This window comes from Epinephelus fuscoguttatus, linkage group LG4 (assembly GCF_011397635.1).
Source record: "Epinephelus fuscoguttatus linkage group LG4, E.fuscoguttatus.final_Chr_v1".
NCBI lineage: Eukaryota > Metazoa > Chordata > Actinopteri > Perciformes > Serranidae > Epinephelus > Epinephelus fuscoguttatus.
Window position 1 is genome coordinate 40,931,053 of NC_064755.1, and position 72,089 is coordinate 41,003,141.

At 41.9% G+C, this 72,089-nt stretch overlaps 3 protein-coding genes across 8 annotated transcripts in view; 1 reads left to right on the plus strand and 2 right to left on the minus strand.

Moving 5' to 3' along the window:
- The first annotated feature begins 3,409 nt into the window (after positions 1–3,409).
- Positions 3,410–35,744, plus strand: LOC125887686 (AMP deaminase 3-like). Of its 2 annotated transcripts, XM_049574684.1 has the most exons (16): positions 3,410–3,567; positions 15,190–15,253; positions 21,595–21,817; positions 21,968–22,139; positions 23,236–23,401; positions 23,752–23,971; positions 24,140–24,269; positions 25,968–26,162; positions 26,552–26,683; positions 29,367–29,530; positions 29,929–30,055; positions 30,252–30,415; positions 30,857–30,977; positions 31,845–32,018; positions 32,465–32,575; positions 34,420–35,744. In XM_049574684.1, exons 1-16 carry the CDS (start codon positions 3,547–3,549, stop codon positions 34,594–34,596), a joined length of 2,361 nt encoding a protein of 786 aa, XP_049430641.1. In that variant the 5' UTR covers positions 3,410–3,546; the 3' UTR covers positions 34,597–35,744. The 2 variants fall into 2 exon arrangements, with proteins under 2 accessions (XP_049430641.1, XP_049430642.1); XM_049574685.1 differs by lacking the exons at positions 3,410–3,567; positions 15,190–15,253 and adding an exon at positions 16,030–16,312.
- A 2,836-nt stretch (positions 35,745–38,580) lies between these two features.
- On the minus strand, positions 38,581–52,628 carry rnf141 (ring finger protein 141). 2 transcript variants are annotated; one of them, XM_049574693.1, is made up of 6 exons: positions 52,553–52,628; positions 47,067–47,270; positions 46,250–46,358; positions 43,756–43,937; positions 41,840–41,947; positions 38,581–41,690 (listed from the first exon to the last, which is right to left on the minus strand). In XM_049574693.1, exons 2-6 carry the CDS (start codon positions 47,201–47,203, stop codon positions 41,540–41,542), a joined length of 687 nt encoding a protein of 228 aa, XP_049430650.1. In that variant the 5' UTR covers positions 47,204–47,270; positions 52,553–52,628; the 3' UTR covers positions 38,581–41,539. The 2 variants fall into 2 exon arrangements, with proteins under 2 accessions (XP_049430650.1, XP_049430651.1); XM_049574694.1 differs by having other exon boundaries at positions 47,067–47,273; positions 52,553–52,620.
- Positions 52,629–57,240: 4,612 nt separating this feature from the next.
- Positions 57,241–72,089, minus strand: part of LOC125887690 (alpha-1,3-mannosyl-glycoprotein 4-beta-N-acetylglucosaminyltransferase C-like) — a 119,418-nt gene continuing 104,569 nt past the window's right edge. For all 4 annotated transcript variants that reach the window (XM_049574691.1, XM_049574688.1, XM_049574690.1 and 1 more), the window contains exons 4-6: positions 60,922–61,055; positions 58,695–58,842; positions 57,241–58,624 (exon numbers count right to left, since the gene is read on the minus strand). In XM_049574691.1, coding sequence (XP_049430648.1) covers positions 57,459–58,624; positions 58,695–58,842; positions 60,922–61,055 — 1,448 coding nt within the window. In that variant the 3' untranslated portion in view covers positions 57,241–57,458. The remainder of the gene's footprint in view (positions 58,625–58,694; positions 58,843–60,921; positions 61,056–72,089) is intronic.

Here is a 72,089-nt window from a genome sequence, read left to right on the forward strand (position 1 = left end):
GAGGATCACCCAACAATCAACGTGTTCAGCTGCTGCACCTCACAGAGAATATTATTATTATTATTTCTACAACTTCTAACTTTTTGTCTGAAATGTTTTTTTAATGAAAATACACAAATTCAAGTGTTGATAAAAAAAGAAATGTAATAAGAGAAGAACAAAATAAAAACAGAAGGTTTCTTCTTCAGTTTGATGTTCAAACTTTTTACATATTCATTGAAGAAATTATTCTGTGGGTCTGTAAAGATCAGTGAATATGATCAGAAATGCTGGCGGTGGCTGGAAGATTTTATCAATGCCTAATCATTCCTAGTTGAGAACATTTCAGAAATCTCAGGCTAAAATCTCGGTGAAATATCCATTCACCTTTTGCTCAGCCTTTGCTTCATTAACAGCTCAGTTGGGACATAAACTAAACAAGTTTCACTTGTACGCTTTAGTCAAAAGCCGACACTTCGTCTCATCTTGACTCCATCTGTGAGTGTCTAAAATATCCAGAAGCTTTGTTGCTCGTAGCTGAGCTCTCTGTGGCTAATTTTAGCGACCTCACTGGTTTGGAACAGGAGAAATTACACATTGTGCCAACATACATGTTGTATGTGGATTGAAAACACAATTACATTTACACGTGTGTTCGCTGTGGTCACAATGTGTCCCTGATCTCCTGTGCAGGTGCATTTACATGATCATCCAAAATGCATTTTAACATGAGGTGTAAAGGTGGTAAGGTATCATCTTACTTCAGATATATCAGTAAAAGTGTATCTCTCAGCAGATAAACAACAAGAAACTGCAGAACAGGAACACCAGACGAGGTCTGAGGTGGTTTAGAAACTGTCTACATTATAATGTCTGTTCACCAGAGAGAATATTCAATCACACAAGTTACATTGACTCAAAAAAAAAAAAAAAAAAAAACCCTCACAACGCAAATAAACAATCCTGACATGGATCCCTTAGAGTTATTGAGACGATACGAGCCTCCAACCAGACATAGTGTTGTGGTCCAGTAGTGCCAAGACTGTGCTCCTCCTTGAGCTGACTGTCCCTCGTGGGGAGGAAATGGAGTTATACCTCAGAGAGGAAGAGGCTGAGATACTCACTGCAGTGTGTGATGACCCTGCTGTCCCTGTACCCGGCTGATGACCCTACTGTCCCTGTACCCAGCTGACAACCCTGCCGTCCCTGTACCCGGCTGATGACCCTACTGTCCCTGTACCCAGCTGATGACCCTGCTTTCCCTGTACCCGGCTGACGACCCTGCCATCCCTGTACCCGGCTGACGACCCTACTGTCCCTGTACCCGGATGATGACCCTACTGTCCCTGTATCCGGCTGACGACCCTGCTTTCCCTGTACCTGACTGACAACCCTGCCGTCCCTGTACCCGGCTGATGACCCTACTGTCCCTGTACCCAGCTGATGACCCTGCTTTCCCTGTACCCAGCTGACGACCCTGCCGTCCCTGTACCCGGCTGACGACCCTACTGTCCCTGTACCCGGCTGATGACGCTATTGTCCCTGTACCCGGCTGACGACCCTACTGTCCCTGTACCCAGCTGACGACCCTGCCATACCTGTACCCGGCTGATGACCCTACTGTCCCTGTACCCAGCTGACGACACTGCCATACTTGTACCCGGCTGATGACCCTACTGTCCCTGTACCCGGCTGACAACCTTGCAGGAGATGTGACAGACTTTAATCTCACAGCAGGCTGCAGCAACACCTGCCTGTGTGATCAATGTAAAATCAACCAGATCTTTCCCTGACGACCCGTCAGGTGTGATGTCATCATGTTCAAACAAAACTTCCATCTGTGCCTTTATTGCAAAGTCAGTAGACAGGAATAGGAAACACTGTGGCTCCACACTGAAGTTACTGTTTTTGTCCTGATTAAAATATGATGTAAAATACTGTAATTATTATTTAAGAGATACTGTAATGAAGAAGAAGTGAACACACACACACACACACACACACACACACACAGAATAAATTTTAATCCATGAGGAACATGACTGATTTTCCTTCAGTGTCCAGGTGGTGGTGGTGTAAACTTTACTCCACCACTCTGAAACCATCCACACTGAGCAGAAACACTGGAGCTCGTCCACAGACTGATGTGAACCACTGAAGCTTTTTAACATTCATGACACTGACAGAAGCTTTACTAAAACATATTTCTGGAAATCTATTCTAAGGATCTTTCTTCCCCCACTGATCTATTTTCTCTCCTGTGCCTCTCTACATGAGACACACCAGTATAACCAGTACCATCTGTACTGTGACTGGAGGAGAAGTTAAAGGAGACGGAGGTGAAACATTCCTTCTCAACACTACAGTTTTTTTATTTGACAGGGACGATGCAGTTCAATATATTTCCAGTACAGAGACTGATGTATGTCACACAAAGTTTATAGTTACTGCTAATTTTCAATCTTGTCCGTAGTTGGACTTTTACATGTAGACCTACAGTGTTATTAAAAATGTACAGTTTTAAACATCATAAAACTACAATACACTATAAACATGGAAGGCACAATAAAATACGTCGACAACAATACATCACTACACTTACACGACCACCTCTCAGAGGTCTGAGGGCAATTAATCACCAGTTGTTGATCACCAGCGATGTAAGTGGGGATTAGAGCTGGGAGGTTTGGCTTATTAATAATATTTCGCCCCCTGCTGCCAGGGAAACCAATGCCCCCACCTCACCTACACGTAACTCAACTACAGAGTAGCCGGGCCTCAAAGTCCATGACCAAACGTGGACATGTGGTGAGGTCGCAGTGAGGATGTGTTGGAGGGTGACAAGTCTCCTGCAGGTAAAAACAGCCTGCTGTTAATGCATACAGGTTTCTAAAATGCCCCCCAAAAATCTAGATAGGTGACATGTCACCTGCCATATGACATGTAAAATGGTATTTGAATATATGGGATATAAGTGACACATTGCTCTCCTCTACAAGGCATCACTGGGTGTTTTGGGTCTTTCATTATCAGATGCTCTGACCCAGGTGACCCCGTCAGGGTGAGTCAGACCCTGACCCATGTCACCGCAGCACAAACGGTCAAGACAAATTGCCCTGAATTTAACTTCCTTCTGTTTTTAAGTGTAGAGAAAACTCTGACCATTAAAAACACTCTCAGCATTAAGCTGAAATAAAAGCATGTCTGTACCTGTAATGTGATACAGGTCCTTTGTGCACATACACCCTGAAGACACACAGAGAAGTGTGGTCAATAAATAGTTACCTTGCTCTTGATAAAGTGGTAGAGTGGCTGCACAGACGAGCTTCCTCTTCCTCTACTACAGCGAGCAACACTGATGCAAATCACTTCCTGAAACTTATTTTTAGCCCTGGGACTTGATGCATTTAAACTATGCAGCCGTTACACTCCTTCAGACTGGCAGTGAAAGAGTTAACCAGCTCTGTGTGTGCATGCTACAAGAGGCTGCTGTGACCAGACTTGTCTTCTGTCCCGTGAAGCCTGATAAGAGTCTCCACAGCTCCACTGTCCCCAGATGTGCCAACAATGGACACAGCCCTGCAAAAAGTAAGTTCACCGCTCGCCGTCACAGCCACGATTCTTCACACCTGAGTCTTTACTCTTCTCTCGTCTTTAAATCTTTAATCTGAGGTCACATCTTCACTTCCATCACTCCTGTATTCTTCTGCAGCGCTTCCCCTCTCTGTATACTGGTATCTGCTGACTGAAATATCTTAGCTGTACTTTGTCTTATTAACACACATCTAACCTGACTATCACACATTCACATGTTAAAATCATTTTAAAGACGTGACCTGAACTTGTCTGAGCTGACGATTGTTACAGAGGATCCAGAAAACAGTACTGTTGGTTAATGCGACTCCTAGGGCTGAGCAATATGCCCCTATCATCATATCAGGATATTACACGGTATTACTGGGATAATAATATTCTTAACGATATGTCAAATAAGAAAAAAAAATATATATATATATTATTAATTAATGAAGACAGAATTGACCTATGGCTAAGCCACGCCCCCCTCCACTCACTCAAACAAACTATCAACATTCAGTGGCCGGCGCTATGGCAGGTGTCGCAGTACACGGCATTTCGCAGGAGGCAATTGATGATTTTTGGAGACATAACGGTCAGATGTCATTGAGAAGTAACCAAAAGGGCCTAAACTACGTATTGGAGGGATATATTCATCATTTTATTGTTGAGGTCGATGAAAAGCTTAAATTACAAGCCAAAATTTACAGGTCACAGTGTACGCTTGTGAACCGCATCTCGTTGCCGTCACCATCAAAGACAACAAGTTAAAGTGCCACTGAAGTTAAGGTTTTTGGCTCAGAATATGAGAAAAGGATAATGGCCTTTTTACCATCTTTACTAAGAGTGTCTGTCCGTTAGTTTGGTGCTACAGTATTTACACTGAATCATTCAGCATAACGTTTGCCAACCTTTGTTATCTCTGCCATTACAGATAAGTTAATGAAGCTAAGCTCCAGAAGTTAACGTTAGCTTAACTAGAGCCCTTTGGACAACAGCTAACAATGATGTACCATCACCAAAGTACAAAACTAGAACAAAATAGGCTAATGAACTCCCAGCAAACAAGGTGACATGATGAACAACGCAGCTAGGAGCTAACGTTAGGCTAACTTTAGCTAACGTTAGCTAGAGATGTTAAAGATAACTTTATATTTCTTTCCAGCAAAGTGACAATATGTTGCCTCAAACACAATGTTGACTTACCTTAGAACAGATGTAGACATCATTGTTAATCTTATTCACGTTGAGTTGATGTTGTGGTCTAACGTTACCACACAACTTTATCCAAAGGAGACACTTTCCTCGGTTGAGATGTGGTTTAAAGTGTAAAAAATACACCTCGTCGCACAGCCTCTCAGGATACCTTGTGTCAGAGTTGCATGTACCCCATGCACACCGTTTGACCATTTTTAAACTTCAAATCTCAGAAAAAGCTCATAAAACTGAACAAAACTGACTTTCTGTAATGGAGCCGCTGAATGAGTTCCCTCTGAGCAGACGCCACACTTTATTACACACTACTGAAGCTCCTCCTCTTTTTGGAACCACTGCAGGGTCCATCATTTCGCTTTCAGACATGCTTGTTGTTGCCGTGGGTATCGTGGTATGAATTTTTTGTATCATATCAAAAATTACACCGGTATTGTCGTGAACACCTCTACATCTAAGTGATGATGTCAAATAGCCATAAAGACTGTCTAAGCAGCATGAATAAAACGGTCGTTGATGAGAAATACAGGAGGCGTCACAGGAGGCCTCAGAGCCCCCCTGAGAGAAAGAGGCCTGATAACAGCCCTGTTGAATCACAAACACAAAACGAGCAAAACACAGAAGCAGCAGAAGAACCTCACGAAAAGGAAGAACCCCAACAAGCCCATTCTTCCACTGACGGTCCAGAAGATGAAGAGAAGGAGAGAGAACCAGAGCTGATTATCCCATTATACCCATAAGTGACCTTTCACCATTACAGGCAGAGTCAGGACCCAGTGGAGAAGAGGAACCACCACAGGAGACCAGCAGTAAGAGGAGATGGAGGTTAGATCGGAAAAGATTTAAAATGCTTTGTGTATACATTTGGTAAAATGAAGAAATAATATAATATGATGTGTGATGTGTATCATAGTTCATCTGTTCATCAGTATCTACGAGTACAAATCTGTGTGATTTATATGATTGTTTTGTGATAATGAAATTAACATGTTTAATTAAGTTAAGTTTGATAACTATTGAACTTTTAATGATTGTATACAGAAAGGTTAAAGAGTGAACTTATGTAACATGACCTAATGACACGGTGTAATGGATAAATAGGGAAATGAAAGGATGTCGAGTACATTACAGATGGCTGGAGAAAATGGGAAGTACCTGAATCAAAATAGATGGTTAGCAACGCTCAGCAAAAACATCGGTTCATGACCAGGGCTACTGGGGGGTATGAACTATGGGGTGAACTTTTAGGAAAAGACACCAAGGTTCAGTCACTGAGCACAGTGACTCTCCTCGTGCTAGCCTTGTGCCATTCTCGGAACCCATCGGCATCTGACTTCCAGCAGACGGCGATACAGTCTCTGGGGGCAGACCCCCGATTTTTTGGCATTCTGGTTTGATTTGGGCGGAGGAGGTGAATTTCCGTTTCCGACTTCCGTTTATATTTAAGTAAATACTGAACCATTGTGATGGAGTCAGAGTTTGCAGTGATGCCAATTACGTTCCGCCTCATTAGTTCACTGCACGGACCGTTTAACCTGGCAACAACTGCAGCCGGCTCAAACGTGACTGGTCAATATCACGTGGACTACAAACAGCCTACAACCGGAAACCAGGGCTCTTCAGCTCTTCTTCCGGAGGCAAGATCTCCGGGGTTTGCCTACAGACTCTACATTCACTGAATGTAGAGTCTGTATATAGAGACTAGCCTCATGCTAACTGATGATCTAATGTAGGATATCCATTTAGGGGCAGTAAAGGAGGAGATCTGGTGAAGGATGTCCATGTAGGGACAGAGAACAAGGTATAAAAACTCAAGGTTTTAGAGAAGTGGAGATTCCTAATCAATTGCTGGGGGACACTTTGTCACTCTGACCTAAGTTTCTCACTCTGAAAAATTTCAACTGAGCAGAAAAACTGCACACTGCCATTCACATCACGTTACACTTCAACAGAGGAGTTATGCCAACATGTCTTCCTTGTCGTAAGGCCCAGACACACCAAACTGACTTCACAGAATTAGCTCGACAAAGGACCCCTGCTGCATCAGCGTGTCTCTGAACATCTGTAGGTGGCTGCTTGGACTGAGCCGTGACTCCCAGACCGCCGTGCTTTGGTACCAATACACAAACAGTGACAGCAGTATTTACCGTCCCTTCACCAAGAGGCGAACCATCCATCAACACATCTACTCTCTGACTGAAACACTCACTTTGTTTTATCACTATTACAGACGACAGTTTTTACTGAACAGCTGTTTGTTTTCATCCTTTTGTTGAAATAAAAACTTTTGGTCTTTTTGAGTTTGACGGACACAAATTTGTATTTTCAAAGAACAACACATAATGACAGATTCTCTGTTTCAAACAGGAAAAATTCATCAGTGTTTAACTTGTACAAGAATATTATATTTATGTTTCCTGGCATTTTGCATTCATCTTTCATTACATTCCTTTCCCATGCACGGCTCTTGTTTCACACCCAGTCAGTCAGTGATGGTACATTCTCCCCTGAAATAACCTCTCCTGACATGTCAGTTTTTCTTTTTTTAAACGTGGGCCGCTCGTGGTCATCATTCTGAAAAGCGTGGGCTGGGTCAGAAACTCTTTGTGTCGTGACCTGAAAATCTCTCTGAGGTAACATGAGCGACTCAGACAAACCTGTCCTGACACGGCACTCCTCACATGTTTGAACCTTTCACAGGTTCACAGGACTCTTTAAGGGTCATCTGAAACTTCCCCTGACTGACTTGGTGTAAAAATGTCCTCAGAGTGTTTGTACGATCGTTTAAAACTGTTCACTGTGATACAGAGACAATAAAGCACTGAAAGAGGAAGACTGATATCTGTTTGTTGAAGCTCATTCTGCTGAACAAACAGCAGACAGTGGCTGAGACAGTGACTGTAGAGCTGAGAGGATTAAAACCATCAACCTGAGAAGGTACAAACACTGTCCAACACATTTCAACCACAGACACTGAGACTTCAGATTTACTTTAAATTAACTTAAAATTTAAACTTAAGTTTTTTGTTTGACATTCTGTTAACATGTTTCCACAATCGGTTGGTGAAAACACCAGTGGCTCAGCTCTGTGGTCTCAGTGACCAGGAGCATCTCTCAGTTATGGTGCACCCCAAACAGCTGTGTGGAGCTCTAGGTCATGTTGAGCTCTTTAACAGTGTGGACGGAGAAAAGCTGGACAGGACCCTTCAGCCATCTGACAACACACCTCAACACAGCATGCAGTATAACAAGGCTAGTTTTCTTATTCACTGAACCTTTATTTAACCAGAAAAACCTCTTGAGATAACAAATCTCTTGTTCAACAGTGTCGACAGAGAACAAAAATATAAAATAAAAAATACACAGCTCTAAAACAAGCAATATAAAACACCTAATGAGATTAGAAATAGCTTAATATTATATAAATGCAATCTGTGAACCATAAAAACATAAAACAGGGGCTACTCCACATGGTAATAAAGAGCAGCTAAAATCCACCCTGAAATTAACATATAGATGATCGTGTGCAAAAGTCCTTCAGCAGAGCTTTGAAATAAGAGAAACTTTAAGACCTCCTGCAGAAGAGCTCAGGATCTAGTCTCGCCACCAGACAATCCTTCTGATAGTCTGGGGACACTCCTTTCTAAAGTGTGTTTAACACACCGGAGAAAACGGCCGGCAACAAAGCAGCGCCTCTTGCATTTTTTGAAAGGACACGCCCTCCCGGAAATGTGCGCTCCTCCTTTTCTCGTCCGCAAGGAAACAAACACACAGAGAGCTTGCAAATGGATGCTGAGAAATTCAACTATGTTTTATCAAACGTGTGCTCTGTCCACAAGATTGTGGAAATGAAGGACTTACAGCGACTTTGTTTAAAACTTTTAACACAGTCGGACTATGTTTACGAGCACAAGAGTTCAGTGAGCCACCGAAGGACCGCCCTGCGGATTTACTATTAGTTCTGCAACGTAGGGAGTTTTTTTAAACTCTGAAATTGTATCCGCCCATCTAAACACAAAATCAGGGAGAAAGTCATCAGTCTTTAGTTAAGCAAAGCATCTAAAGACTGAGTTGTGAGACAGAAGTGCTCATGAGCCAAACTCTGCACAAACCTTCCTAAAACTTGTTCTGTGAACACAGAGCAGAGACATTTTTTTGCTTCACGTACACACAGAAACATGCTGGACGTGAGCCAAGTATAACTCTGTAAACAACACAATGCCAACAACAAAGTCTACGAAATATTCAAGACCAAGCCACCCCAACCTGTGCAGGCAGGATACAGAGACGAGATCAGTGGTCACGGCTGGTGATAAATCTCAATGCACCACGATACACAGAGTTCAGAGCATGAAACACAGTCTTCAGCCATGCTGGCAGCCAGGGATGAGTGTCAGTAAAAAAAAATGCCAGTACCAGTCTCCTTAAACTGATCCTCATACCAACAGAGTCCTTCACTCTATACACAATGTCTCTGACGGGGATGGTGTGTAAGTCATACTATACACGATTTCATGAAGCCAATAACGGATCTTTAATAGTAAATGTTGCCTTCAAGGTATCGAGCACTGACACCCAGCCCTCATCTGAATTATATCATCTGTGCTGTACAATATCCCTGCAATCCATCCAACACAAAATATTTCACTGAAAACCAAAAATGTCATCATGCTGGAAAAGTCTAATCAGTGTGTTGGTGCTTCATGATGCTAACATTAGACTTGCACCGATTTATCGGCAGTGCTCGGAATCTGGCCGGTTTTCACGTGATTGGCCATGACCTGCGACAGGCCGGTTGGTCTAAAATATGCCTATTTAAAACGTCGGTCAAATTCCCACCGTGCCGCATGATCGCGTAATATATGCAGCGCACACACACGCACAAGTGCAGCTCACGGCTTGAGCGATGTGAGGAAGGAGACCTCAGGGACACACTTGTGTGGGTAGAACAACTACAGAGATGTAAAGCCCTGTGTGAATTTTATGGGGTTTTTCCTGCTAAAATGTTCAAATAAAGGAAAGATAGAACATACTGCTATTTCTTGTGTGCTGTAAAGTGGTTTAAAAAAAATAAAATCGGAATCGGCCGTCCAAAGACTCTGCAAATCGGAATTGGCTTTGCATGGCTTCTGTTCTAGGATGACCATATCTAATTGCTGTAGTGAACACTGTCTTTCTGGTGTCCTGCAACTTTGTTTTTTGAGTTTTATCCTTTAATTGGTTTAAATCATCTGTCGTCATCATCTGTCGGCCTTATGAATAACATAAAGTAAAGTCGGAGGATCACACAGTCAGGAGGAGTCATCCTCCAGAGGCCACAACATTTAAGGGTGAATCATGCAACAGCTGTTGACCAACATTTCCTTCAGCAACACGACTGCAATGTGTTGATGTGCATTAGGAGTCGGTAACATTCACACTGACCAACATTTGAATTCAGATTAAACTTTGTTACCACTGCTAATTAAATGAACACAGTTTAGATCTCTTATTACTTACTTAAATAAATTCCTCTGTATGTTAATAAAGCTAATTATGTTTAACCAAAACTCTACAGTATCTCTTAAAATGCAGACTCATCCTCAGTGTGCAAAACTTGCACAACAACTAAACAAGGAAGCAGATAAAGACCTCTGTGTCACTTATCTGAGAGAACAACAGCGAGCCACACAGCTGAACACATTATACACATCATAACTTACAGCACAACAACAACATCCGGACAGTATGCAGGCTGCCGTTTAACGTTTGGACATTTATCAGACTTTATATTGCTTTCTGTTATCAGGCTGTGCAGGTATTCCCCCAGAATGCAACAGGCCTCAGAGTGCCTCTGAAATAAGAGTCCAGCTGTAAACATGAGCAGAGCGGCTTGCAGCTACAAGTCCACCACACTACGTCAAGTCATATCTTCATGTTTACATTTCTCATCTGTATCATACTGTGGTCTGAAACGAGTCATTACAAGGCCGACATGTACACAGGGTGCACAGATCCATAGCTGTCAATTCTCCCGTTTTGGCCGGGAAACTACCTTATTTTACCCCTCTTTCCCGCCGTCCTCCCGTATTAGTATTTTCCCGTCAATCTCCCATATTGTAATATAATAATAAAAAAAAACCTTCCTCGGCGTCTCCAAACTGAACTCTGTCACTAGCCTTGCGAGAACTGCCACCTGCAGTAGCCTGGGTGGCAGTTGTCGCGAGGTTAGTGTTGACAGCGGGTCTGGTTGACAAGTGGTTATTTTATATTTCCAGTACACCCAGGGGCGGGTTTTGCTATGGGCAATGTGGGCGACCAGCCAGGGCGCAATCTATCCAAAAAAACAAACAAACAAACAAAAAAAAACTCGCCAGTTTTCTAGACTACCGCTCATTTCCACGTCAAGTTAGTGGAGTGGGCGCTGGGGCGCCCCATTATGACGTTTCAGCCAGCAGCAGAAAGGAAAGACAAATTCTGGCAGTTGTGGATTGAACGGGGGTCACAGACAGGAATACGGCGCAGGCTCATAGTGCTCTGCGGCTTACCAGCGACAGAGAAGTCCGACTCCAGGTCCAGTAATTTCCTCTTTCGTTGGTGTCATGACTAGGGCTGCCACTAACGATTATTTTCATTGTCGACTAATCTGTCGATTATTTCTTCAATTAGTCGACTAATCATTTTATCGAAAAATGTGTTAAAATGTTGAAAAATGACGGTCTGTCTCACCCAAACCCCAAAATTATGTCATCTAATGTCTTGTTTCATACTCACGCCAAAGGGTTTCAGTTCACCGTCATGGGAGAGTGTGTAAAGCTGCCAATATCTGAACGTAAGAAGCTGCAGTAAGAGTATTTTGGGGTACTTTTATAGAACTTTTCTATGAAAAATGACTCAAACCAATTAGTCAACTACTAAAATAGTCACCGATTATTTTAATAGTCGATTAGTCATCGATTAGTCGACTAACTGTGGCAGCCCTAGTCATGACTGCCCAGTAGTACCTCGGACAACCGAGCCGTGGCAGCACACAGGTATGAGACGTGTCAGAGGAGAAACGAGCCGTTCACATTTCTCCCTTTGTGGCAGGTAACGACCCACAAACCTCACTGCACTTTAGGGACTGTTCTTTACTTATGAAGGGACTGTCAGGGGAGGAGGGTGGCTGGTTGATTCTTATTTCATTTATTTATTTTATTTTGATCCCCCCTATGTTAATCACTTAGTGATGCTGTTTTTGAAGTATGAATAAGTCAATAAGTAATTTATTCCATTGAAATATCATTGATGTATTATAGAAAAGTGACTTATCTTTTTATAAATGACAAAAGGCACATCTGCCTCATTTTGCCGTGGTATCCTGATACTACTCAGAACCGTGATACTTTCACTGGTATGCACAGATCTGAGATAAAGGTGAAGCTCACAGGCCAAGCCTCTGAAGCCTCTGGGCCCTCTGAGCCCACCTCACCTGCTGCTGCTGCTGCTGCTGCTGCAACGCTGACAGGTTTACATGTGTTTGAATATCTAAATATACGCAGACACTACATACTGTGTGTGTCACTGCAGAGCCTTCAGACATGCTGAAGTGTAACTGTGTTGTGGGCTCAGTGTTTGGTTGTGTGTGTGGTTGTGTGTACTTTGGCTCTGTGACAGAAAAGAAAACAGGAAATTCCAAACCAACAGAGCTTCTAATGTGAAACTTCCTCATCGACTGCCGGCCTTCTTCTCTTACTCTCACAGGAGTTTTAGACCTGATCAGAAAACTGATTAGTCAGAAAATAATCACAGCAGTGGGCCAAATGTAAAAAGTGTTAAATGCAACGTCTATATTTCAGATGCAGGCCACAACAGAAAGAGAAAAATAACTGTTCTACTGTGACACTTCTATAGTTCACACTGAGCTGAAAGTGTCAGCGGTGTGAACTGGCCAGTCTGAGCTCGACTCAAGTCGGCTGATGATGTCACCTGACACTCAGCTGGTCAATCGCTGGCTGTTGGTTTTATAACATAAAGCACGCCACCTTCATCACAACGACAAATGCATCTGTAGCCAGTATCTCACTATCACTATCTTCATTCAGATTTTAAGAAGCTACAAATTATATTCAGCCACAAAATAAGTCTGAAAAGCTGCAAATCCGAAAGGAAGTACAGAGAGTTGTTGACTAGAGATGATACACCGTCTCATGGTGGTCACTTCCTGTCAACGTTACAGATCAGAAGAACAGAGAGTTGTTGGAACGAGCTTCCAAAACTGTTTCGAGTCTTTATGAGTGGATTCTGCGAGAGCGTCAAATGCTGGAGTTTCTTTTGAAACACACAACAAGAAAAACCACCTTTTTTTAAAGTCTTTGAAAGTGTAGCAGACGTCAATCAATGCACATCTTACATGTTTGTTTAAATATAAATGTTTCCTCCTCGAGTTTTTTTTTTTTAAAGATATTTTTTGGGCATTTTTAGCCTTTATTTGATAGGACAGACAAGCGTGAAAGGGGGAGAGAGAGAGAGAGGGAGTGACATGCAGCAAAGGGCCACAGGCTGGATTCGAACCTGGGCCGCTGCGGCAACAGCCTTGTACATGGGGCGCCTGCTCTACCACTAAGCCACCAACGCCCCCCTCCTCGAGTTTTATCACAAAACAAAATTCTTTTTTTCACGTTACGTGAATGGATTGAGTCATCATGATGATGAGATGATTTCCTGTCTCAAGTGCTCTTGATTAGAGCTGCAAACATTTATTGATTAGTAGTGAAATATTAGATGTATTGCCCAATAATTTGTTCTGATTAATCAGTTTTTTTGGGGAAGGAAAAAAAGAGAAATTCTCTAGCCCCTTTCACACTGCCAGATTTTTCGTGAATGTAGGGCCTTTTTGTCGGCCAGCTGCGAGTGTTTAGACACACAGAGCCGGATTGGCGAGTTGACCTGAGGTGCCCAATTTTCCGCCTCGTAGGGTAGACATATTGGCGGAACCTTTTTGGTTTTAAAAGACTGAGGTGGCCTTCCGCCATGGGAGGGGCTGTTGATGACTTGTGGGAGGAGCTGTTGATGACGCCACACGTGCAACTCACTGGCGGTGGATAAACAGGAAACAGCTGATAGCAGGAGTTAGCGAGCAGCTAGTACAAGAGGGAAACACAAACCTGACAGACACTGTAAAGATGAGCAACTGGGGAGACAAGGAATTGTGCGCCCTCCTTGTCCTCGCAGTGAAGAGGCCATTAACCGTCAGGTGACGGTGACGGGGACGGTGAAGAACGGGCCGACTTACGAGAGAATCGCCGCCTGACCAGCCGCGACTTCCCTCCCACGTCACATGCTGAGTCAACACGTTTTGTTACTTGCTCACGCCCCCCATTGCCCCGAAAAAGGCGCATTCTGTATAAACAAAAGTAGGAAGGTGACATTTTGCTGCACTCCCCGATTTTGTTTTTATACTGCCAATGCTGAAAAAACACTGATTGGGCTTTCCTGCAAATTTGCACAATTCCTATCTAAAAAGAGTTTATGTGTCTTCAGCTTCTTACATGTCAATATTTTCTGGTGTCTCTTATATGACAGTAAACTGAATATTGTTGGGATGTAGACAAAACATCTGAAGATGTCATCCTGGGTTTTAGGAAAAACTTACTGACATTATTTTACAATTTTCTGACATTTTGAGACAAAACAACTCTTCCATTAATTAGTCAACAATAAAAATAATAATAATAGATAATTGATATTTTGATGCACATCGATTGGCCGTTACTCCTGATTTTGAGTCACTGAGAAAGATGTGTGTGTGTGTGTGTGTGTGTGTGTCCTGAGCTGTACATTTAATCTCCTTTAACTCCACTGACCTCTCTCAGCAGGTCGGTCATCACAAACTCATGTTGCTGTGTGAAGCGTCAGATTTATGCCACCTTAACACTGAACACATCTCACTTCACACCTGCACAAAATAAATCTGTTATTCTTACAACACTCGGCTGCCTCCTCCTCCTCCTCCTCCTCCTCCTCCTCCTCCTCTCTTTAGTTTGTTTCTCAGTCCTGACCTACATCAGGTGCAGATGATTCAACACCTCTCTGAAACTGATCTCAGGTCTGAGAGACGTTTCGTTCCACTGAGGGTTTGAACTTCCTGTGAATGTGACCCTGGGGTTTCTTTTATTAGCACTCATGGCCATCGGCACACTGTCAACACCTCAACAGAGCAGCTGCTGAATGTTAAAAAATATTTGTCTTGATAATGAGGTTCTCAGATTTTAATCTTGTGGCAAAATACACGAACAAACGAAAGCCAGTGAAGTAGTTGATCCTGAGGTGGTGCAGGACTTCTGACCCTCTGCAGAAATAGTGCTGATTTCACATCTCTGCAATTCAAATTAATTGCCAGTTGTCCACCTGGAAGTGAGGATTAATCCATGGTCCATTAAAGCTCTGTTTCTCTCATCACAGATCAAAATGAAGAGACGGGACACGCCCCTCTGCAAGCAGCAGTCTGTGCCCTGCTTTGGGAGCGGTGAGTCATTAAACACACCAGTGGAGTAGAAACATTAGACACACACACGTTCACACAGAATAGCAAACTAACTGTGGTCTCAGAAAGTCAAACACCTCCTAATCCCATTTATTAAAAAAGGATTAAACTGAACAACCCTGCTGATCCTTCTGGTTCCACTGACTTAACTGAGCAGCAAACATCTCAAGTGTCACCAGACAGCAACATGTTGTATAGAGCTACGACGAGTTTGAGTTTTTAATCAGTATATTAAAAACAAGATGATGTTTCAGTGTGAATCAAAGTTATATGTCTGAAGTCTGCTGCTTTGAAGAGTCTGAAGGGAAAAACTGAAGTGGGTTTAAAATCCAGTTTGGATTGACGACGAGATGAAACTGTTTTAGAAATGTGTCAGCGGTGTGAACTGACCAGTCTGAGCTCGACTCAAGCCGGCTGATGATGTCCCCAGACACTCAGCTGGTCAGTCCATAACTGACCTCTCTGCTCTTCAAATGCTCGGTCAGACGATGACACTGTACTTGACTCTGTCACGTGGGAAAAGATAAGACTTTTTCTAATGTATTTTACCAGAGTTTTAACTTCACCTTTGAGCCACAGTATCTCACCCCCCTCACCGCCCCGTCTCACAGACAACCAGTGCTCGCACGTTAGCAGCCAGTTGTGACATACCAGCTTGGATTAGCAGCCCTGTTGCCATGACGCTCTCAATACCCTAAAATAGAGATAGAGAGGGACACTCAAGACCGCAACAACCAGCAGCTGCATTATACATACAAGCACCGAGCTCATAAACAACAGAGGGAAGCCTGGCCGAGGCAGTCACAGAGAAAAGCCAGAGGAGAAGCATCGTAGATCTCAGACAGACACAAACACCAGAGCTGAAAGCTGACAGAGTCACTGTACAGTGTTCTCTGAGACACGACTACGAGTGGCAGACATATGACAGACAGTGGAGATAAAGATAAGAGATAGAAGAAGCAGACACATGACAGCTGAGACACTTGACTCAACAGGCAGACACTGAAGCAGAGCCAAACATGGCCAAACTCACAGCAGAAGGTAAGAGACAGAATCTGGAGCTGTGCACTGACACTGAGTGTGATGACAATGACCAGGTATCAACAGGTTCATTCAATGTGTGCGCTCTGAGATCTGATGGACAGCTCACTTTCTGAATACGAGCACAACAGTTTTAAGACAAAAGTCACGACTGAAACAAAGTTCATACACTATAAACTTGAGTGTTGTGAATTACTGAAGGATTTTATTGATGTAGACATTTTACGGACATTTAAGGCTTTATGACAGGTTGATTAAAACCTCTCTAACTCCGCTCGGACGCCCACGTCCACACTCCCTCCTTCCTCTGTTAAATGGTATCTCCCAGGCACACTACGTCATCAAACCATGTGATGTTTGGTGTTGCCGGATTCAGGAAGCTCTCGACTTTTCAAAAATGACATCGTTTTTCTTTTATTCCTTATGTATTTCGCACCAGAGCAGCCTAAACACACAAAGTCCAAAATCACAATGAGTGGTGACAAGTCACGTCATTAAGTTTTTCGACGGGAAAAGTTAAAGGATTATTCACGATCTTAAGTGGAGCTGCGAGTGGAGACTTAGATCTTTTATAAAAGCTAACAGTCTCACTCCTACCACTATTTTTGCTGAGATATACCGTCTAGAAAGTGGGATCATAACTTTCACGTTTCATATGGCTTCATTTGGTGATATTTTATGGGGTTTCTGTGTCATAAACAACATCAGCTATCATAATCACACCTGATTTCAATAAGGTACAATGTTTGAAGCTGGCTGAGTGTTGTTTGATCACTGATAGTTCTGTTTTGAAGCCGAGTGACCGACTTGTCATTTGGAGCTCCGCCTGGATCTTTGCATGGAAAAAACACTGTAGAATGGTCATACTTTGAGCAGTCTTCTTCAAATATGAAACAAATGTTCATTGATAGTGTGCCTACAGCCCCACTGTGTCATTTACCTGCTCAGATGAAGACACAGACAGTTATTCATCATGAAATACATTTTTTATTTTATTTTAGGCAAAATCTTCAACTTTTTACTGACTTCAGAGGCCCATTACTCTGTCTCTGTATCACCTAGAGTCTTTCTGACACTTTGACAAGAAACTCCAGAGAGTTTTCTTTCTGGCAAGACCTCATGCATGCATGTAGTCAGAGCGGTTCAGAGGCTACAGTCATTTTTATTTGGGTATGTCATTTTAGGCGTTTGCAAGAGTGCAAGAGGTTAAAACAAAACACATTTTTTAAGTGTCAAATGTAAAGATGTCAACAGTTAACCATTCATCACTTCACAGTCGAGAATATTTTTGAGCGGTTGCACGTGTTGGTGTTAAATTGTTTTTGCTGCTCTTCAGTTTCCTGCACTGCGCACCAACAAGATCGTGAATTTGTAAACGGCCCGCCTTACTCTGACTCTGATTGGCTTACCCTGACATTCTTAACCCTAACCCTAACCAAGCCCACTCCTCTTGCCTAAACTTAACCAATCCAGCCAACAAAGGCAAAGAATACTAGCCAATCATAGGGAGAACAAGGCAGATAATTTCATCACTATCACAAGATTCACTAATCGGAGGGAGGAGGGCGGCCACCATGTCGTCACAGCAATGCCGTCTCGCTACATAGACGGTTTTACCAGCAGTAATCTCTGAATGAGCGACGCTACTCGCAACAGACAACAACAATCAAAAACAGTCCCTTAGTTATTGGTCAGTGGCTGTCAGATTACTCTGCAGGAAATGTCAGTTGCTGTTCATAAACACTATCGCTACCAAAAGTGACGCCTGATTCACTTCTTTGTGAAAAAACCTTTGTCTGCTTGGCGTTTCGTCTCACTACAATTGTGTTTTTTTCTGTGCCATGTGCGTGATTTTCGTCGCTTCCTCTTAAATGCATGCTGCTTCGGGCTGGCACCTGGTCACTTCCTTTTTATAAAGTCCCGACCTCACCTGCGTGCTGGGTGGAGGAACGTCCCAAACACAGCAAATAAGATGAAACTAAGACACAGCGTCAGAGAGCAGAGTCTCTTCAGATAAATCCACCACACACACACTGACAGAGGGTCAGAGTGATGACTGCAGGGATTAGTGCTGTATGAGTCTGTACATTGTTCCTGCATGTACACCTTTAAAAAGACCCTCCCGTCATACCCAGGCTGCTTTTTGTGGGTCAGGTTTCTGTGTCAGTGGATATAGGTCAAGGTCATCCTAGAGGCTGCTCAGCTGTTCCAGCGGGGAGAGCGTACACATGCTGAGAGGCTCGTCAGCAATGCCGGCCTCCAAAATGTGCTGGCCAAGGAACAGACTGAAAAAATTGTGCCGATGTGTGGGCAGACGTTAATGGTGTCATCTGGAAACCTGCCAAGGTGGTTCAGAGTTTTCAGACAGATAGAGTTCCATCTAACCCACTTTGGATGCAGCGTACCAGTATGCAATCTGATCCAACAGTACTGCAAATCCTGTCCTGTGCTTGTTGATCTGGATTCCTCCACGTGGGGGGACTGATGCTGGAGCTGGCTCAGTTACTACACTGGCTGCAGCTTTAATATTAATAGTAACAGTGATGAAATGGTGATCAGAACAGCCAAATATCTTCACTACAGATGGGTTGTTGGACAGCAACAGTAGTTCTTCACACTGAGGGGATTAAGCAAGCTGGAAAATTTATTTAAAAAACAACTCTGCTGTCTGGATGAAAATATGAATTCACAGGGTCTCAGGTTTAAAAATAGAACCGAGTCTCTGCCGTCGGTATGTACGAGAATCAGGTCAATACAAATAAACTTTTCTGTTTCCCACCCAGAAGGTCAAGAGAACCAAACTGTGGGAATGCTGATAAGTGCAGTTGAACAGCAGAGGGTCAGACGCTCTTTACCATTTACAGTCAAATCCGAACTACGACAGTCCTCATCTAAAGAGTCTTTGGGAATGTTTATGTAGAGTTGGTCTGATTTACAGTTTCTGCAACAACATTGCCTCAGAAATTAAGATGTAAAGAAGGTTCCCACACATTTTCATAGACTAAACTTCAAAACCTTTCCAGGACTTTTCAAGGACCTCTAATAACTATTTTCTGTGCCCTACTTGCTGGCATTTTTCAAACTCATCAGACTCAAACTCTACTCAGACATATCTTCAGCTCAGAGGCAAACATGGAGGGAGAGACAGAACGCAGGGAGAAAACCAACCGGTCTCACTCCGAAGTCGTTGAAAACTGGCGCTTGGTCAATGACTTCCTCCGTCACACACCAACGACAAAAGCTGTCCTTTCTAGGGCTGTAGTCAACCAAAGAAAATCTTGGTCGACTAAAGTCGCACATAATCTTCAACTAATCAATTAGTTGTGGGAAAAAAAAAATTGCACGATAATTTTACTTCTGCGGTGGTGTGTCTGTGTCACTCTGCAGTTACACCTCCAAAACACTAGTCAGCGGTGGAGGACTGTGTTAAGTACTGTAAAGTTTAGTTCAAATCGAACTTTATTTATATAGTTGATTCAAAACACACATTAAACATGGCTTAACAGAGACAATTTCAAACACAAGTACGCAAATTGGCTTCACTATAAATTGCAGAACTGACAGACAAACACTTCTCTTTATCTGGACACATTTCCCCACCAATACAACATGCTAACGTTATTAGCACAAGTCTATGGTGTTTTACATTGTATAAATTAGCCCAGCGTCTAGCAATCTTTTCCTCTTCTCATATGAAACCAGGGACAACAGCAACATGTAACAAAGGTAACGGCACATAATTTGGCTCCATTACAACTCACAACATTCACCACAAAATAACTGTCTTATACTAAACCCGTTTTCCAAGCAAATACAACATGCTAACATTATTAGCGCCAGCCTATGGCATTTTACACTGTAAAAATTAGCCTAGCGATGAGCGGAGATTTCCTCTGCTCATATGAAGCCAGGATAAATCCCGAAGTATAAATCCCTGAAGGATAAATCACACACACAACTCAAAATGCTATTTTAGTGGAGGCTTTACTGTCTTCACAATTTATTGTTTCTTATCTGTGAAATACAAGTTAATACAAGCTTCATTTCCACTGAGGGAAACGGTTTCAGCTTACAGAAACAGACAGGAGGTGTGCGTCACCGCGATGCTGAGTGTGAGGGTGGGCGAGTTCAACTTTCTGTCAACAACCCATTTTCACAGGTAACTTAGCCTGTCCCCCCGCCGCAGGAAATAATGGATTAATCCTGGAAAGCTGCTGATGTAGCACTTTTCTCCTTATAAAAGTAACACAGCGACTATTCGACCAATGAGAATTTTGTCGGACGAGAGCATACCAACCAAATAATGGACTAGTCGTTCGGGAGACTACAGCCCTCGTCCTTTGATATTGGCATGACACCCAGCCAGTCACTGTTATTGTTTAATGGTGCCTGATGGCATCTGGCAGAGCTTTTATTTTGAAAGAGACTGTACGCAAACTGTACATTTCCTGTGAAAACAGAAGTGTATTTTGAAAACAGACAATGCATGTAACAGGCTGAAGTTGACACGGCATCCCAGAACGTCAACAACCAACACACCCAGGGTACCCAAATTTTTTCGTCCTGTGAGAACTCCATGTGCATCGCGTTTACGTTTTAAGTTAAGCTACATCTCGAGTTTGAGGATGTCTCAGTGTCAAATGCATCAATATACATTAATAATCCCTCTGAAATGAAGCTGACCAATGCAGTGCTGAGTGAGAGTCACACCTCCACCTTCTCTGATCCTGATCTGCAGGATGATGATGTCATGCTGTTGGACTGAATCTGAGTGACTTTAAAAGTGAGAACCACTAAAATAAACTGTCACACCAGACAAACTAACCACAGACTGAGGAAGCAGCATGTTTTCATGTTTACAGAGGTGTAATCCTAGAGCCGGGGAGCCCTGAGGGGTCGAGAGGTCACACTGTGTAAACAACTGTGTTTACTGTAACCTGCCCGACACATTGGCAGAACATGGAGCCACTCAAGACATGTTGACCGCTGAATTATGATGAGGCATCCAAAAAGCTCATCCCTTAACCCCCCCACCAAACCCCCCGACCTCACACTCATATTTCACAGATCTCATGTTTATCCTGCTGGTATTTATATTTACTGCCACCACTAACACAATCTTATCTCTCCTTTACGTGCTGCCGTATTTCATCACATTAATGAGATGAAATATTACATGTTAGCAGGTTGGCCTTTCCTCTCAGATACCTCTTTAACCACAACCTTTCCTGCCAAGAGAGAAACAGAGCTGACTAAAACTCTATCGTTCTCCACTCCCTCAGATTTACCCCGGCTGTTCCCGAGGATTTCTATGAGCGAGGTGGATGAGAAGGTGCGACTGCTAGCAGAGAAGGTCTTCGCCTCGGCCCTGAAAGAGGAAGACAACAAGGATGCTCTGGCACTGTTCACCGTGCCCGAGGACTGTCCCATCGGCCTGCATGAGGACAGAGAGAGGGAGCTGCAGAAGGAGCTGGCTGAGGAGCAGTCTCAGGAGTCTGCTAAGAAGTAGGAAATGTTTGATTGAACATGTGTCTCCTTCTGTCTTCACATCTTACATCTCTGAGCAGGAAACAACAGAACATACTCCCAGTGTTCTGCAGTGTCCCTGAGGGACAGTTTGTCAGGAGACTAATGTCTTCTCTTGTGTGTCTCCAGGAAGAAGAGTTTCATGTTGAAGCGTTCGCATTCGGTGTCTCTGCAGATACCTGGCGGTAATGAGTGGGCCTTGCCTTCCCCGTTGCTCGCCCCGTCCACACCAGAACCATGTCTGCCAGGGGACTTCCCAGACTTCCAGAGAGTAACCATCAGTGGAGATTACTGTGCCGGGGTAAACAGGAGGAACACTCCAGCACATAGATGCACGACTACACACAATATGAACACACAACTGAAGCTTCACACAGCAGCTTCTCCCTGCGCTCAAACATGAGCATCATCATTAACAGAAGTGGCTGCACACAAAACATCAAACAGACAAGAGAGAACGAGACCTAAAGTCTATGGCTACAGGAGGGACTCGGTGACACCATGTCCTGACTGGATGCAAGCATCAGACTATAGCACCACATTGTGTGACATCAGACACTCTCTGTCCACACTGAATCTATGAAATATTAAGTCCATCACATCATGTTAACAAACCACACACCATCAGCTGTGGTCTCAGAGTGATCACTGAAAAGATTAGTGAACGCGAACTTCCTTTATATCCATATTCACAACAACAATATCACAGGAAACTTACAGATATGATTGTTGTAGTTCCCAGTTCTTACCAGAAACATTCATCTTCCTGTCAGTCTCCCTCCAGCCTGTGACAGCCTGTCAGGAGGTATCCTGCTGGTAATTCCTCATTAAACCTCATCAATCAGCAGTTCCTCGTCCACTGAAGCACTTCCAACGCAAGTGACAGAATAAAAACAGACAATGGGCGTCCGACAAAAGTTCAGCTCAAAATGGTGCACCACATCATGCTGCACCCCGTCACTCAAACCGTCAAACTGGTTAACTCACAGATGCTTCCTCGCATCCAGTTAGGACTTAGGACTCTAGCCACGCCGGCACGGAGGCACAAAAATATTTGGCCTGAGAGGAGAGGTCATGTTTCACCCAAATGTAAAGGGTTTGTTCTCTGTACAACAGAAAAACGATTTCACTGTCAGAGTGAAAGACTTCACACCCCAGAAAAGGACAGAAATAAATGTCAACTCAATAGTGCTGAGACTGCTTATTATTTTGTGGTTGTTGAAACACTCGAGATCTGTGGACCTCCAGTATCACTGCCCTTTAAACTGATGTACAGCAACACCAGAGACAGCACACATTTATCTGTGAACCACAGTTTAATTCTAAAAAAAAGGGCAATTAAGGACAGATCGGTGGAAAAATATATATGTATATAAAACTTAACTTTTCTTTTTCAGATCACAGTTGAGGATTATGAGCAGGCAGCCCAAAGCCTCCTCGGGGCGCTCTTCATCAGAGAGAAATACTCCAGACTGGCCTACCATCACTTCCCCAGGACCACTGCCCAATTCCTCTGCAACGCCAGAAATGAGGAGTGGCGGGAAGAAGATGAGGTCATGCCAGGTATGGCCATTGAGACAACTTCCTCTTTAGAAAAGCTTTACAGGTTAAAATTCCTCCTTCTGTCCCAGTCACTGTTCCCACAGACAGTGTTACCTGACCAACAGTCTGAGCACTTCTACGGCTCAGACAGAGACTAAACTCTTCTGTTTGGATCATTTATCAAAGCTTTATTGATAAAAACATCAAAAGATACAAGACTGTAAAAACTTTTAGTAAGACATTGACTATACCTCCCAAGGTGCATTTCAGGTGCTGACTACAGAGCATGTGTCATATACTTCATATAAATCTCATTCCATTGTGATTATCCCTTATTTGCCGTGTGATTTATTTCCTCCTGTCGTCTGCAGACACTTGGCCTTTCCCTCATGAAGGGGAGGACCCGTACTCCATGGAGGGCATCCCTGAGGACCTGAACTACGAGCTGCAGATGAAGGACGGCATCATTCATGTTTACGACGACGCAGAGGCCCTGAAACAACAGCGGCCTCACAGCCTCCCTTACCCCGACATTGAGACCTTCGCCATCGACCTGAACCACGTTCTCGCAATGATCGCTGACGGCCCAACGTGAGTACACGTCAACATGACCACTGCTCACAACAACAGCTCAAATGAAAGACTTGAACTGATTTATCACAGAACAGTGCGAACAGTCTTTTCTTCCTGGAGCAGAAGGTTAGTCAGCACTCTATCAAACGACATGTTAACATGACCTTATGTTGTGTTGCCTTGCAGGAAAACCTACTGTCACAGACGGCTCAACTTCTTGGCCTCTAAATTCTACCTCCATGAAATGCTGAATGAAATGGCTGAGCTCAAAGAGCTGAAATGTGTTCCTCACAGAGACTTCTACAACGTCAGAAAGGTTGGTTTGTATTCTTCCATCAGGTTCAATATACAAACCACACTGGAAAACACTGACAGTGCAGTGTGTTTGTTTTCTGAGACATATATTAAACAACACAGGAATGTTCACCAGATGACTTGAATATCTTAATTTGGAAGCACTGGATCAATCTAGAGTTATTGGTGTGATTTTGTAGAGGAGAGCATCTACACAGAAGATAAATAATTCATTTAAAAAAAGAAGAGGCAACAGATAGGATTCGGGTTTTTTTTTTAGCTTGGCGCCACCTAGCATCAGTGGTGTTGCGCCGCACTGTCACAATGACCAAATTGAGTGTGGGGATCAGAGATAATTAATAAAATGTAGGCTGTAAAGCCACCAGTATACCTCTATGTTTATGTAGAATGACAAGGTGTGTGGACACTCTACTAAATAAATGAGTAAAGAGACCGAGCAACAATTATCAGATTTATCTGAAGAAAAAACAAATAGTAATGCAAATAATTATAGCAGAATGCATACCAATATGTACGGGGGGGGGAACACTGTCCGAGGGCTGCCGTAGAATGGCAACCAGGATGTCAGCCGACCAACACTCGCTACCCGCTCCCTGGTTGTGGCGATTTGCGATGCTGGCCAGCTAGGAATGAACTAGCAGCCAGTACAGTACAGTCCTCTCTGGTCTAGCTAACATTTAGCCGTGTTACTTACTGATCCATTAGAAAGAAAGCTAGCTGGACATGGGTTTTGAAGCCTCTTTGGTCACGGAGCTCCCTCCATCTCTTGAACGCCTGACTGAGGTTTACTCTTGTTTTTCCTCTTCTTTTATCACTCTCCTTTTTGCTCTTCTTTGCCTCCTCACACAGAGGAGCTCCTTTTCTTTTGCTAGGCCGTTTTTCACTTGTCTCCAAACTTTGTCCGTCTGCCATTGTGCTCGTGACTCAACTATCTCATGCCCGACTCCTCATAAGGACCAGCTCCAGTCCCTGATTGGCTGACCGACCAGTTTCGCAATACATGACGCATGTCCTGCCGTAAAGTGGATTTTTTCCGCAAAATTTCGCCCCTGGTGGCAGAGGCTTATTACAAAGATTGCCAAGCCACTAAGTAACCTATGTAAATGCTGATAGTCTGATTTTACTGTGGCCACTACCCTGTGCAACCCACATTATTTTCATAATGATATATTTAGGAAAAGATGCTATCTGTTGCCTCTTTAAATTAATGTTAACATTACCATTCCAGCCTCACAGCTTCGTATCGTATTTAGGGGACCTCTGGTTTCTTTGTGCTAACACAATTAGCTTTAGACCTGACTCGTAGATGGTCCCTAGCTTTTACAGTCCATCAACTCAGCAGTGAAAACGGTCAGAAGACAGTGTGATAACAGTGCATCATACAGATGCTTTATTCCTTCTGTGCAGTGACCAAACAGTCAAAATATTTTATGAATACACTGGAACCTGAATGTACCTGGACACTTTCTGCTGACTGCAGCCCTACTGACAGGGACTCTGTATTATAATGATGTAAAACAGTTCATCTGGCGGACGCTGCTTCAGCCTGAGCTTTTCCTCTGAAGGGTCGTCTCACTACAGCAGGAGTTATTTTTAACTGTAGTTCCTTCAATCTAAATAAACTTGACTTTATGGACTTCCTGTAACTCATCCAGTGAAGTCATGCACGTCCTCACTGTCTGCTTTGTGTCAACCTCAGGTGGACACACACATACACGCTGCTGCTTGCATGAACCAGAAGCATCTGCTGAAGTTTATAAAGACCACCTACCAGACGGAGGCAGATCGCGTGGTCCTGGAGAAGGGTGGCCAGAAGCTCACACTTAAGGAGGTCTTCAACAAACTCAACATGGACCCCTACGACCTCACCGTGGACTCTCTGGACGTGCACGCTGTAAGAACAAAGTCATGACTGTCAGAGGTCTTAAAAAAATAAAAAGATTCCAGTGACATGTCAGCCATGTTGTCACACATCAGGTTTACCTTGTATTAACATGATGTCCTAGAGGCATATAGATCAGGTAATTACATAACTCTGATGTGCCTGCCAAGAATTAAGTTTTTAAATAACCACAGCACATTTGACTAACCTGTGCTCACTGACACGAGGATGTAATTATGGCTTTTCATGCATTTCATATGGTGTTATGCAATCGTTTTTATGTTCCATGCAAAGTCCTCTAAATGTCTAATATGAAAATAATCAATACAGTCACTTTGTTGGACGCAGAATGAGATCATCTGTACGTAAGATTCACCTTCTCTCACGAATGACTCTCACAGGGAAGACAAACATTTCACCGCTTTGACAAGTTCAACTCCAAATACAACCCTGTGGGCGCCAGTGAGCTGCGAGAGATCTACTTGAAAACAGACAACGACATCAAAGGAGAATACTTTGCACGTCTCATCAAGGTACAGTGTAATTAAAACACCAATGTCCTGAGAGGCTGTGCATGGTCATGTGATAAATAAATTTAGTTTTATTTTTAAAGCACATTTCAACGTGTCATCTGATGCTGTGAGGAGTGAGGAAGCAGCAAGTGTGACAGGCAGAGCTGAAGATGAGGGGTGAGGCAGAGTAATGTTAGCAAATAAAACCTGCTGCATCTGCTCAGTTATAAAGTGTGAAGTGACAACACAGACCTTGCTATCAATTGGGACTATTTTCTGGCCAGTATCACTCTGCCGTGCAGTTGCCTACGGGTTACATCTGTAACAGGAAACTGATGGAACTGGGAGCCGGCGATGTTTTTATTCCCACAGCTGTTCGCACCATTTTGGTATTCCTCGGTTTACCTACAGCAGCTGACGAGGGTGTGTCGTGAGCCTGAGCCGGTGTTCGCGCTGTAGTAGTAGGTATATATAGGACTAGTACATCTTCTTCCTCACTAATAATAGCCTACTGGTTCTCTGTTGGAAACAGCCGATTAAGTTTTCGTTAGCCGTTGCTATCCTGCACACCTGCACGCCGTGGTGATGAAATGTCTAATTGATTTCTGTTGGCGTGCTGTCTTGTGGGCCTGCACGGCGGAGTGATACTGGCCAGAAAATAGTCCCAATTGATAGCAAGGTCTGACGTAATGCGGGGATGTTTTAAAATTATTGAAATAGTCTAACAAAACACATGCATACTTTTTTGTAGCTTAAAACCTTTTGGTTACGTGTCCCCCTTTTATCTTCAGAGCTACTTTTTCTCCGGTAAGCTACGGGCCATTTCTCAGAGCAGGAGGCTCGTTGACAGTAGTGACACCGTCACATCAGAGCTACAGATGGTCAGCGTTTCACACAACTTGATGTCCAAAAACCTGAACTATCGCTTTAAACTAAAGAACATAAGGCACCCATTAATACCAAACACGTTTCACTATCTTGTTGGAAAGGGGGCCAAATAACACTCCAAACTTGCACTAAATTTTGGCAAGGGATAAGGGATTCATATTATCACTCTTATTTAAATATTTCTGCACACTGAGGACCCTGAACTGTCTCTGTATTACATAAACTGGGTTTGACAGACATATACTCTTCACACTGCCCACAGTTTGGCCAATATATGATTAAAGTAGACTCAAAATTGAATCAATAAATGAAGAAAATATATTAGGCCTGTTTGCTCACTTGTCATTTAATCTGATGATTTAATACCCTGCAGTAATTTCCCTCCCCAGTGACTGGCCTGATTATTTATCCTGATTGTAGTGCTTTGTAAATGAGCCGTATTGTTCAGCTACTATCAGGTAGTCCGTTGCTTTTTAAATGAAAGACAACAGTTTTAAAATAAATTAATACTTATAGTTAATAGTTCATTGTTAAATGCAGAACACAGCGCAGCGTTTTTTCAGCTGATACGCTTTGGTTGCTACGATACAGAACATCCATGAAAGAAAATGTCGGCACAAGTTAGAGGCCATGCTGTGGATAACGGGGGGGCTGAAGCACGTACAGCGAGACGACAGACCCAACACAGTGCTGTGATACTATATAAACAGTCCTAAATGAGGGTCAGTGAGGTGTCAGTGAGGTACAGTCTTCAAAAAGACGTCCAGTAGGCTTCTTCGAACTAAAAACATTTGATATCTCACAGAAGGCAAAACACAAATAAATAGGCTAATAAAATAAATGATAATTTTGTTCATCAGTTTCAGATTTAGTGTCTCCAGGCTCACTGTCACGATTAACTGGGAATATTCATGTTTTTCTTGTCAAACTTTCTGCAGTGAAAAACGTCGATTAAATAAAATATGTGAAAGCACCAGAGCTGCATCATTAATCCTGTTTATCGTCCATTTGATTGACAGAAATGTAGGAAACTATTCTGCTAAATGGATAATTGTTTTAGATTTTTTTAAGCCAAAAAGACAAACATTTGTTGTAAATGTTTCTTATATGTGATGCTAATCTTTGTCATATTTGAAAATGAAAATACAGCTTTGGATCTTTGGACTGTTGGTGAAATAAAATAAACCATTTAAAGACATTACCTCGGCCTCTGGGACATTACACCAACAAAGTTTCACTAGTCTGACATTTTATTGATAAAATGATTGGTCAAGAAAAGAATAGGCAAAATAACAGTTAATTAAAGCTCTATAAAGTACCTCTGTGGGTGGATCAAGTTTAATTCAACTGTTCTATTTTTCATAGGACCAGAACACAAAAAAACTAATCAAGATATTTAAAAAATCGACAGTGAACAGACTGCACTGAACAATCTCCGACAGCAGCTGTGTGGGGTCTCTCATTTTATTTAGCTTTTAGCATTTTATCTAAAGTAGAGTTTCTCTCTCTCTCTGCTCCAAATATTTGTTTCTCTGTGTAAATGTAATTTATCCTCGTGTATTTCGTGCAGACACACTTGTTTCATCTCTCATCGTTGGTTTGGGTGTAGCTGTAGATGTCTTACTCCCACTGCTGGTGGATTAATGAAGTGTTACTGGAGGACATGAAGTTTAAGTTTTGAAGTTTAAGTCCACTTGCTGTGTTACACGGATGTGACAGAATTATCTTGTTATCTGTGCAGTGAGCATTTACAAATGTTTACTTCTGCTTTATCGAGAAACATCACCAACTTCCTGTGGTTTGGCGTCTGTTTCAGGAAGTTGCCAAAGAGCTGGAGGAGAGTAAGTACCAGCATGCTGAGCCCCGTCTGTCCATTTACGGCCGCTCTGCCAGCGAGTGGGAGAGCTTAGCAAACTGGTTCATCCAGCATAAGGTCCATTCACCCAACATGAGATGGATGATCCAAGTCCCCAGGATCTAGTAAGTGTTGAGTGAGACAGCAGGCGCGTCTCTTTCAATAAAACAAACACGCCTCATTTAATAACACAAATGATCTGAGTTTATTATAAAATGCTAAACGACAGTGTTGATACTAAACCAATGACTCATCTTAACTCTTTTTAATAAAGAGTGATAGACTTCAAGTAGTTTGTTTGGGACCAACATTTTCTAATTAAAACCTAAATATCTGCATTTTTCTGAGTCATAGATTAAACAGATAAACTGCCAAAACTTTGGTTTCAAACTTGTAAACTCAGGATAAGTCAGGAGTGATGACATCACTCAACAGGCTGCCCTGAACAAGCAAACAGATGATGAAATGTTTGTGTTGTTTCTATGGAAATCTGTTTGTTGATTTGATTCTCTTTGTCTCTCAGTGACATTTTTAGGTCAAAGAAATTAGTACCACACTACGCCAAGATGTTGGAGAACATTTTCCTCCCCCTCTTTGAGGCTACAGTCAACCCACAGAAGCACAAAGCCACACATGTGTTACTGAAATATGTGAGTACTTTTATCAGAGGGTGGGTTCTGTACCATGCAGGAACTTCTTAAAGTCAAACAGCAGCCGGCCATGTCTGTGCGACATTCATTGACACTTGTTGTGGAAGTGACTGAGGAGAGGAAGACGAGGTGAAGCTACATGTTTTCTGCACTGATGAAGAAGATGCATGGTTGTGTGATATTTGTTGTCCTGCAGGTGACTGGATTTGACAGCGTGGATGACGAGTCCAAACACAGCGACCACATGTTCTCCTACAAAAGCCCAAAGCCTGAGGCATGGACCACTGACAACAACCCTCCCTACACCTACTACCTGTTCTACATGTACGCCAACATCATGGTGCTCAACAACCTTCGCAAGTAAGTCCTGCATGTAGATTTTAGGACACCAGACCAGTCCTATTAAATTAAAGATGATTTTAGAGGCCAGAATCCCATCACCAGTGGGTGGTGGGGGACCTGGACAGGCTGCACGTCCATCACAGGCCTGACAAACATGTTTAATGATAACTGTGGGAAAGTTTCTGGGGTGAGCTGCATGTCAGAAATTTAAAATAACTGCTATGCATTGCTGAGTTTTGAATCAGTGAAAAAAGAGGTTCATCAGTAAAAATATGAAGCCATGAAGGCAAGGTCAGCGTCAGGGTGTCACTGCCACTCGCCCCTAAAAATAACAACAACAGAAGTTGCTGCACACAAAACAATCCCAGGTGCACATGAAGGACAGAACTCAGTGGAGCTCAGGAAATGCTCCATCTTTACTGCTGGTAGTTAATGACATCATTATTTGTCTCTCCTCAGGGAGAGAGGTCTGAACACCTTCCAGTTTCGTCCCCACTGTGGCGAGGCCGGCTCCATCACACACCTGGTCACTGCCTTCCTCACGGCTGACAACATCTCTCATGGACTCAACCTCAAGAAGGTGAAGTCCTGCAGTCTGAATACGAGGGTTTGATACTCAACGACTTCTGAATGCTAAAAGCAAATGACTAAATGTCTGCATTTGAATTGAAAAAAGAAGGATATTGTATTGTGAAAGTTAATATTTGAGCAGCACTACAGCTGTTTGCCTGGCGAGTTCTCAAGTGGTCCTGGGCTGCCGCACTGAATGCAAATTATTTATTCAATCCAGTACAAATATTACGTAAGGAGTAACCTTTATAAAAATTAGGCTGTTGAATAACTTATCATTTACAAATCTTATATTGGATCTAACGTAAACTTGATCCAATAGTGCGTGCTCAGTCCTCACTCTGATACCTGACACGGCCCACAGGGAGATGAACAGAGAAAGGTCTGCGGTCTACATGACGTTTTACAGTATAGGTCATTATTTTTTGTTTATTTTGTGGTATGTAGACATATAATTGTTGTCGGCAGAGGTCCAGCAGGTGACGTGAAACATGCTTTGCTAGCAGCGATGGGCCAGGGGCGCCAGGTTTTGGCAACACACAGAGCAACAACACAGAGCTGGATAAAACTACTTTCCTTCCTAATACACAGAAACAGACACACGATTGGTTCGAACCCATTTGTTTTTGTAGGAAGAACAACTGATCATCATGTTTTGTCCAGTTGAACATCCCTAACTGAATAAAGGCTGAATCATCATGTTATTAGATCACTGAGCTGAACCCTGTAAGACTTTTATATCTGTGGGAAATCTGCATATGATTCCTTTGTCCTCAAATAGTACATTTTCTGCAGTAACTCCATCAGCATTACTCACATTACTTTGGTGTCTACACCCACTCCTCTTCCTCCTCCTCCTCCTCCTCCTCCTCCCCAGAGTCCGGTGTTGCAGTACCTGTACTACCTGGCCCAGGTCCCCATCGCCATGTCCCCCCTGAGCAACAACAGCCTGTTCCTGCAGTACTCCAAGAACCCGCTCAGAGAGTTCCTCCAGAAAGGCCTGCGAGTGTCTCTGTCCACTGACGACCCCATGCAATTCCACTACACCAAGGTCAGAACCACCAGAAGCAGAATCATCATATCACCATTTATTCTCCTTTAATATCTCAGTCACTATAATCACTGACAACAGCAGATATGTAAGAGTCCACAGACGTCTGGGCAACTAAACATGTCATCAGTGTTATACACAACATGTGGTGCAGGACAGGACCTCACTTAGTGAAACATGATCCAGCACACAGTAGTTGACTCTTCATCACTTAATCCATTAATCTGCTAATTATTCTTTCAGTTTATCGTTTTATTTTTGTCCATGAAATGTCGAAGAGTGGATAAATAGATGGACTAATATTTCAGCTCCAACAGCAGGGCACACAGAAACACGACTCTCATATAAGTCAGTCAAAGATGTCTGCGTTCAAAGTGAAACATATTTTACACCAGATCATAAAATGTACATTAACCCTAAAATCAAATGTTCCTTTAACCGTTCAGGAGGCCTTGATGGAGGAGTATGCCATCGCAGCCCAGCTGTGGAAGCTGAGCACCTGTGATCTGTGTGAGATCGCCAGAAACAGTGTGTTACAGAGCGGACTCTCTCATCAGGTACAGTCTCACCTTCTGCTTTTATCTCACTGTGAACAGGTGAAGAAAGGCACTGTTACACATCACATCACATTCAGGCTGGTTTGACAAGAGTAAAAAGAGACTTAGTCCCAAAGAAAGGTTTAAAACGATGCTTTCACAACACCAACTTAGTTTCAGAGTGCCACCAAGCGCTCCCATCAATACTGCAACGTGATTGGCTGATATTATTACTGGTTAAGATATAGGGCTCAAAAGGGCACGTGACTTCGCAATGCATTGTGTGTAACCAGCGCTGTTTTTACAGGCAAATTGTTTTGTTTACATTGCGTTGCACCAGGAGAGAGACGTGAAGCGAGAGATTTAAATGGACCAGACAAAGGAAAAGTGTGTCGGACGGTACCAAGACAAGCTGGACCCTGTTCCAAAATCCAGAAAATAGGTGGAGTGGATCCGTTTGAGCACGGAGACTGGGATTTAAAAGCCCTGCAGCTGTTGACTGAAGCTGAGCTTGTCCTCTATCTCGTCAACGGTATAAGTTATTATAACGGCGACGAATTTAGGAATGCCAAATCTTTAAGGGCTCATGGGCAAGCAAACTTTGGGTGGGTGCAGGACCTCCGAATTTTACGCCTTAAAGAGAAGGCTGTTGTCATTTCAGAGGTACGTAAACTTTACAAGCCTCACTGTGTCCCACCTCCATGTGGTGCTGCCTGTTTGCTTGCTCAGGTTTTGACTAACATATCTTGGTGTCTGCTGGACCAGTTTATTTCAAACAAAAAATATTTTGAAGCCTGAAATCCACTCTGTATTTATGTGGAAAATGTGTATGGGCTTCTCGGTTATTTATTTCAGAATTAGGGCATTTTCACACCATAAATCTCTAACTCTCCATCGTCATACATGGGTGGGCACAACATGGAGTTTCTTTATTTTTAACTTTCACTTCTTAAAGTTTCTTCTTCTTCGATTGTGGCAGTTAATGACACAGCAAGTCTGCACCACTGTCAAACGATTGTTACTTTTAAAATGCTAAAACAACAACAGAACACAAGCGTAGCGTCGCCAAACATAAACAACTTTCCAATTGCCCACAAAGCCCACAATACATCGCAGTTTTTCCACCTCCGCAATGCCACCCTTTTGAGCCCTATTATTAAAGCAGGCGATAGGGGCAAGGGGTGTGGGGGAGGTCCTGGTGATGGAGATGGGTCCAAACACTGGAGGTGGGGTCTGCAACTGGAGGTCTGTAGCCAGACCCTTCTCTGGTCTCCTCAACTGTGTGAGTGAGTTAAAGCTGATACCAACAGGCTGACAGACATTTGACAGCTGATAATAAACCTGTCAGTGCTCTCTGCTGGACGAACTGTTTACTAATGACACTGTTTATAAATGGCCCCAAATATCTTTTGGCACACGAGAGTTTCCTCTCTTGCCACTGCAGATATATTAAAGCCGGTAACGACCCATTTGAATTTTTCAAACTACACTGAGTACATGTTATTAGCCCCACCTGTATTATAATGATAAGCACTTCCTCTTTTGTACAATCGCAGCCTCAGGTATCTCAGGGTCCATAAAAGTCTCGTCACATCACTGTCATAAATCCAACCGTTTATGGAACGGTCCAACGAAACCTTGTCCTGCAGCTCATATTGCTACTGACTCCTCAAACAGATTAAACTCATACAGTCAGGCTGTAAACTGACCAGCCTGTCCACACAGAGAAAGGTCAACGATCCAACCACATGATCAGAACACCATGCTAAGGTCACTCTGCTCCTCTGGACAAAAAAACAACCTGCCAAATACTGACAAGATTTCCACATTTACAAATTATCTGCTCTCCATCTTTCACCCTTCAGGAGAAGAAACATTTCATTGGCTCCAACTACCTACAGGACGGACCGGAGGGCAACGACATCCAGCGAACAAACGTGGCACAGATCCGCATGGCCTACCGCTACGAGACGCTGTGCAATGAGCTCAGTTTTCTGGTGGACGCCATGAAGACGGATGTTGGCAGTAACCCACCTGAGTGATTTGCCACAGCAGCACACACTGTGCCTGAATATGTCCTCAGGGATAAACAGGTTACATGGCACATACTGTTGTTTTTTTTAACGTATTCTTACAAAAAATTGTGATAGATTTTTTAAAAAAAGGATTTCTGAGTATTTTATGTTGACCTTCTTGATTTTTAGACCTTATCTGATGCTGTTTCTATGAACTCTGGTGATCACTGTGTGCCTCATGTTAATGTCAAAGAGGTTTGTTTTCCTCTGACGGGTGGAAAGTGCACTTGCACATTTGGATATATAGAAGAGCATGAGCCACAAAACTATATTTACAATGGACACATAGATGTTTTTTGTTTGTTTATTTTTTGTTTTGTTTTTTTTACTGAAAAGGGGTTCTTAGATTTGCAAAGTTGTCACTGCTTGGTGGACGTTTTCTGTCACGTGTATTTATGCATGTTACACAGGCCTTTATGAGAACTATAGGTCTGAGATGAAACGTAGAAAAAAAAGAAAATGACGGATTCAACTGCATGATTTTGTCAGAAGTAAATTAGAGGCTAGGAAAATATTCAAAGACAGAAGGAAGTGTCGATGAGCACTCTAACAAGTGCTGTGAGAGACAAAACTGTTGTACTACCAACTGTGAAAAGACTAACTGATAATAATTATTTTTTATGTTTGTCATTTTTCATATGTAAATAAAGGCTGCAGAACAGTCGATGATGATTTTGGAAAGTTGCTTTTTTTAACTTGAGTATTTTTCATTTAAAATTTGTTAAAAGTGAGCAGAACTTCTCAAAACCTAAAAACATGCCCTCATCATTGGAGACAGCTGCTTTAATGTTAGTGAGTTATCTGCTGTCAGACTTTATTTTTTGTTCATGAATGCATCACATAATAAACACACTTTATGGCCACCTTTCTAGAAGGACAAAATGGAGGTTAAATATAGCCTACTGCATTTGGACCAGAGAGAGAAACAACTCATCAGCTGCTGGTGCTGAGATATTAATTCTTCTTTGCAATCTTAATTCAACATGGTGCATCGCAGGAATCTTTCTTAACAGAGGCTTTAACTCATTCAGGCTCAGAAAACAGATAACCTACATGTGAATGGCTTTGTTTTAAAAAAAAAAATCAAATGATGAATTGAGCTGGTGTTTATATTACATGTCGTGTGTGTCCTTTTTCTTTTTTGCTATGGACCCTCTTGTGAGTCCAAAATCATTTTTAATAATAAAACAATAATTACACAGGTTGTAACAGGAGGTAAATAATATGTTGGTGTGTGTAAAGGGAAGGCTTTGCTATTAGCTCATAGTCGTTGTTTGGGAGTCACTAGTTAGGCTACATGTAACTAGATTACTAAAGAAATATGATCAATGTTGTAATGTAATGTGATGTAATGTTACTGAAAAAAAGAATACATACTTATTTAGTTACTTCTCAAAACGTTGGGGATTACAAAGGAGTTACATCTGAGTATTCTTTTCAGTAAAAAGTATAACGTTCATTTTGTTGTTTTCCATCTTCTCACCATGGTGTAATATTACAGACATTTGTCAGCTTTGTTGCCCAAACATTTGTTAAAAAAAAAAAAAAAAAAAAAAAGTGTTGGGAAGGGTTACTGTTCAAGTGTAATAAGTTACATTACTTTGATGAAGTAATTAAAACAGTTACATTACTTTAACATTTTAAGAGGGTAAATAGTAATCTATAACTTCTATCATTATAGCATCTATACATTTTATGACATTTAATTCTTCTAAAACAACAAACATATTATAAACAACATCAGTTCCTTCAGTCCATACAACCAGCTCTGATAGTTACTGACTGTAACGTTAGCTTCAGTTTCATTATGGTCCAAAGTTACTGGAGTTTAAATGTCGGTTTAGTTAGCCAACATGCTGAGCTAATGTGACGCACATGCTAATGTAAATGATAGGGAGTTAATGCTAACGTTATCATAGGGGACCTGTAAGATACTGTACAATGTATTCCTCATTGTGAACAAGCTACAGATCAATTAGCAAAGAAAACATCCGTCCCGCCGCCATGACGTCATCACTCCTAGTCCTCAGGTGTTTTACCTGACCGGCGGTCTGTTAGAAGTTAGCTTAGCTATAGCTCTGATCCAGCCGTTACAGCTCGGCCTCATACTGCGACACAGGATAAAATAAAACATACAAACTCACCGGAGATGATGTGAAGTCCTCTGTGGTACAGGTCACATCCATAGGTCGGTGTAAAGTCCTGAGCGGCCGGTGCTTTCTTTTTAGATTTAGGAGAATCAAAGATGGCGGATAGCTTCTCCCTCCCTCCGCCGCCATGTTCCCCCGCGGTCAGCTGCTACTGTTGGCCATAAATGTTTTGACAACAGCCTAACATTTAAATGTTTAATGTTTCTCTTTTAAAAACACCTAACTGAGTTTAAAACTAAAATCTTCAGCGGGCTCTCTGACTCAGTTACACCCGGTGCTGGTGGCAGGAGGTCGGTCAGCTCACCTCCAGGCCCTCCTGTTAGTGACGGTTCACTGAGGGACCATCAATAAGATCAGACACCGAAGTTTGGAGGCGTCTGATTCTAATGTAAATATTTATTCCAACTCATTTTAGCATTTTATTCAGATGAACATTTAGTTGTTTTTTAATTGTTTGGGTTTTTTCTTGCAGGATATCTTTATGCTGAATTTCCCACATTCAGAGTCAGAGATCAGCACCAGCAAAATACTGGTAAAATATGCAAGTAGCAGCTGGATTAGCTTCACTAACCGCCCAAAAAATAAATAAATTTTTTTAAAAAAAGTGTAGTCTACTGAGTGGATGGTAGGTTTTGGAATCCAGCAACTAGTGACTGGTGAAAAAAAAGTCAATTTCCAACCCTGTACACAACGGTAGAAATTATACTATTATAATTATTTATAAAAAAATAAATAAGTAAATAAAATGCAATAAATATTTTTCATAGAAAATAAAGGTATTTTTACAACAGCCTCAATATAATGTGATGCCGTGATTCCAAATTTTTAAAAAAAAATCACTTTACTGGATTTTAGTGCTTCTTCTCTTTAATAAAAATATTATTTTGTATGTATTGTTTTTCCATTGTTTAAGCACTTAAGTTCCCTCGTCTCAAAGTCAGTTGGTTTTTGAATGTGCTTTTGGTTCGATGCCTGAAATAAGGTCTGTGCTTCACACAAGCTGAGGAAACTTTCAAGTTTTGTTCTATGACATAAAATATATCAGTAAATACACAACTCGTACATTTTGAAGCGTCTTTGTGTCTCATTGGTGAATGCTAACAAGTGGCTTATTGAAAGGACAGAATATTGTTGTGGTGATGTTTAGTCATGTGACCGTGGTGTCTTTGTTCACAGCCTAACTTTTGCTTTTTACTTCTGGTGAATGCATTTAGGCTTCAAAAAGGATGTCAACATGTAGCCTAAAGATTGTTCTTGCTGAACAAAATGTATCATAAACGTTGGTTTGCCGCAGAGTTTATTTTCTGTAATAATCCAAAATCCAATCGAATAATCCCAAAAGCTTTTGACGAGGGAGCCAAGGTCCAAAAAAAAAACTATAAATACCTACCAAACAGTATAACTGCACTGGACAAACAGGACATACCTCTTTCTTTATTTTGGATTTTAGTACCTTTTCTAATATTATTAATTATAGCATTTTTTTTCTTCAGTAGCTTACCTTTAATGTCCCCATGTGACTACAAATCAATACCAATTTATTACAATAAATTATTAGAATTACTACACTGGACACATGGGCACATCCTGATTTTTGATTGTTCCCTGACATAGTGTAAAATGCAGTAACACAGTAGCTCACATGATCCTTTGTGTGTTTTTAATGGAGATGGATTAAAAGCTTTTAATGATCAGTAACACAACTTGTTTCTAAATTAATTAAAGCGACTAAGAACGTTCCCTAATTAACTGAAGAGATTAAAGATCCATTCATCTTTTAATCCGACATAACACAAAATGATAAAGTGCAAAAAGTGAGTATCTCTTTATTAAGGAGAATACAGTACGAATCCATTCAGCTTTAATACACCTCCTTCCATTCAGCAAATTTACACAGCGACTTTGTGAATCAGAAGCTTTACAGTAATCTACTGAACATATTCTCATTCTTTAATATTACAACTTTGTTTTATACATTTTTAACTGGACCAGGCAGTAATGAAGAAGAAAGAAAGGTCTCTTAATGCTGCTCATTTCTTTGCAGTGCTGCTGTTTAAGTTTTACAGTTTATGATAATAATTTTCACCACAGAGATGAAATCATCTGTAGGTTAAATGCTCGAACACCAAAAAAGCTACGGCAAGGTTTCAAAGTGCGATTTGTCAGCGTCACAACCAGAAATGACTTTTGATCAAATTAAAATTCACGTTTATGGTCTGTTAAATAAACAGAAATCAAATGTCTATGACTGCTCTGTAAAATGAATAATCATATATCATGTAAATCATTGTGTTTCATATCGTCTCATTATTTGGAGGAAAATGTAAAATTATCTAAATGTGATCTGATGCAAAACTGATGAACTCGCTGAATGTCACAACAAAACACTAAGTTATCGTTCCATATCTTTACATCTTTAATTAATGTATTAGATTTCAGTAAATAGAGATTTATCACTCTAATGAAAATTAAGGTGAATATTTTCACATTTTTTAAATACTTCAGTGTGAATCCAGACCTCATCAATCACAACCATCGTTTCTCTTAAAGTGCTGCCTGTGATTTATGTGACCTGGAAACTCAGCAAGAAATACTTATTTAAAATAAAACTATGTGTGGTTTGAAATTCTATGTTGCTTTAATTATACAAAAGTAGATTTGTAACTGAAAAGCTGCCTAATTCAATCAGCTGTGTTTAACTGTCGGCATGACGACAGAGCAGAGCAAAGACGCGACTGGTCGTTCTGGGAGTGTAAACTACACTAACTACACTAATACAGCAATCAGATTAAAATAACCATAACAAAATTATGGTAAATTAAAAAATATATATGTACAAAGTAAAACAAGATGAGAAAAACAGAGATGACTAATAGTGGTTATTTCCAACAACAGAGACACAACAGCAAGCCGAGTCATTTAAAATCATATAAAACTATTTGGTTCTGTTCACTTCACTCACAGACCATCACCAGTCACTGTGTCGCGTCTGACCTGGATCAGAATGTCAGCTCATCACAGGGTCACATGACACGGCTCAGACGGCGTGTCGTGTGGGATATAAACATGCAGGCTTACATTGCACAGACGACAGAACAGCATTACAGGTGGGAACAAGGTCAGTTTTACGCAACGCTGTGTCTTAGATTTGCACTTTAAGTTCAACGTATTGGGAAAACGCGTTTGTTTCCAGGCGTAGACGAGAAGATCGACTCCACTCTCACTTCTGTCTGGTAAATATGAGTCCAGCAGTCAGTCAGTCAGTCAGTTAGCTTAGCTTAGCTTAGCACAAAGACTGGAAACAGGAGGAAATTGTTAGCCCAGCTCTGTCAAAGCAAGACAAGATCACTAATTTACACTTAACATCTGCCTCTATAACCACTCCAAAGACAAAGTACACAAACAAACATATAATGTGTGAATTTTGTCATGACTGGATGAAGCCAAGTCAGCTCCCCCCATCTCCAGCCTTTATGCTAAGCTAAGCTAACCGCAGCTTCATATTTACTGTACAAACAAGAAAGTGAATCAGGGTAGTTTCACCAAAACGTCGAACTGTTCATTTAAATTCTTTAAAACTTTGAATATATGAGTCAAACTTATTAAACCCTCTCTGAATACGAGGGCTGACCTTGGTTCAGCTCCTCTGTCTCAGCTTCTGTCCCATTTATATCAACATGACAGGATCAGGATCAGAGTCCTGCGTCAGGTCGGGGACCTGCCAGGAAGTGACCCGCAAAGACAGGTGATGTGCAGGTGGTATTTCGGCGTTGTTTTATTTCCAGGTTCAGTTGCGGATAAAAAAAACCCCATAGCTGTTGGATTACAGGTGTTGGATGATAAATACATTAAAATTAAATAATGTCATGTAATGTTTAATGTTTTATTCATCTGACTGCTGACTCTGTGTGTCGGCTCGTCTGCTGCACCACCTGGAAAATGAGGCTCAGTTCAATCAGGTGTGTTACTAACTGTGCAGATGTGCTGCTCAATATTATCAGAATAAGCAAAAAATATTCTTTAAACTGTATTTATTTGATTACCTTCATATTAAAGAATATTATCTGAGTTTCACATGTACGAAGGATCCCAGAACGATGTCTTAATTGTGCTGCCTGACCAAACAGTGCATGGTTATTATAAGATTTGTGTTTTTTGGGTCGGGCTGCAGCTCTTGTGTTGACGGGTCAGGTTGTGTTAAGGACCTTATGGGTCATATCAACAGGTGGCAGATACAGTATTGCACGTCGTGGTGCCAGTTCAGGAGCAGGTCTTAAAAATCAGACCTGTGCAGAAGTCTGATCTGGATCCCTGTCATAAAGTGCCTGATTAATCCCAGCACACACAGGTGTCTGACTTCAAGTTAAATTAACCCCTAATATTACTGCAAAACCTTTCAGTGTACTTTCTGTTACTCTGTGTGTTAAATTAATATTTTATTATTTATTTTATTATATTACAGATGCTGAATTTTCTCTTCAGACACACAGATCCCATGAAGTTTCACATCTACAGTTACTGGGGTTACACAGAGCATCCTGGGAGTTTTTTTGGGACTTAAAAGAGACAAGGTTTCATTTTCTGAACCTGTGTGTGAGAACACAACGAGCAGGAAACTCTGCTGGTTTCTTCTGCATCGTTAGCTTTTTAGGAAAAATCTCCTCCTCAGTGAAAGTGACATTTTGTGTTGCAGTGTGTAGAGTCTACTTGGTGCGGGTCGATTTCTCTCCTCGTCTAACTGGCTCAGCGTGCCGTCTGTGTTAAGGCCTGTGTGGGTGGCCCGCCTCATCAGCCAAGTTGAGGATGTAGCCAGCTATGTCGTCCTCTGTGGGGAAATCAGACATTACCCACGACTCGTTGGCAGCGGTCACTTGCAGGCGACATATCGGACAGTTCCGGCTCTGCCCGCTCCTGCAGGAACACCAGAGAGTGTAATCATTACTGTCAGTGTGTGTGTTCATAACATGGGTGGCTGAAACGTCTCTGTGAAAACTTTGAATGATTTACAAAGCACAAGAAGAATTATTTTAACTGGTTCGATCTTTAATCCATCACCTCACCATTTATCAATGCACTTCTGACAGAAGCTGTGAGCACAGGGCAGAATGAGGTCAGCCTTCCCGTCCATGCAGATGCAGCACTCCTCTTCATCGGTCAGCTGCTTCACTCTGCACAGACACACCAAGAGAAAGACATCAAACCGTCCTCTAAGGAGGAAGGTGTCGCTGCCCCCGCAATGTCATTTTGGTGTGACAGGCCTGATGCTGGATGAGTCTCGATGGCTTTCAATCAAAGAAAAATCTCCCTCAGTGTTATAAAATGCATGAGAATGTAAAAAAGATGCCGTCAGCCTCCTCAGCTCCTCCTATAGATGGGAATCTATCCAGAGGGATAAACTGTCACTCTGCTGCAAGATAACTTATAAAATCCATCATTTCAGCAGCATGTGGGACATTTAACAACCTTTTCCTGTTGTCCAGCAGCACCGACACCCGCCATGCTGTGAGTCAGAAAAACTTTACATTTTACACAAACCAACATTCAGTGACTTTTTGGCCTCCAGGAAGCTGAAGCTGAAAACACAATGCTGACTAATTATCCCCTGACACCTGCAGCACAGAGTGGACTGTCAGTACAGAGAGCAGTTAGCATTAGCACAATCAAAGTTCTGACAGTAAACATGGTGTAATGTGCAGTTTATGGATGTAAACCAACCCTGGAGCTTCCTCACACTGTCTGCCCAAAACCCCATCACAGCAGATACTGTGTGTTTCACAGACACTGACACTGTGTCATCTACTGCCAGTTAGCCTACAAGCTAATAAACAATATTAATGAAAGACGCTAACAACACTTAGCATTCTGATAGGGCTGCTAGTTGTTGATTCTGATGCACAACAAACTCCTCATCTGAGTCTGGGAATGTTTCTCCAATCACATATTCTGTACTAAACACTTCATATCTTTAGTGCTCTAAGTGTGTTCACACTGCACAGTGTGGGAAAATGCAGTGAGCTACTGACGCACTCAAAACGGTCCAAAAGTTGAGTGTGGAATGACGGACACTTCTCACCCTCAACGATTGCCATCTAACACACCAAATCTCTTAACTTTTGACATGGCAGCTGGAGACAACAAGAAGCCTGATAGTTCTACATGTTTTTGCACTGAGTACCAAAACTGTTGTCGAACAGAAGCCGTCAGTGATGCTTGTTGGCTCTGTGATGATTTGGAACCACCAACAATGATGCAAGTGCTAACGTTAGCATTTGCTGGCTAGCTAACTTGGCACATTTCAATCAGCACTGACGTTGTGGCGTAAGTTTGGTTTACGTGCGGGCGGAGATAAGGCTCACATGTTGGTGATAATGCTCCACTGTGTGTTTGTGATTCACTGTTTTAAAGGAAAAAAGCTGTTGTCACTTCTGATAGGTGCAAAACAGCAGTGTGCGATTTGAGAAAACACCCCTCGCTAAAATTAGCGCACTAATCAGTAAGTACATAGTGTACTACACTGAAGTGTACTAACAGAGGGATGTGATATGAGACACACTGTGTGTGTGTGACTGAGGCTGAATCTCCCCAGTGTTTCCTCTAACACTAACATTAGCCACATTGATGTGCACTGCTCTTACAACAGTCACCCCAGGGCGAGCAGGAAGGAGTCCATCTGCTTCCTGCCTCCTTTCAGAGTTTAACTATTATGTTTAAAAACCATGTTATCCAATAAAAATACTGATCAGTCTCGCTCTGTCTGAGGTCATCATGTGACGGTTAAACAGGATGCTCCTACAGAGACCTACATTAACAGTGTGAACACAAACAGCAGGAGAGCTGTAAAGAACATTTAGTACCAAATCAATCTAACACATAAAGCACTCAGCCTTCTGGATGTAAATTAAAGTGTTAATTTCTGTTGAAGACTCTTGTTTAATGTGAAACAGATTCATACAGAGACCTGTTTATGTGCACCCACCTGCCCATCCACATGCTGGCCTGGCAGGAGTCTGTGGAGGGGAGCTGAGCAGAAGGGCCCTCGGTGGCGCCCTCTGCAGACAGCACCTCCGCAGCCTGGCTGGTGATGTCACGGTACAGCTGGATGAACTGGTACAGGTTCATGATGCGTGATGCCTCCACCATACCGTTCTCCTTATTGATCTGAGAGCAGGGAGACAGAATCACATGAGTCACACATGACACAGTGGTGTGTATTAACACATGCAGTCACAGTCCGTCACCGCTGTGATGTCGCTGGGTTTAACCAGTGACACTGGTGGTGAGTTTATTCAAGCTGCTGAATCTTAAATTTTCAGATTTCAGTGTGTAAAAATTGTGTCGATGAGAGCGTCTGAAACACGTGATCATCCTGAGACAGTAAAACATGATTCAGATCATCAGTTAATTAGCTGAGATTTGGTTGTTTGTGTGATACAGTTTACAGGTTATACTTAAATGCAGCTGGCCTGTCAGTGCTGCACAAACTCACAGTGTGTTCTCACAAAAATCAAATTGCACAATGACTCAACCACGATGAGTACCTGCAGAATACTGAGGGAAATATGTAATATTTCTTCTTGCAATAACTTCATACTCCCTCCTCTTCTCCAGGAGGAGAAATCCTGACCCAGAAGCTCCATGTACGGAGAGAAAGCATTAGATCTTTGGAAACATGAGACCCCGAAGGCTCTGGTTTTATTGTTCAGCAGCCACGTGCACTCACATTTTCACAGGTTTATTGCTGCATTCCCACGAACACATCATCTCTGTTATAGATTCCTCATTTAAAATAGTTTTTGAGAATGTGCTGCAGCGTCTCAGATAATAATCAAGAGACAAGAGATGACCCCTGAAATATAAAATTCAGCCTACAAGAAAAATGTGTCAGATGATCTGGGTGAGATCAACTAAATCAATATCAAAGTCTGTATTTAAAAAAGAGCAGATTTGATTCAAACCCAGTTTGTATTTCCTGTTTGATTGTAAAAAGGCCGATGTCTGCATGTTACAGGTCGACCTCCACACTGACACACTGCTGTAACCGTTATAAAGATCTGACTAATTATTAAACTATCCAAACTATGATCAGAGCAGCTCATCAACAGTTGCCTCACAGTATCCAGGGGCTGATTCAGCTGAGAGAAAACTGTATATTCAAAAACACCAATAAGAACAAAATGCTAAACTTCACAATGTTTTAACTCAGTCTGTTGATCTGTGGACTCACTGTAATGATGAGCTGACTCTATCCAAACTCCTCAGGAACAAAACGCTGATTGGTTACGAGTCTGATCAGCAAGTTTCAATCTGGTTCTTTCTGGTTTGTGACTGTTTGATGGTTTTGATTTGTCTGTTCTGTTTATTTTGTTCTCGCTCCGTCTGAAAGAATTGATTTTTTTAAGATAAATATCACGAACACTGATGGCTGTAAACTGAACTTTTATTTTCTACACTGTGAAATATCTGACTGTACATTTACAGTAAATTACTGACTACTAGTTGCATCACTGTCACTGTAAGTTACTGTGACATTTTTTTTTTTTTACAGTAAATTACTGTGATCTCACAGCAGCTCTGTCTGTCTGCATATTACTGTGATTTAAAGATTTTACTGATCACTTTAAGGCTCTTCATGGTCTCTCTCCCAGCTGTATCTCAGACCTCTAAGTAACGTACGCACCAGGACATTCTTTGAGGTCCTCGGGCAGCAGAAGTCGTCTTTTAAGTCTGTTCTTTAATTCAGTTTTTCCTGAATTTTACCTGAGTTTTCAGTTCATTTAAAATGTCTTTTATTTCCTTAGTTTTTATCTTTATTTATCAGCTCTTTAAAAGGTGTTGTTTTCATGGCTGGTCTGTTTTAATTGTTGTCATGTGAAGAACTTTGTAATTCTGTTTTGTGCTCCCAAAGAATTACAGTATTTAACTGTAATCTTACAGTTAAACTCCATATATTACTGTGATTTAACAGAGTTCTTCTGTAGAGTTACTGTATTTACCTGCATGAATACAGTCAAATATCACAGTTGTAGCCTTTAAGGTGCTAAAATTTTAATTTATTGTGAAATATTACAGGTACATATTGTAACTTTCTGGAAATCACTTCCAGTTTATGATTAGTATATAAAAATATGAGGGAGTGGGACCAGGAAAGTTTATTCCATCTTTCAACCCCGTCTGAACATGAACAATGTTATTTATATATTTAAATGTTGCTGAGGATCCTGTTTTCTTTTGTTTTTATTGCTCATACGTTTTATTTTGTGTTTGTATTATTTTAACATGTTCAATAATCTGACTAGAGACACACATAAACTCAGAAATATCCCTGACCTCAGCTTATACAGAACATGATCTCAGTGTACGGCTTCAGTTTCTCTACTTGTGTCTGCTCATCTCTCTGACACAGAATCAAAGGTGTGGGCAGACGCTGTCGTCGGCGTGTGATGTGAATGAGGAGCGCTCTGTGGGCTCACCTTGGTACAGAGGACCCTGACAGCCACCTTCCACAAGGCCGTGGCATCAGATCCTGGCTGCACCTCAAACAGCAGGTGCTTCTGCTGCCCGGTCGCCAGTTTGGCCGTCCTGATAGAGATCCAGAAAGAGAGGACACATTCAGCTCAATAAACCACTCTGCATCGTTTTTACTGCTGTTATGAACACAAAGTAATGTTCAAATCAAACACAGCTACATTCAGCTGGGAGGTTTTCTCCTAAATTCAAAGTGTGTTTCTGTCCAAAGCTGCTGTTTGTGCAGGGTTAACTGTGTGCACACTGTTCCATCACTCACCACATTCGTCTGTGAACTCAGCTTTCTACAGTCAATACAGATCCATCCAAACACAGATCTGTTCAGATCCACACTGCATGTTCCTACACTCAGTGATATACTGCTGTGTAACCACTTACATTATGCTGCATGAATATTATTCAGTTTATCCAAATGACTTCTTCATTCTGAGTGAGAACAACATGATTTAAACGTGTGATCCTGCCTCTCAGTTTCTGTCTCTGAGAGCTACTGAGCTCAAATTAAATTGGCAGAAGCCGGCCGGTGTCCAGGGAATAAAGATGGGCCAAATCCAAATCCTTCAAAGCACTGCAGCGTGCTGTGCAGTGAGTTTAGCTCTCAGTCAGAGAAGTCAAAGTAAAATCAATTAAACATCCAAGCATTCAGGTGGAGATAACTTCAGTCAACTTTCCTCACAGCTGTTTGCTTCCACAGCCAATGGACAACAGCTGTGTTTTTACACTGAACTACTTCCTGTTTGTCCAGAACAAACTGTGACTTACACATCGTTGAGTTCGGCCACTCTCGCCAGAAACTCCTCGTAGGTCAGGTAGCCGCTGTCACGCACCAGTCCGACGTGTTTGACCAGCTTCTCAGGCAGACGGGTCATCACCGCCTGGCCTGAGAGCTGCTGGCCCATCGTGGCTGCAGCAGCACTTAGAAAACAGCACTGACAGGAAGCTGCACCTCATTCAGCTCTGCAGAGCCTGCTGGGACACAAACAGTTCACACACAGGTTTTATTAATGTGTGACAGTGTGTGTGTCTCTAACCAGGACCCTCTGACCTTTACTCAGATGTTACTCTACATCGGTCACTGAAATTATCTGAGATGTTTCTGAGAGGTCTGACACCAGGAACAATCTACAACGTCATATCTCAGACTCTTCAACCTGTTACGATTATTACATCATCAATTTTCAGGTCAGCAAACATGATCAAATCCATACATATACATACAGTACAGGCCAAAAGTTTGGACACACCTTCTCATTCAATGCGTTTTCTTTATTTTCATGACTATTTACATTGTAGATTCTCACTGAAGGCATCAAAACTATGAATGAACACATGTGGAGTTATGTACTTAACAAAAAAAGGTGAAATAACTGAAAACATGTTTTATATTCTAGTTTCTTCAAAATAGCCACCCTTTGCTCTGATTACTGCTTTGCACACTCTTGGCATTCTCTCCATGAGCTTCAAGAGGTAGTCACCTGAAATGGTTTTCCAACAGTCTTGAAGGAGTTCCCAGAGGTGTTTAGCACTTGTTGGCCCCTTTGCCTTCACTCTGCGGTCCAGCTCACCCCAAACCATCTCGATTGGGTTCAGGTCCGGTGACTGTGGAGGCCAGGTCATCTGCCGCAGCACTCCATCACTCTCCTTCTTGGTCAAATAGCCCTTACACAGCCTGAAGGTGTGTTTGGGGTCATTGTCCTGTTGAAAAATAAATGGTCGTCCAACTGAACGCAAACCGGATGGGATGGCATGTCGCTGCCGGATGCTGTGGTAGCCATGCTGGTTCAGTGTACCTTCAATTTTGAATAAATCCCCAACAGTGTCACCAGCAAAACACCCCCACACCATCACACCTCCTCCTCCATGCTTCACAGTGGGAACCAGGCATGTGGAATCCATCCGTTCACCTTTTCTGCGTCTCACAAAGACACGGCGGTTGGAACCAAAGATCTCAAATTTGGACTCATCAGACCAAAGCACAGATTTCCACTGGTCTAATGTCCATTCCTTGTGTTTCTTGGCCCAAACAAATCTCTTCTGCTTGTTGCCTCTCCTTAGCAGTGGTTTCCTAGCAGCTATTTGACCATGAAGGCCTGATTGGCGCAGTCTCCTCTTAACAGTTGTTCTAGAGATGGGTCTGCTGCTAGAACTCTGTGTGGCATTCATCTGGTCTCTGATCTGAGCTGCTGTTAACTTGCCATTTCTGAGGCTGGTGACTCGGATGAACTTATCCTCAGAAGCAGAGGTGACTCTTGGTCTTCCTTTCCTGGGTCGGTCCTCATGTGTGCCAGTTTCGTTGTAGCGCTTGATGGTTTTTGCGACTCCACTTGGGGACACATTTAAAGTTTTTGCAATTTTCCGGACTGACTGACCTTCATTTCTTAAAGTAATGACGGCCACTCGTTTTTCTTTAGTTAGCTGATTGGTTCTTGCCATAATATGAATTTTAACAGTTGTCCAATAGGGCTGTCGGCTGTGTATTAACCTGACTTCTGCACAACACAACTGATGGTCCCAACCCCATTGATAAAGCAAGAAATTCCACTAATTAACCCTGATAAGGCACACCTGTGAAGTGGAAACCATTTCAGGTGACTACCTCTTGAAGCTCATGGAGAGAATGCCAAGAGTGTGCAAAGCAGTAATCAGAGCAAAGGGTGGCTATTTTGAAGAAACTAGAATATAAAACATGTTTTCAGTTATTTCACCTTTTTTTGTTAAGTACATAACTCCACATGTGTTCATTCATAGTTTTGATGCCTTCAGTGAGAATCTACAATGTAAATAGTCATGAAAATAAAGAAAACACATTGAATGAGAAGGTGTGTCCAAACTTTTGGCCTGTACCGTATGTACATTACTGCCTGTTGTGTTTACATGTGTGTTTGTTTACATAAGAATGTCAACAACATTTTGGACGGCATGATGTCACAATAAACTGCAGGATATTCCGACCATTATAAAACTCAGGTGCAGCACCTAAGGGTTGTTTTCAGTTCAACTACACGTCTGCTCTTTATAATCTTATTATTTATAATAATAAATAATAAACCTAATTTCTCATGTATTACATTTGCTTTAATTAAATTTTAAGGCCGTGACAGATGGTTACTAATCCTCTGACAGAGGAGGCTGATGATCAGTGAGCATGAGATACAAAATTATATTAAAATAAATGAAGAGTCAATATTTACTGATGGTGTTTGAGATTTGAATTTTTACCATGTCATCACATTATTGCCAAGTTCGCCTATTTTAATTCATATTTTATTACCATGGTAAACTGGAAAACAAATTTAATGAACCAAAACAAATTTTTTATTTCACCATTTTCTGAAATTATCCCTCGAGTGCTCCACAAACTCAGCATTCAAATTAAACTGCAGAATGACTCAACCACAACGAGTACAGGAGGAACACTGAGGGAAATATGTCATATTTCTGCCTGCAATAAACTTCATACGCCCTCCTCATCTCCACGAGGAAAAACACAAAGAAAGGTTTTAGATAGAGCTGCTGATCTTAACATGACGGAAGGCTCTGGTTATGATCTTCAGCAGCCGTGTGCCCATGAACTTTCAGACGAAAAACCTGCCAGGTTCACGGCTGTGTTTCTCCACATACTCCATTTCTTTTATCAAGTCCTTGTTTACCACAAGTTTTGAGACTGAGCTACAACCTCCCAGAGAGTCCATGCAGAGTAACAATTAAACTACAGGAAATAAACATGCGGTCACTAGAACTGGGTAAGATGAACAAATTTAAAACCCAAGCTAAAAGAAGAAAACACTAAACTGAAAAAACTGAATCTCTTGGTTTGTAAACTGTAAATAAGGTGACCTCACATCACACAGACCAGTCACAGTTTGTTGCCTTATAACTTTATAACACAACACATGACCAACAGATACACAGACATGTGACTGCTGGACATTAACATGCTGCTGTAACAGTTCCTCCTCTCATGAAAAGGTTTTTCTTTGACAGTTTGGATCCTGTCTGCAGAGATTTGCTCTCATTCAGGCACATCAGCATCAGTGAGATCAACATCTGGATAAGAGTCCAGTTCACCCAGAAACTTCAGGTAGTTGGAGGGTTGAGATCAGGTGTCTGTGCAGGACAGTCAAACTCTTCTACAACAAACTGGTCAAACTATTTCAATTCAGCTCAGTTCACCAGAATTGACTTTATCCTGAAGAAAAATCTTGTGCCAGAGAGAACTTCAATTACAGTAACATAAATACCAGTAACAAGCATTAACTTTCACTAACCAGTAACAACAATCAGTGGGTTCCCGGGTCATGGTCACACACTGGGCCCAATTTTAGAAACAACAGAGTATTAAATATCAATCAAAATATTCAAAATATACAAGATAAGAAGTGTTGTAAAGAAGCAAAAGCAAAACCAGTGCCTAATAGAGTCACAACAGAAGTAAGACAAGTGCAAGAATTAGTAAAAATGAACTATGTATTTATTCAGAAGCACACGATTGTGTAAAATACTTTTTTTTTTTTCAATTTTACTTAGTAAAGGTTCTTCTTTTTAAATCATATTTAATGTGGGCAAAATGAACAGAAACTGACACGCCTCAGCTAAAAATCCTTCATCAGTGTGAGACAACCAGCAGGAACTGCAAATAACCAGCTGAGGTTCAAACAACAATCAGGACAGAGAATATATAACTGAATGATAGGATCCATCTGTGAGTAAACGACCCACTCAGCACTGACCTCTCCCAGGTACGAGGAGAAACAACAGGAACAAGCTGAAGAACTGAGTAGATGATGATGCCCTGCACGAACACACAATGAAACCCTGGTACAGACCCATTAGGCCATCAGACTGATCTTTACCAGGCAGCTTCCCAGATCAGGTCGAGCCTTTCCCACATCAGCAGCCAGACAGATACGGGCAAAGTGGAGGGGCTACATGAGGCACAGAGAGGTGGCTACCAAAAACTGAGGTACTACAGAATCCAGATAGATAAACAGATACGCAAAACAACACCTGAAACACAACCTCATACAAAGTAACGTCAGAATATATCTACACATAATGTTCAGAGTCCAGAAGAGCTCAGTGTGAACAGAGGTTGCAAATGCACTGTTTTTAGAAAACTCTCTCAGACAGACAACAGGAGACACACAGTGTATATTAGGACAAACGTTAGGAGCTGTATGACTGTGACTGTGCACCTCTGTGTACTGGTCAAGAAAGATTTGTCCTCATCCAAACTGAAGGTCTGATGACAGACAGACAGACAGACAGGTGCTGTGTGCTGCACAGACCATTAAGGGAGCAGCAGTAGCTCAGTTTACAGGTTCCTGGTTTGGGAACCGTAAGGTCTTCAGCTCTTCGTCCCCATGCAACAGACCAAGTATGGAGTGTGAACTGGTACCTGGAGAGGTGCCACTTCACCTCAGGTGCCCCTGAGCAGGGCACTAAACCCTCAACTGCTCGAGGCGCCTGTCCATGGGCAGCCCCCCTCACGTTTGTGCATGTGTGTATTTCAGGCCTGTGTGTGTGTGTGTGTGTGTGTGTGTGTGTGTGTGTGTGTGTGTGTGTGAGCATACAGCTTCAGCAGGTTCATCCTGGTGTAGACTCAGCTCAGCTGCTCCTGACAGTTTTAATGCTGACTAACAGTGTATAATGCAGAAGTGACGGTTTCAGTGACCTCGGGCTGAACTGAGACTCAGAGATACCGGAAGTGAAAGAGAACCGCCCGTTAATTTACAGCCGTTAACTTAACAAACAAACACATCCGGTAAGTCACGTGGAGACTTCCTGTAGCCGCTGACTGACAGCTGACAACATGACTGTACATTATGAAACACGGTCTGAAGCTGTCAGATATAAAATCTCTGTAAAAAACAAACTGCGATTAAAGGTTTCATCTCCAACGGAAACTCAGACAAACAGTTTCAGCTACATTAGCATCTCATATTAAAGTGTGACCGATCAGTGAGCTAACGGACAGACTGTTTAATATTTAACCGTCACTGTGGAGAATATCAGAATTATTCTTCTGTTCAAATCACCTGTCAAACTTTATAACCATCCGCTGAACCTCGGTCCAAACACGACATGCTAACATTAGCTTCTCACAGCAGGTTGCTAACGAGCTTTTAGCATCGCTTTGCTCCGTAAGTACTGATTTAATAAAGTCAGAGTCTCTGTAGGTGAAGCTGAGGAATATTAATATGACGCTGTGTCCTGATGTGAAATGAAACAGAAGCTTATTTTCTCACCAAACACTGAACAGCATCAGAGGGACGAGTCCAAACTTCACCGCTGGCTGTTTGTGTTGACACAACACAGGCGCGGTTTGATGACGTAACAGCGCGTCGTACACTTTCACTTTACTGTTGGTGGATAAACACGTATATAAATAAATAAATAAATAAATAAATACTGTGTTTACAAACAAATATAAAAAAATACTGGATCCACAAATAAATAAATAAATAAATAAAATATAAATACTGGTTTTACAGAAAAACAACAACAAAAAAACATACGGTTTTTACAAAAATAAATACTGGGTCAAGGGTTTTCTTCATAATTTCTTTTTATTTTAAACATTCTTAATTGTTTTTTTGTACAGTGCACAAGATAATTATAATTACGCTGACTGAAACTTTTCTGTTCAGATTAACTAATTTAAATGGTATGAAACTCGTAACTATGCACCTTCCTCTTGGAAGCTAAAATGTTGTCTTAGGACAAGTCCAGTCTAATCTTATTATTTTCTTCTTATTTTTTTTCTAAGACTTTCTGTATGTTTGATATTCTGATATGTAATCGCATGTTTAAAGTCCCTGATTGTTCAGGGCTACATTAATTTTCCTCACAAAATGAATCACATATACTTATTCAGCATAAATAAGTGGATTGGATGTAAACAATGCATCAATAAGCTTAAAATAACTTTTTTATTGCATGTACCAATGTTTTCCAGTTAATCCAGTGAACTTTGTAGACACAGATTTATTGTCATGATGACAGTGTACAATTGATGTGACTTATATGACCACATTAATAATGAATGCTGAATGATTGTCTTTATCAAAATGTTTCCATAATCCAAAGCCATTTTTGCCAGGTTAGGTTAAATTCTATTTCTATATCCAAACCAATCAAAACTCTGAGTTCATCAGAACAATAGTTAAAAACTGTGATCAGTCCAGAACCAGAGACTTTGTTCTCAAGTCTCTGTTGAAAATTAGATCTCGATCTCAGTGGGACTCAGGGAACAACCAATCTATCATCAGTTAAAATAAAGAAACAAGAATATATTTCATTTGTTTGTTTGATTCAGTCCACAGTCTGATCTCTGCTGTCCGACTAAATGGTGTCAAATATTTTCACACATTATAAGAATAAGAGCACAAATGAATGCTTTATAAAAAATAATGGCTGTTTCTCCGCGTGTCACGACTCTCTCTGATCACAGAGCAAATACTAAACCATCAGTATTTATTGTTTACCTGCAGGTGGAGGATGAAGAGAGGTTGATTCAGACTGTGTCGTAGAGAATACAAACAGCAGAGGAATAAAATGAGGTAAATGCATTTGAATTGGACGACAGGAGCAGAGCAGACGACCCAGGGAGGGACAGATATAAAGAGGATGATTAAAGATTCAAGAGGAAGAAACTTCAGCTACGTCTCAGTGAACTGTCCCTGTGACACAGTCAGAGAATCTGAATCAGTTTATTACCAGGCAGGTTTTCACTTACAGCAGATGTGCTTTGGTGTTTTGGTGCACAGACAAGAAACAGAAATAAAAAGTAAAGTAAAAGTCAGTAAGTGAAAAGTAAAAAGTCAAATATTAAAAAAAGCAGTTTAAAATATGTTCAGTGTCACTGTTTCAAATAAAAGAGGCAGGAATGTGCAGAAACATATTGAAGAGGACGTGCAGAAGTTCACAGTAAGACGAATAAAGAGAAGAGACAGTAGATCTTTGAGGTTCAGGAGATAAAACAAGAGGTGGGTCTACTAGTCGAAAGGTTGATGGTTCGATCCCGGACCACTTCAGTCTACCTGTCAGAGTGTTTGTGAGTGATTACCTGATGAGCAGGTGGCACCTTGTAGCCTCGGACACCTGTGTGTGAATGAGATGAATGGTGTCTGTGTTGTGAAGCTCTTTGAGTGGTCGTTAAGACTTGAGCTCTTTATAAATGCTCAATATATCTGATACTTTAATAATTTAGTCCAATGTGTGTTAATGTTGGTGAAGACTCTTGTTGATGAGTCTGACTGCAGAGGCCTGAGGTTTTGGTCCCGACAGCCAGCAGCTTCCTGTGGGGGTGGGGTCAGCCACAGTCTTTCCTGCCCACCAAAGAGTCCTGGAGGGACGAAAGATTACAGCCAATCAGCTTCTCTGCAGAGCGAATGATTCGCTGCAGTCTGTTCTTGTCTTTGGCAGCAGCGTGCACTGTAAACCCCCCAATCCATCTGTGACACAACACCCTAATGTAAAGTCCACACAGATGCCCTGCATTGTCAACATGACATAAAAATTTCATGTTCACTTGACACAAAAACTCATCACTGTGAGCCCGACATCATTTTTTATGTTAAATCAACAACTCTTGAGTTAATTTGACTAAAATGTATAAAGCTGATCTCTCCTAATAAACAACACTGTCATTGTGCATGTAACACATTGTGGCGTGTTGGGGCTAAATGGGCAGAGCTTCCCAGCATGCCCTGAGACAAAGTGTTTAAGAAAACTGTGTTTAAATGTGCTGTAAATCACTGAGGTTATACAGTGATGAATGTTTCTGTATTTCACAGTGGATGTGACGGGTCACAGTTGATGTGGTTAAAGTGAGCTCAGTCGTACTCACAGTTAGCGACGTCCCGCCTGTGTGGATATCAGAGTGTCAGACAGGAAGCTGTGCTGAGGTGAAAGAAAGATTCAGAGTTCATCTCTTTCTCGTATTCTAGTTAACAAGAAACCTCTGCTCACCATAATATATTGTTATAGTTCAACAAAATAAAGGACTTGTAAAAATGTTTACTCCATGTTTTTATGTTCATATGAAAGAATTAAATGCTCTAGCAACAACAAATAGTTTTGTTGAACTGATATAAACTTCCTCTCAGACGATATGAACTCAAAATTTTGATGTTACTGTGTTGTACTAAACTAAAAGTTTTGAGTGAAGCAGTTTCCAAAAGGTTTAAGTTGAATATGTGAATCAGGGTTTACAGTGAACAGGTGGTGACGCAGGAACTGAGGATGAAGGAGCTGATGTTCAGCCGCCGCCTGAGATCCTCTGTGACGATGGAGCTACAGGAAGCAGGAGGACTCCACAGAGCCTCACAGGGTGATGGGGCGGAGTTCCTCTGGAAATCCACCGTCATCTCCTCTGACTTCAGAAGGAGACTCATACAGAGAAGCTTCATAAATGACACCTGTAACTCTGACACCTGAAGAGAAGACAGACACACTCTACCCACAGTCACTTTCCTCTGTTCACGCTCCTGTTGTTTGTCTGAAGAGGAATCGCTCCTCTGTCGCTCCTCAACTTTACTTCTGTTTCTGATAAAAGAGGTTTTTGGGGGGCTGATGTTTCCTTCTGCTCACTGAGGGCCTCAGTCAGAGGCTGTTGTATGTTGTGCAGACTGTAACACACGATGAGGCTAATGCGTGTTTCTTGTGTAAATACAAAACTGACCTGACTCTAGAGAAGTGACCCAAAAAGAGCAGGATGCCTTCTCAGGTAAATGTCACTGTTTTCTTCTTCTAGTTTAGAGAGACACAGAGACAGAGTTCAGACTGAGGAAACAGAAGTGTCATTAACTTCATATTAATTTCATTTAAATTAATTTAATTTGAGTAATGCATCTACATGCAATCTAAAATGTACTAACCTGTTTTAATGTTATAATAAATCTTATTTCTACAAATAAAAATATAAATCACTGAGTTGGATATTAACCAGGGTGAGTCAGTAAAACACTGACGCCAACGATTTATAATGAGGTTTAGTTTTTACACTTTCAAACTGAGACATTTTATTATATTTCAACAGGTGACTGTTACAGAGCTCTCAGAGGCTCTTTGTGTCGGTCTGTTAATTCACCAGCAGATGGCAGCAGATGACACCAAATAACCCGCAGGTGTATCAGGAGCCTTTAATTCCTATAAAACACTGCCCGTCAGAGCTCAGACTGACTAACATTAAACACTGCAGACGTGGCCTAATGAATAAAGAGAGCGTTTTCTGCGATTTGATTTTAAAAGTGATGACAAATAACATGAAGCTGTTAATGATGTCATCAGGATCAGCTGTTTGGTGACGTGTCGGCCTGCAAACTCCAGACTCTACTGTGCAGCTGCTTCCAACACAGGTTAAATGACCAACAGCATTTATAATCAGTTATTGTCTGATTGTTGAGTCATAGGAGACAAAACTCTCCTTAAACAGTTGGCTGAATATTTTTTTACTTGATTGAAGAAATTCATGATTTTTTTAAAGCCTGTTCTCTCAGTTTCAAATGGGAGATGTAATTACGACTTCTCATATCATCATCAGGTCCTCGGGCTCGTTCTGATGGTTCCTCCTCAGCTGCTCACAGGACCTGACAGAATCACACAGGAGGACACGCTAATGAGCCATTAAAACTTTTCCTCCTCAGGTTTCCTCTCGTGTGATGTTGAATTCTAGATGTACGAAACAGCACTGAAGTCGCCCCTCATTCATTCTCAGACTCAGAGACACTGCACAGAAAGCAGCTATTGATCAATAAGTCTGGATGCATCACTTCCTGTACGTCCCGACGGTTTTGTTTCACTTCATTATTCTGTTTTGAAAAGTTGTGATTGGAGACGTCTGTAATCAAGTTATAAAAATGTGAGAAAACAGAGTTTAGATTCTGCTCCTTTAAGGTAAAGACAAAACAAGAAAGCAGCCATGTGTGAACAGTTTTATACACAGACTTAGGAAAAGGAATAAATGTATAAAGGCTCCGTACTGTACAGATTTATGGTTTTAATCCGTCACACTGAAACTTACAGCAGGTCTCTGAACAACCCAAGAAAATATGGATTGCTTTGAATCCCAGAAACAAGTGTTTCTTAGAATTTGTCCAAAATGAACTTCAGAAATCCAAAACAGTACGTACAGATGATTATTTAAAAATGTTACTTTATAAACTGACTCACAGGCTGTGTGGTCCATAAACTGATCGTCCTTATGATGAGCCATTCTTTCTGACTGGCAGTGACGACGACTCGCACGCACTCGATGTCGAAGCCGATCTTGTGGTCCACGTTGTTGACCTCGATGCTCCCGCCTTTAAACTCTCCTAATGTGATGTAGGACGTGCACTGGCGTCCCTGTTTAGTGTCCACAGACTTCTGTCCGACCTCCAGCGCTCCGTGGTGAAGGATGTCGTTCTGTCTGTCCTCTGTTCCCGTCACAATCTTAATCCTGCTGATTTTAGTTGATTTGTTAAAGATGATGACGAAGAAGTCACCGGTGCACGGAGGCTTCCCCCAGAAATATTCATCAACAGTGCTGTAAGCCTTGGTGGCGTCATAGTTCTCAAAGACGTTGATGTTTGTGTAAAGGCTGGCAGGAGGGTTGTCAGGAATGTCTATGGAGTCTTCCTCAAAGTCGTCGTCCTTCAGCTTGTTTTCCGCTCCTTTGTAGGAGGAGTAGTAGCCCATGTGCTGGAACAGCGAGGGCTTGAAGCGGATCACGTCCTTCTGGGCCAGCAGACCCCTGAAGTGGATGAGGAGCCAGTCGCAGGGCATTTCCTGGTAGAACATGAGGAGGAAATGAGCCAGTCGTGGCAGGTCTCTGGAGTGGTACAGCTTCCCGATGTAGCCCAGCTTGGAGAACTCCAGCATCACCCAGTAGGAACCTTCTCTGGAGGTGATCACCTTCTTCAGCGCCGTCAGGAAGTTCCTGGAGCAGCGCACATCGTCCTCCAACATCATGTAGAAGTGGGAGAGATTGGTGCAGAAGTTGAGGAGGAAAGCGTAGTCCACATTCTGCTTGGAACGGAAACGGACCCGGTCCTCCGGGTCGTTGTAGTTCCTTTTCAAGCCGACTAGAGATGGATAGTACTCCTCTGGAGCCTGGATCACCAGGAGGCGTCCAGCTATGATGTGGTGGGCAAACTTCCTGGTGATTTCCTGCACCAGGTTCTCACACCAGACCAGGTCAAAGTCTGCCAGGTGGACCACGACCACGATCTCTTTGAGCTCCTCGTAACTGGACTGATCAAAGATGGATTTGATCGTCTCCAGAAGGTAGTTCCCCTTTTTCCTCTTGACAGACGACAGACCGATGGTGAGATACTCTGTGGACAGAAATCACTTCAGTCACGTCACTGTGGAACAGACCAACATCACTTGTGTACAGGTACCTACTTTTACGTGGCAGAGGAATTCCTGCGAGGTAGCGATACGTCACATTAATAGTCCCAGAGAAGTTGGACAGATCTCTGAATGTGTGGACGTATCGCTCAGAGTTCACAGGATGCATCAGTGTCTCTCCCAGCTGCCTTTTCTCTGCCTCCTGAAAAACAAACAAGAACACACTCAGTGAAAACCGGAGGTAGAATTAGGATTCAGATTAAGTTAAGTACGAACGCCATGTTTGACCAAACAGTCGATTTGATTGATTTTGACAGACTTTCTGTTTGTAAAAATTTAGCAGTACTGAGCAATGACATCATCATTACCCAGAGTCCAAAGTGGCATCTTTATAATGTTTGTTTCATCCAACTAACGGCACAAACATCTAAACTTTAAACTAGAATCCAGTCAGTTTATTGTTGGGTCCATGTGGGGAGGCTGTGGCTCAGAGGTAGAGCGGGTCGTCCACCAATCGGAAGATCAGCGGTCCCATCCCCGGCTCCTCCAGTCTGCCTCTTCACGTTTTTTCTCCTCACTGACTTGGTCAATCCATGTGAAATTTGGCACAGTGGTAGAGGGTCATGGGAGGATGCCAATGAAGCAATATTACATCAATTGGCCAAAGGGGGCGCTATAGCAACCGATTGAAATTGCAAACTTTGAATGGGCATATCTCATGCCCCGTATGTCGTAGAGACATGAAACTTTGCACAGAGATGCCTCTCCTCACGAGGAACACATTTGCCTCAAGAACCCATAACTTCCGCTTATATAGATTTTCCACCATTTTGAATTTTTTGAAAAACACTTCAAATGGATCTCTTCCTAGGAAGTTTGAGCGATCTGCATGAAACTGGGTGAACATAATCTAGGGACCAATATCTAAAGTTCCCTCTTGGCAAAAGTTGGAAAACTTACTAAAACTGAGCTTCTATAAGGCAATGAATATTGTGGAGGGCGTGGCTCATCACATAAAGGTGTAGAACATCTCAAGGGTTTCACCCATCACCACGCAACTTTGTAGGCATATGACCACACATAATCTGAGGGGACCCCTCCATTATTGACCCCATCAAACAAAATGGGGGCGCTAGAGAGCTCATTTCTTATCTAGGCCTAACCGCCATATTGATTTTTACTAAACTTGGTAGATATGTAGAACAGCCTCAAGGTGACTGGAGAAATTTAACTCTAATTGGCAACTGGGTGGCGCTATAACAACAGAAAAATGCTTAAAAATGGCTCAAATGTGACCGATCGCTGTGGCTCCCCCTGTGGACCAATGTTGTTGTTTTTTTTCTAATTTTTGGTATGACTGTCATGGTATGGTATGCTGCTGCAATGGGAACTGCCCATTGGTCCGACCATATTAAACTCATTGTTCCGAAGTCCGTTCCGAAATCATCATGATGCCCTGTGGTTAAGGTCTGGTTAGGTTTAGGCACAAAAACCACTCGGTTAGGGTCAGGAAAAGATCATGGTGTGGGTTAAAATGAGAAAGAAAGTGACAAACACATAAGCTGTGAGCCTGCTTTGCCTCAAGCCTTTCCCAGCAGTCGGTCGCGGCGCACCATCAAGGTAGAAATAAGCCGTTCAGCACCGCAGACAGTCGGACTAATGGGATGTCGGACCAATGACATGGACCCGCTGCAACGAGGGCTAGCTGCACCTTTCCCATGTGAACTACCAGTGCGCCCCACTTTTAAGTCAATACAACATATAAACACTTTAACTATCTGCCTTTCAACGTGCTACCTCAACTACTAATGTACAGTTTCAGCCCACTAACTATCCCACTATTGGCAATGGTACTACTGTACTTTCGATAAAGCAATCACACTATCAAATTCACAAACACTCTGTCTGAATACATTGCTCTTCTTAATGGGTTCAGTTGACTATTTAATCTGCAATTTCCTATGACCTGTATCCCAAACACACACCATGTGAAACTGTACGTGGGCAACTGTGCACTCAGTGGGTATGGACTAGTAAATATTAATATGGAAATGAGGCTTTATTTGTCAGATTTATATCCTGCAGTAAAAAGTACAATATTTCCCTCTGAACTGTGGCGGAGTGAAAGTATAAAGTGACACGATGAGAAAATATTGATGTAAAGTTCCTCAGACTTGTTCTCAAGTTCAGTACCCGAGTAAATGTACTCAGTTATTTTTCACCAGTAATAAAATCAAAGTTCCAGTAACTGGACAGAAATGTTCACAGGTATCGATCTCACCAACACGTATCCATCATCCATGTACAGGTTGAAGAAGAGGAGGAAGATGATGAGGAAGCCGAGGAAGGGCAACATGGATCGTTTCCTGAAACACCTCATCTTGTCCACAGACTTCCACATGAGCCACAAGATCACTGCAGCAGATCAGAGATAAAACACAGAAATATGGTCATTAAAATAAAGACATGTGACAGACTGTACACACACAGACAGCTACACACAGGCAGCTACACACAGACAGCTACACACAGGCAGCTACACACAGGCAGCTACACACTGGATCTGTATTTAAACTTTAATCCTTGTTTGTGTTCTGACATTAACACTGAGGATCAGTCAAATGCTGCTGTGAATCTAATGACAGAGATCTTTGATAAAATATGTCATCCAAATATTAGGTTACTCAACTCACTGATAAATAAGTCACTCAACTGAATTTTTATAACATTAATTATTTAAGTCATTTAATCAGCAACAAATGAATTGACGAAACAAACAAAGAAAACAAACTAGAATTACCGCCCTGTGGTTGTATGAGCTATGCAATCAGCACAGTTTCAATTCAGTATCTGACCAAATGTCTCCCCTTCTGTTCCTGATATATGATGTTAAAACATCATGATGTCACAGTCAAACTGACCTTTCACCTTTGACAAAAAATTCTAATCAGTTTATTCTTCAGTCCAAGTGGACGCTTGTGCTAAATTTGAAGAAATTCCCTTGTGGTGTTCTTGAGATATTGCGTTCACAAAGATGGGACAGATAGATGGACAGACAACCTGAAAACATAATGCCTCCAGCCGCAGCTGTCTCTGGCACTGAGGCATATAAAAAGAAGAATTTATCATGAATAATTTTTTTCTTCAAGCTGGAGACGCAGAACAAACTGAAAACACAACATTGACCTTATAAAGTTGCTAATGTATTAGCAGCCATGTTGTTGCATTAAGAAGATACAGAGTCGTGTTTCTGTCTACCTGATGAACCCAAGTCCAACATTCACTCTTCTTTTAGCTCCAGTTTGGTCTCCATCACCTCCTGAGGGGAATATCTGTCTCTACAGCTGCTAAATGCTCCACTGTGTTCAGCGGTTTGTCTCTGACTTTGTTCGTCTGACATCTGGTGATGGTTTATTTATTTATATATTTGCTGGTTGTTCGGAGCAGGAAGAGAAAACAAAACCAAAACAACGAGCTAAAAGCAGCTAAAGCGCATAGTGCTGAGAGGAACTGCAGCGTCAGATGATACCTCAATGTTCCTCACATCAGAGTCGTGTGATCTGTTGTTTATTGATTAGTGTAGCTTTAATTAAAAGAATCATTAGTCGCAGCCCTGCAGAATCAATCACAGCTGTGGATGGATATTCATCTTTAATTGGGCTGTGATGAGGTGCTCAGCGTGACAGATGCCACCATCAGCGCCGACACACTGATACAGATGGCTGATTTCAGGGTTCATCATTGGATTAAGCAGAGTGATTGCTAATAACAGATCATTTCGGTCGTTAATCTGAGCGCTCACGAGGGGGAACGTCACTCATCTGTTCAGTTTGTGCTCCATGTTTCAAAACTTAATAAACAGCAGTGACGTCTCCTGATAGAAAACAAACGCCTGCAGCCGTGTTCACTGTGATATTTACTCTGAGTGTTGACAGGCTTTTAAGTAAAAAAGAATCACCCTGCTCACTATCTGTCCTATTTGGCACCTCATCTAAAAAACTACACATCCCACGACGCCCTCCTTAATTCTGATGTTGCGTAACACACAAACGAAGCCTTCGATGTGAGAAACCGTGAGCTCCCCGGTGACAGGGACAATTACGGCACAGGCCTGAGCGCCTGCCGCCGGGCCCAATAACTCAATAAACAACTTATTATTCATTGTGTTGTTAGTTGCTCGAGTTCCATTTACGAAGAGAGGAGAAAAAAATCCTCCACCATCTGCCGGAGGAGAGAGCCATTTTGTGTTTCTGCCACCAAAAAGCTCCACCTGAGAGATGCAGCGGCAGGAGTAAGTGGAAACACAATGACAGCTGCGAGTCAATATTATGAAAGTCTCAAACACACACACACACACACACACACACACACACACACACAGCATTATTTGAAATAGCAGCCTGCGAAATCAGATTTTGAGACGACCAAAGAATATCTAACAAGGAGGAATAATGGCCACATGCTTTGTCCGCCGCAGAAAATGCTGCTAAGAAATTAGATTTTTGTTGCTTTCTCAGAGCGAATCTAAACAACAAACAAGCCTCCCATAGGTCACGTACATTTATATGGAAATGAGGCTACCTCTATGAATAAATAAGCACCATTTGTTGGGACTGTTTGCTTTAGTTTAAAGTGCTTCTCTGCCAAGTTATTTTATTGTTCTGTTGTTTTTTATTCCTCTGCAAATTATCAGTGTGTGTGTGTGTGTGTGTGTGTGTGTGTGCGAGCTTCATTTCTACAACTGAAGTCATTTTAGATTAGAGCCAGAAAAATAATAACAGGTAGGAGGAATACCAATGAGCCTCAGCTTTAAAGATTGTTATACGTCCCACGGGAGGTTTTGTCTTTACGAGTGAGGAGCAGAGAACCAGACGAGCTCCGTCCTGTCCACTAATCTTTTGTTTCATAAATGAAAAAGGGGGAATTACAGCAGTACATTAATACACTTCTGGTTTACAGGGTCAATATCACAGAAGGAAACTGAAGCTGAGTTGGATGATTGAAATATTTCGAAGCTCTCCTCAGCTTCGACTCTGTGATGTGGACACGTTGTGTTTATGGTTCAGGCCTCAACTGTCCTCAGACGTCGGAGCACTGCAGCACATTTGATTAAATTAGGGACTACTGCTCTCTTAAATTGCACATTAAGGCTGCCAGTAGTCACACGCTCTGTTTATTCCGCAGCATAAAGGCTTTTATTTTATCCTCCCATGTGACATAAATGTGATGTTTTTCTGATCAGTCTAAAGAGCAGAAAGCTGCACAGCCACGTTTCTTTCAACTCAGAGTGGAATTAACACACAGTCCCTCCAGCCCTCAACATGAATATACCACAGTTTGTTTTCTAATGTTCGACTTTACCAAACCTTAAAGGTCCAGTCTGTAGGCTTTATGGGATATACGGCAGAAAAAATGATAATAAACTTTATTTATTCAGCACCTTTCATGCATGAACAGCATCACAAAGGTCTTTATAACAAGAGCATTTAAGAAACGTTTAAAACAAGGATCAACTGATTCAATTAAAGTGGTTATTTAAGATCCTATTAATCCAAATCTCATACAATATTTCTTCTTGTGTCACCTGGGAGCCTATAACTCCCAGTGGACACAGACTCCTCAACAGACAGTCAGTGCGTTTCCATGACGACAGAGAAAATTGATTTATTTAAAATCCCTGTAAACATGTCAGTGTGAGTGAAATGGTCCTCAAGTGAATTTGTCACAGTGGGACTAACACAGCCAGATAATGTGACTCCTGCATGTATACAGTCAATCAGACCCAAACTGGCGCTCTGAGCATGCTCCACAGTTTCCGGCTTTGACCCAGAAGTCCAATAGCATTAAATGTGTAAAGAAGAAGCCAGTAACAACATGGAGAAATCTACATCCAGAGCTGTGACTTTTGGACGGACCAAATGTACAGAGCTGTAAAGTTGTCCACCATGGTAGTTAGCTGCTAGCTAACCGTAGCTAACTTGTTTGTCCATTGTTTGGTCTGTGACGTAATAGGTCAACAGGAAAAAGGTCCAATACTAACAAGCTGAAAGGGGGCATATCTCCACCTATTGTGGAGGAGTCGCACATACTTGGCTCAATACATGGATTCCCCTCCCGTGCTTGTATACTGGGACAAGGACAGTAGTCCAGTTAGATGGACTACTGGACTACTGTCCAGTAGTCCAGTTAGATGTCCTCGTCCAGCTGGAACTGTAGCTGCACTTCACTGTGACTGGGAACGAACAGACTAAGTCCAGCTGAAGCTGACGGGAATGTCATTAGTTTTACAGGTATTTGGACAGCTTAAAAGTTTGACCTGATTATGGCGCTAGATTAGAAGTCAGATGATCATCAAAGTTGATCACCTCTGCCCTTCCATGTGCATACAAGGAAAGCCCAAGGCAGGGAGAGCAGCATGAATGACAAACAGAAACAACATTGATAAGTCAGACACAACATGAAAAGGAGGAGCTGGGATGGAGGCAGGTTGTAAAGCGGCTGGCGGAGGAAGCAGCAACAGTAGGCAGGCCAGAGCAGTTTAAATAAGGCGATTTGGCAGTTTAGAGAAGGAGATTTGCTGATTGGTTGCATAGAAAATAATCATGTGATCTATCAGCTGATCCACCAGCTGATGTGGCTGGGATGTGAGTTGAGCTGGACATCGTGTCCTCCCTGAGCTATTAATTTTAAACAAAACAGAGTTAAAGTAGATCACTACCGTCAACAACATGCAAATTACATACACAGCAAGAACACGCCTGTAAGCTCCACCTGTTCAACACCTCTCTCTGTATGAATGAAACACGTATCTGCTGCTCTAACTCCAGTTTAACTTCCTGATGCTTGAAATCACTGAGTATATCCACAGAGCCTCTACATAGACCCTCGCTGCCATGCACACACTCGTATCTTTCAAACTCCACGGCCTCAGTTTGTACAGCAGTCCTTCTGTTATTAACTCGTAGTATCCAGCGATAACCTCAACAACATCATCGCAGTTATTTTTGGGAGACTTTAGAAAACTGCTCCAGAGCCACAACACACGTTATACAACAGTTTTCAAAGCTGAGAGGCTCTACTGTCGATGAGTTACCTGATCTTCATGTAGAATCAGTGAAGTGCTCCTTTAAAGGCTTCGACATCAGAAATAATTCAGGGTCTTCTGCAGGATGATTCGATATAAATGTTTTCAGCTCTTTATGGTTTAAACCTCCCGTCAGAGAAAGTTGTTGAGCAACAAAGACAGATGAAATGTGATCAGAACAACCTCAGGTGTTTCAGAAAATTTCTTTGTGTTGCTGTGATTCTGCACATTTATAGATTTTTTCAACATCCCCACCAGGTCGTATCGGAAACAGATCCTGAAATGAAGATTAACAGCCAGAAAAAAAGAGTCTGATCTGAGCAGTAATTTCGGAAATTGGCCTGCAGGCTGAACCGGAGTTGGAGGAGACGAGTTCACTGCTGCAGGGCTTCAGAGTCAATAACCAGAACCAGCTGTGAGAGTCTGATTGTGGAGAACGAATGAGTGACGCTTTAAATTCAACCACTTGCATCAAGGTGCCCTTCAGCAAGGCACTTCATCCCAATCTGCATCAGCAGCAGCAGTGAGGCCTGCACCAGTCAGAGGCTGTGGTTGCACTGGGAGTGTGTAACTGTGTGAAACACTGTGTGCTCTCTCAGCAAAACTCTCCTCTGAATAAATGAAGGAATAAAAGAGATGGATGGGAAACTTGTTGCTGCGGCGCCATGAGACTGTAGCGATGCATCGATACGACAGCTGCTTCATGTCATTGACTCAATACACAAGTTGATGCATTTACGTCAGGCTGACCAGGTGGAGACTGTTCCCATGTTTCCTCTGCTGTGAGCTCAGTAAACACGTCCATCAGAAACAGAATTCAGACATATCACATGCCTGAAGTCCTGAAAAAAATCAGCATGATACTATGGTATTTTGCATGGTGATATCGTGTCGATACACAGACGTCATGTATCAGTCATTTAAAATATACATTATCATACGTCACGATAAAGATGGACCAAATTTTTGTGGCTGCCAGTATGAACAGTTTTGTACTTTGCTTTTTGTGTCATTTATTACACGCTGTTTCTTTGATATTAATCTCCATAAATAGAACTCTGTGTATGTATGCAGAATTAATGGAACGAGACTTTGGTATCAAAAGCGTTGTGGTTTCTCCTTGTAGTCTGAGACCAATCATGTTTGAGCTGCAGGTAAAGAGTGTGTGCACAGAGGTGAACGCACCAGCTGAAACACAATCTCAGGACCTATCTGCTTCCATCTGAAGACGAGGACGCTTTATATCAACTTTTTTAAAGAAATGATCTTTATTAATATGCAGATATCTGTTTCTAGAGATGGGCTGAAATGAGCAGCACACAGAGGAGGAAATCTTCGCCCACATACATATATGCCGCCTACAACGGATCTTATGGTCGTCAGACTGATAGCTGATGGTTCAGATGGTTGTTCCAGCATTAGCTGTATGTTTGAGTGCATGTGTGTGGTTTCATATTATTCAACCTGCAATTTCACAGGAAGTCAAACTGTAACACAAGCTATAATCTGAGATGCATTTTGGGACGATATCAACATTTACTTCAAATAACTGGTTGAGTCTGTGGACGTGTTTGTATGTTTAATCTGTCTGGGCGACAGAATTCAGAAAAAAATAAGATGACAAAACAGTGTTGACAGAAGAATGTTTGAATTCAGGATTTTTCTTCAATTCAACAATTCAGTAAAGAAAGAATGGGACAGACTCTGTTTTCCTGAAAGGGAAATTAGCCTGAAACATCACACACAGCGTCTGCAGGTCAAGACTGAAGCCAAACAACAGATCCATTCATCCATCAACGGCACATCTGCCTCAGAAACAACACACACACACAGTACAATACATAACAGTGATCCACAACAAGAAGCAGACCTATACGACATATACAGCGTTGTAAGATCTTATAATCTAATGTTTGCATTTTTGTAAGAATTTATCACTTCAAAGATAAAGCTGTATTTTTCTTATCGTCAACACATCTCATGAAAACTAATGACGTTTGTTCCTTTAAAACTTTCAGACTTCCTCAGTCTGTGTCTCTGAGTCCCAAACCTGTTTGCTTCTACTCAAGACAAAAACATTATTCATCAGCTCATAAACATACAGTTAGATCTGTTATTAAGGGCTGCCTACAACATTTCCTACAACAGCTGGTCGCTGTAGTTTCGATCAAAGTGATACTCAAAATACGAGTGACTTGTGCATTTGTCGGGACTATTTTCAGCTGCGTATTAATACAGTGGTTCCCAACTGGTGGGTCACAGTCCAAAAGTGGGTCGCTGGTTCATTCTGAATGGACTGCAGGTGACTTGCAAACTTGTTGTTGGTTAAAAACACACTTTATTTTGAATTACTGTGAATTTCTGGCACAGAGCTTTTATTTTGAAGTGCTGTTTCCTGCTGTAGAGCGACTGACTAACAACAGCTGCTTAATAGAGACAGCTAACCAGCTGGACAACGTGGCCAAACACATGTATGATGCTGAATATATTAAAGTTTGTGGACCCTGAAGTGATGACTGAGGAGAAGTGTGGACCCGGTGGTCGGACCAGTTGGGAACCACTGTATTAAAACACATGTGGAGCTGCACAGCAGCACTGTGTGTGGGAACATCAGTGTTTCACTTTATTAACGTGATTCAGTTTGTGAGACTTTGATTCCTCGTATTTCTGAACACTTCACACGTTTCTACATTTTCAGCTGCTGATTTATCTTTTTATTACTAAGTGAAGCTCATTTCTCTGCATGTGTGTGTGTGTGTGTGTGTGTGTGTGTGTGTGTGTGTGTCTGACCTCGTATAAACAAAAGCAGTGAGTTATTTCCCTTCACATTTCTTGAAAGTTGGGCGCCCACTGCGACCTGAGCAGTAATAATGATAATGCGTCTGCAGTGAGATGTTTTGGAGCCGAGACGTGCTCGGGAATCTGTGCCAAAGGCTGTTAATGGTTTTTTAAAATCCCCTCTAGTTTATGAACTTCACAGAGCCGTGTGGAACTCTGTGAATATAATTTAATACACAATGCGTCTTCAACACTATATCCTGCTATTATTCTCCATCTCCATCCTGCCTCGGCCAGCCTCGGGCACAGAGCTAATGTGGGTCAAAGCACTGACTGCTGAGGAGAGCCCATCCTTATTACAGTTGCCACCGCTGGGACTGAAGAAGCCTTTCATGTTCGTCTTTGACCTGAAAGGTAAATACACTCCAGATATAATTTACATGTACTGCAGGCCTGCTGCACACAGCACCACGCTTCACAGGCACAGAGTCGCGTCTGCTCAAAGACTCCTTTAATCACTGTGCAGCTGCAGTCTGCAGACGCTCTGAAATCACTGACTGCAGAGATGAGATTATTCTGGTTAATGATCATCTGAAGAGGATTCTGGGACTGGGAGTTTAAAGTTTGAGTTTTAAAGGAAAATGTTACACTCAAATAATCATTTGTACGTCAGTTACTCTCCTGATGTTACGTTGAGTTCATGAAGGAAACTTTGCCTCCACAGTGAACATTTTGTTAATGAAAGCTACGACAACATTTTTGTCAACAACCTTTTTCCCACGACAAAAATGAGACGATGACGAACTAAAGGTAGATCATAATAATTAAACTAAGACGAAATTATGTTTTATTTTTGTTGACGAGACGTGACGAAATGCTGGTGGTGGACTGTCGGACACTGACAGCTTGTAATTCTCTTCAGATGCCTGATGAGCGACAGGCTGGTAAACTCCAGTAAATAGTCTGCACCAGGATGTTTGGGTTGGTGTGAGTTGTGAGCTGTAATTCAGCCGTGTGTGTCTGACTGTGGATGGTGGAGCTGCTGAATGGATTTGTGGAGTTTGTTAGTTGCAGTGGTGGCTGTTAGCAGCTAGCTCCGCTTGCAGCCTTCACAGCTTCACCCCGCAGGACTCCACTCAGTCCGGACTGGAGAAGGTTTGTGGGTTGATGGTGTTTGACAGGCAGGTAGGAGGCTCAGTTATCTGTGAGTGTAGCTGTGCTGTAAGTAAACAGTCTGAACAGTTTCTCTGACAGAGATGAAAGTTTAGTTTGAATCACCAACTCTGTGAGAGGACACCAGTTTAAACCTCCAGACTAACATGTTGCACATGAAGAAAGAAGTTTCTGCTTCTTAACAGTCGGATGGATAAGTCAGAGTTTACAATGAACCTGTGTGGACAAATCCTAGTTGGCTCACATCAGGCACATTTGATTCATTTTAATATGAAACAGACAGTTTTCACATCACACAGCTGAAAAACTCATCTGTCCACACACAAACACAGCTCCTGACTGTATCTAAGCTTCCTGTAATAACTAATATTAAAACATACGGCTGTAACAGTCACAGCGAATCCATATGCTACACTGAATTATAATGAAGGGAAATGCTTTGAAAACAAACCAAATAAATGAATGTGTGATAAACTGGTGCTGAGTGTCTCTAATGAGATTCTGTTTTAATAATCTGTGTCGAACAACAAACTGTTCATCTGACTGTTGACATCCAGGAAAGGACGGACACACATCGACCTGAGTTTGTTTGTGTTTGGTTTGGAGTGTGTGCAAGTGTGCGTGAGTGTGTGTAGGAGTGTGTGCAGGTGTGTGTTGGAGTGTGTGTAGGAGTGTGTGCAAGTGTGTGTTGGAGTGTGTGTTGGAGTGGCAGGAGAACTATTGATGAAGTGTCCATGATGAGATCATGTTGATGATGTTTGCTTCAATGTTTTCACTGATTTTATTTGAATTAACTTTTAAAAATTAATTCTAATTTAGCTGAATGTAATGCAATAAACACTTTTAACCTTGAATCTTTATTTATGGAGTCTGTTTGCACTCTTCAATTAATGTCTCAATAAATGAGAAGAGGACAAAACGAGAGTTACAGCACACTGTCTGAATGATATGTATTAACGATATGAATCAAAAGATAGTTAAATCACTTTTTGATTTGACAGGAGAACTTGTTTTAGAGATTTTATTAAAGCTCTCAGAGATATGTAGAACAGCAGTCAGACAAAATATCTGATATTAAAATTTAAATTAAAACTGAGTAAAGTCATGAAACAAAATGTTAATACAGTCAGATTATCTGTCAGTTTCAAACCTGAAACATTCTTAAAGGGAAATTTCGGTTTATTTCAACCTGTCTCCTATCGTCCTGAATTTGTTTCAAGTGACTAGTGACATAAAAATAATAGTTAGCATGTTAGCCGTTAGCCTAGATACAACCGGGGCACATAGTAGCGTCAGACCTGTTAAAACGTAAGTGAACGGGCAACCTTCAAGTGCAAAGTTAGTCCACTAAACAAGCTTTTTCTCCACAAAGACCGCCTCATATCGTTAGGATAAATGTCAGAGAACATATAGAAAACGACATGTAAACGTGTTGTCTTACCTTACCGGTGTGCTGCCATGTTTGTTTACCATCTAGCTCTGCTTTCCAAAGCGCGGCCGAAATATCGAGAGAACAAGCAGCGATCTCATACCGTGCCTGAAATCTCGCAAGCTCTAGATAAAGCCCAGCTGCATACTAGTCCAGGTGGAGGTGTCTCGTCCTCAGTCACATCCAGACCTTGAAAATAAGGCTGCAACCGGTCCCATTCCTTGCAACAGAGGCATTCCTCTTCTGTGGGCACTGGGGCACAGCATTCACAGGTACACCACCAATCTCCAGAGCTACGCAGCCTTGCAGCAGCCATTCCTCCTCTCTCGTCCTCTACCTGTTGCACCTCTCTCTCTCTCCTCCTCCGTTCTTCAATTTCACGAAGCTCTTCGTCAGTGTATTCTGGCTCAAATAAATAAGGGAGGCCATCAAACGCTGCAAAATCAAATTCCTCCTCCACAAAGTCGAAGTCTGGCAAAAAGTCAGCCATTATTCTATAAATCTTTCATAAAATAAATGAATGAACTTTTCAGGCTACTGTCCGGTTCTGCCTTCCAGCTGTTGCTGCTTGTTCTCGTGAGATTTCGGCCGCGCTTTGGAAAGCAGAGCTAGATGGTAAACAAACATGGCAGCACACCGGTAAGGTAAGACAACACGTTTACATGTCGTCTTCTATATGTTCTCTGACATTTATCCTAACGATATGAGGCGGTCTTTGTGGAAAAAAGCTTGTTTAGTGGACTAACTTTGCACTTGAAGGTTGCCCGTTCACTTACGTTTTAACAGGTCTGACGCTACTATGCGCCCCGGCTGTATCTAGGCTAACGGCTAACATGCTAACTATTATTTTTATGTCACTAGTCACTTGAAACAAATTCAGGATGATAGGAGACAGGCTGAAATAAACCGAAATTTCCCTTTAAAACTCTGAAGCTGCATGAACTGAATTTTTCCGCCACATGGGGGCAGCGCACACATTCTGACT

Bases quoted from the DNA above. Each gene is read 5' to 3' on its own strand.
- LOC125887686 (XM_049574684.1), top strand. From the start codon at position 3,547: ATGGACACAGCCCTGCAAAAA. The intron at 30,416-30,856 runs GTAAGTCCTGCA...GTCTCTCCTCAG, and splicing joins GTGCTCAACAACCTTCGCAA to GGAGAGAGGTCTGAACACCT. The intron at 30,978-31,844 runs GTGAAGTCCTGC...CCTCCTCCCCAG, and splicing joins ATGGACTCAACCTCAAGAAG to AGTCCGGTGTTGCAGTACCT.
- rnf141 (XM_049574693.1), bottom strand. From the start codon at position 47,203: ATGGGCCAGCAGCTCTCAGGCCAGGCGGTGATGACCCGTCTGCCTGAG. The intron at 41,948-43,755 runs GTGGGTGCACAT...GTGTCTGTGCAG, and splicing joins GCCAGCATGTGGATGGGCAG to AGTGAAGCAGCTGACCGATG. The intron at 41,691-41,839 runs GTGAGGTGATGG...GTGTTCCTGCAG, and splicing joins CAGAAGTGCATTGATAAATG to GAGCGGGCAGAGCCGGAACT.